We start from the raw sequence: 72,089 nt of genomic DNA on the forward strand, positions 1-72,089 counted from the left end.
TCTTCCTTAAATTATTTTAAACTGTTGGTTGTACTGCATACACTTTTGAGGGTTTTCCAAGCACTAAAGTGAAAACAAACATACAGTAACTGGTAATAGGGTATTTTTACAACTCAAAATACACAAAGTCCCTGTTCAAAGTTAGAAATATGAAAAAATGTCCAACCTGAAGTTGATCTGTACAGGTTTACTATTTTTAATTTTTTAATTTGGAACTACTATGATAAAAGATTTCATAAGGTAAAAACATCTTATGGAATCATGTATCGCTTATTTGTGTTATGTTTTATATAGCAATTGTTTTCAAGCTTTGACTAATAGTTTTTCTTCTATTAGTATAAGGCTTCAATATTGACCTATTTAAGTAATATTGATTGGAAACTTTTCAGGAAACTAGTGAAAGCAATGAAGTGTAAGCAATGCAAAGCAGAAATTTGTTTCCCAGGAAGAAAGTAGAAATCAATGGCCACTGATCATAGGCATAGAAAGTTGTTTAGCACCTAGTAGTTAATAATCTCTGTTTTGTATAATAATAAATGCCTGAACTAATTCCTTAAACTGAATTATGATGGATTAGGGATAAGAAGAAGGAGAGTCTTAATCAATTTGAAATTAATCCACACACAGAGAATAAGTGACATTTCTGATACAAGCAATTTCTGATAATATTCTATTCAGGGACAAAATTTTAGACAGTAACTTAAAACAGCCACTCTACCTGAGTCTAAGACATGGAATATTAGTCCTCTAGGAGACTCAATATTTGAACTAAACTTGAAAAGGGTATAAACTTGAAAGAGGTATACGCTAAATGAAAAATTGCTTCAGGATCTTTGATGCATATTCTATGGATCTAGGATTTTTAAAAGCCTGTCTTCCGAAGAGATGCTTTTTACCAAGGCCTGTAGTGACAGGACAAGGGACTATGGTTTTAAATGTAAAGAAGGTAGATTTAGATTGGACATAAGGAATACATTTTTTATGATAAGCAGTTGCCGAGAGAAATTCTGGATGCCTCATTCCTGGAAGTGTCCAAGGTTAGGTTGGGGGAGGCTTTGAGCAATTTGGTCCAGTAAAAGATGTTCCTGCCCATGGTAGAGTGTTCGGAATAGGTGATCTTTAAAGGTCCTTTTTGACCCAAACCTTTCTGTGATTCCATTATTCTATGAAATTTTTTTGCTGTCTCTGTTTATTTCTGTGATTTCTTCTCTAATGTGCTTGTGAAAAATTGGATAACAGCTTTTATCTAAGATACACATTTTAGGTCTAAACACATTCAAGATCACGAAGAACTTAACTTCAAGGAAACTGGGGCCATGTAATGTACATTATGCAGTCTTTCTATTGAAATGACACTACATATAAACTTTTATAGAAATAGATCAAAGGATGTAAGCTATGTAAACAGATTAAATTTTTTTGCTTTTAGATATATGATTGTTTTAGCAGGACTGTCGTGTAGCCTGACCCTCCATCTGAAAAGGGCTTGGGCTAAATTTGATTTAAATTAAAAACAAACAAACAAAACCAAAACAGAAAAGGATGAAAGTTCAAGGGCAAGGCATAGCCATGTTTCTATCTGGAATGATTTAACAACCGCTAGCAGGCTTGCTGCAATAGATAGATTTTTCAAGCTTTAGTCTAGGGTTTTCAACACTTACCCATCTCCCACATTCGATTGCTTTCTGTGAGACAAGGGAACGTGTCTCTGACAGCACTTTTTGATTTAATTTTATACTGTTGGGCAACAGCATATCAGCCATAGTGCACCCCTGGTGGATTTGTACAAGCTGGGGGATATAGCAATATCCTATTGGATTTTTTGCTATCATAGGCAGGATGCCAGACACAACAGGGAGAATTAATTATTAACAGTACTGCAATCTTTCCAACGTAGCTTCAAGGCACTATTTTGTTTGCTCTCACTGGTGGTGATCATTTCTCAACTGTTCCATGTATAATGAACTGCATATGCCTCTCAGATTTCAGAGCTTAATCTAGCAGGTTATCTGTTGTAGCCACAAATCCTGTCATTCCTTCAGTATCCAGGTCTGTGATTTCATCTAAAAACCTCTCTGGTGTGGCAGTGACATGTACAGGATTTCAGTAAAGAGCATGCTCAGGCATATCCATGGCCATGGGGCGCTGGACAAATTCATGGAGTTTGGCCACTGGGAGAATTTGTGTTCATATATTTCAAAATAACTAGCTAAATTTTATACTCTAACTAATGGAGAAAAGTATGGATACATAGTATGTACTCATTCACAGGTGATGATTTCCATTGCTTCAAGAAGAAGGTGACAATTCTCTTTCAAGTCTACAAATGCCTTAAAAGTTGAGTAATTGTGAAGCCCAAGGGCATATCTGAACAACTTTTTTTTTTACTCTGAAAATTGCCCCTTCCAGTGTCTTCAAAATTCAGCACTGTAGTGCTTTTTTCTACAGTCAAGAGCATCTGCTTAGTATACTATGTAAACAATTAAAACTCACAAATTTTTGTCAATATATATGATGGTCTTTGTATGTTGAGGAATGCATATGCTGTACATATTGCAGTCCTAAATCACACTATGAGTAGGCTGAAGAAAATTAAATGTGAAAATGAAGAAAAAGATTACGAAGGAGATTTTCAAGATTACCATAAAATCAGCAAACACTGGTATTTTTTCACTAGAAGAAGTACATACTGAACCAATGGAAAATGAGGTTAAAGCTATTTGTTTTTTTAGTATTTACATAACACCAATTATTAATGTGGCCAAATAGGTAAAAAAAGTGGCGAGCAATTTTTTTTTTAAGTGCCCAAGGTAGGGTTTTAACTGTTCCTATTATAAGGAGTTTTTAGTTTAAGCCTATGTTGAAGAACAAACAGAGAGCTGTGTAGGTCATTTCTTGTCAGAAGCAGTTAAAATTTTCAAAACGTGAACATTTCAAAAGATGTTCACTTAGGAAAAATACTGCATTAAAAATATATTTTCATTTTAGAAATATATTTTCACTTTAGAAAAAATATTGCTTAGCATTGAAAAACTATTTTATTTGAGCATTTAAATAAGATAAATTTTATTTGTGTTTACTCTCAAAAGTGATTTATCTGTTCATTTATTTTATATGTATCCTTAAAATATAATTATTCAAATAATAAAAAAAAACATTTCAAAACAAAGCAATGCTGAAGCATGAGATGGAACACTGTGAAACAAAATTAAAAAAATTTAATCAAAACTTCCCACAGATAGTGAGATGATATGACATCAATTAATTGGTATTTTCAAAAGGAAAACCATCATATATCAAAAATACTTTTCATCTTCTCTTGAGACTCTTATGAGACTATCTCAAAGATTAACCTGTTTCATTAGATTAATGGTAATATTCAGGTGTTTTCAAAGAAAGGCTGGAGGCACATCTTCACAGAAGAAACACAGAGAGAATTTTTTTTCATGTGCCATTTTTCAATTCTTTCTGCTTGTGTATAATAGGGTAATGAGATACATATTTTGGATTCTAGATTCAAATCTCTATTTGAAAAGTGCTATAATGGACTCTGTTTTCCTATTTAAAGTTAATAGCAGAGAAGTTCAAATGTAGTACTTAATATGAACTGGATTAAATTTTTAACAATATTGAATTAAATTCTTGCCCTAATTTATCAGAAATTTTAGTCATGAATTTTGCTTACTTATTTAGAATACAACTAAAAATGTTTCTGGTCAGTTATTTATAAATTACTTTTTAAAATCATGGGTTTATGCATATTGATACATACGGTGAGTGAAGTAGATAATCAAATTTGGGTTTCAAAGTCACTTTGAAAGATGTAATAAAATAATGTGGTGCCACAATGGTCTGTATAGCCTTCTATAATCAGAATATGATAAGGTGTTAGGCTTCTGTTATTTTCAAATATCTAATTAGATCTAATAACATCTAAGGTTAAAAGATGAAAAGAAAGAACAGGAGAAAAGTAACAATAAAGATATTTAGTAATCAAATCCCTGTGTTCCCTTAACCCAAGGTATGATTTAAAATCTTAATATCTTACCCTTTGCATCATTTCTGTTACATAAAACAGAATGCTGTGGCATGGGAAACTGTAACTTCAGCTCTCAAAAATTCTGGCTGAATACATTTTATGTATTCATCAGATAATCAAAGATGCAGTTTATAGATGACATAAGGGAAACAAACAAAAAATCTAAAAATTTTTTTAGCTAAAGAGATTTGCTGCAAGTACTCACCTGTTCTTTTGGAGGTTGCTCTTTGGTAGGCAACATCTGAAATCATTATTATCTTCAGGAGGATAGAAATTTTTTTTTTAATTTTTTTTTAATTGTTAATTCTGAAATAGCTAGTATTGCTACAATCCATGCAATGTTAGTTTGAGTTTAGGTAGAAATGAAGTGTGGAGTTCATGTCTAGCTTGATGACAAAATAGTTCCTACCTCGTAAAAAGTTTGACAAAAATATAAACTTATCCAGAGCACTTAAACTGCACTTCTGGATAGGATTCCAGATATAGATTGCAATATCTGCTTTTCACCAAATGCAACAGATAGTGTTTACGTCATCTATGTAACTTCATTTTTCAGCTAGTAATTCTTTTCTTTCATCCTTGTTTTGTAACCTCTTTTGAATTGCTTAGAACTTTTAGGACAATGAATGAGAGAAATCATGCACTACTCTATTTGACAAAATATAAACATTCTGGGAGATGTCAGATTAATTTTTTTCAAATATAATTGTCATTTCTGCAAAAAATATTCTATTTTTCCAAATAAGAACAATATATACCAAAAATATTTTGCAGCAGTACTGCAAAGGCTGATTGTATTTTTAGAACACAGTAGAGCTTTTGAAGGAAAGTGCCTTGGTATTTGCTGAGTAAAAGCAATGGATGGCCTTATTTTCACTTACATGTTTGTTGGACAAGCTTTGAATATTATCATGTGGTTTTATACTCAACTCTCTAGTCTATTCATTTGTTTTCATGGAACAAGCTCCAGAGAGCAATAGAGAAAAAAAGTTAAATGCATGAGCAATTCTATCTGTTCTCAAATGTCCATAGAAAAAGAAATGGAAATCATAATTATTCACTGTGTTAATGTCTAACATTTATTTTGAACGTTAGAATCCAAATGCCATGTAATAATAAAGACCCTTACAGTACAATATCTTTCAGCACAGGGGGCTTATGTAGCTAGTTTCCATCCATTATTTGTACATTTCCAATTTGTTTAGTACAAGAGTATAATTAGGGAGAAATACAGAAGAATAGAAACAGTTCAGTTTTGTCAGAAATGTGTACAAATACAGCATGATACAAGAGAGCAAAGACGACAGTATTAAAAAAGAAAGGGCAAAGCATTTAAGGAAAAGAAAACTTTATCTGCAAGAGAACGCAATTGAAACAGGAGCAAGACAGCTGAATAACTCACTTGTATATGACCCTGTTAAAGACGATCAGAATGAGCACCTGAAATAAATGTCAATATGATCCAAAATACCCTTAAGGGATACCAGAACTAAGACAAGGGGCAAGCTAGCATGTGTCTGTCCTAGAAAACTGACACTGCTGTAGCTACTGCTAGAGATAATATCGCCCAGGTCACACAAGCTTTTCTCACACAACAAATAAGCATACTTTTACACAAAAAAAAAAGAGTGTAATCACATTGCTTTTTAAGCTTTAAAATGGGAAAATAATGATACGCATAAGGTCAAACACAAAAGAACAGACTTATTTTGTACCTGTGAGAAGGAAAAAAGTACACACAAAGAAGTTTAAGAGTGACTGAAACAGTATGTATATATAAATATACATAACTGAGAGTATAAAGCAAGAATAATTACATATGGTAAGGATCCAAGTGGATAGAAAGTTCTGAGATCTGCAAGAAAATAGATTACTAATAATGAGTAAGAGGAAACTTAATTAGCTACAGACTAAATAATTACAGACTTATGTCCATTTTAGCCTCTATGTGCCAAATTATAAAGCACTTGGGCTATTAAAAGAAATATTTTTGGTTTTCTGACTTTTTTTTTCAATAGTGTTCCAAAAATAATATAGTTTTGTGGTTGCAGTCACAGTAATATCTCAAAACCAAACAGCAAAAATAGTATTCATCATCCTATTCAAAGATGATTCAAAGATATTTTATGGATGTCTTAGTTTCTTACAACCATCAAATAAAGGATATCAGAGTCTATATATTTGCATGTCTACAGTTCAGAATGACTGCTAAACTTTATGTATATGATTACTGAATATAAAAGCCTATGTTTCCAAACTTAGATAGATTATTTTGACAAATCCTTTTGCTCATAAAATGCCATCTGAGACAGGGGCTTAAATCAAGCTTTGACTAACCAAGTATCCCCAACCCCATTGAGAAAATGGTTCAAAAATATTTTACTGTATATATATATTTATATATAATATACATAGAATTACAGTGGATGTTTGGAAGCTCAAAATAAGATAAATTAATGTTTAGATACATTTAGGTGCATTAGATTTTCTGATATTCTAGTGTTTGTGTCTAGCTCCAAAATATTTGGAAAATGAGACCTTTGACAATGAAGTAGTATAAAATTAGTACAATCTTATGAATTCTTAGAAGTCTTACTGCCACTACAGTTTGCTTTACATAGGTTTACAAACCACAAAATAATTTTAAAGCAAAATGCGAATGCTAATACTCTTTGCTCTTTACTACTCTCCTGCTTATTGATTAGCTTTACAGGCAAATACTGATATCTGTAAATCTCTGAAGAGAAATTCACTCATCCTTGATGTTCTTCCTTTAAAAAAACTGTTCATGCAGCTTGTTGGAGATTACAAAGATAGCGAACTAGGCACACAATTTTTTGTTTTTCTACACAGCATGCTTAAGTGAGCGCTGTTCTATGCAAAAGGAAAGGTAACTTCTATGTTGTCCTAGATCCCTTGTGCCTGAAGCAAATGAGTGTATTCTAAGGAACAGAAGGTTAAGGAGGTAATAGATTTTTAAATAGCAGCTTTATAATAAATATATTTTAAATAATTTTTCTCATAATGTAGTTGGCATTAATACTCTATTAGTGGATTCTTTCTACTGATGAAAATCAGCAGTTTTAGTGAATTGATAACTCTAAACTCACCCACTGTTCCTTTTTCTCGCTTTTGTCTCTTTATTCCAATTATCTATGTTCCTCTCCTGAAAAAAGCAAACAAACAAACAAAAATATTAATGCAGAAAAAATAAAAAATTGAAACCTATGGTGATCTTTGTGGTGATCACCTATGGAACTATGGATCTACAAATGCATGCAATTACACCTGTAAGAATATCTCCTAAGTTGGCTTATTATGGTAGTTGGTTGCGTTCTAGGCCCACTTCAGTCCTAGGAGGAACTTCTTAATTGCTTAATGGCTGTCTCCAGAGGCTGATTTCCTCCTGTGAACTCTTGCAGAAATTCTGATGTAAAGAAGAAATTTGATGTGAAGAAATTATTTATATTTAAATTTAAAAAAACCCTCAATTATCCATAAACAGCTGAGTTGCATCAAGCATACCCCTGTAAAAACCTTAGGTACTTCTAGGCATTATTTTGCCTTGTGTTCTGCTTTGTCTTCTCAAGTGATAAAGGAGTAGACTTGATATATGATGCAACAAGTAGAGGACTACATAGATGTCAATCATAAAAAAATAGTTAAAGGAGTAAGAGTAAATAGTCTCAGTTTAGTCCTAATGTGGTATAGTTTAAGAAAAACAGACCTTAACTTCCCTGGGTAGGGAAATCAGTTTGAGATGAAGAATGTATGAGATGTATGTGGTCCTGTTTACGCTGGACTTGAGAGCGCTGGAAAGCATTTCCACCCATGATCTTGTGTTCAGTGTTTATTTTCTGTACTGAATATATTCAATAAGAACCACTACAAAACTTAACACGTAAATTTTTTTTGTGCACTTTAATTTGAAATATTATTCCAGTATTCAGGGGGATGGTGCAAGAACATATAGACATATGGCATCCATATTCTTAATAACTGTTTTTTACTTTTTCACATAAGATATTTTGCTGTTTTAATTAGTATCAAGCTTGAGTAAAATAGTTTTGAATAAAGGAATAAAGAAAAACATTTTTTCTTGACGCTTATCTGAATAAAAACATTGAAATAATTTTTATATTTCATGTGTCTCTACCTTTTCTAGATTTAAAGGAGTTGAAGACAAACAAAGACTCTAATAGTAAGTGTTTAAGAGCAAAAATTATTCATAATATTCATTTTTATCCTGTATGACTTTCATACCTTTCTTCCTTTCACCACCGGACTTTGAATTAAGCTTCCTTATATCTCTAAAGAACTGTTTGAGCTTTGACATCCATTAACCTTCAGAATACTGCTATCATGGTTCTCCTCAAATTCTCCAAATTATTCTCTTTTAATGTGCAACAACGCAAAGTATACAAATGAAATAAGCAAAGTATTCCCATTCACAGCCTACAGAGCCTTGCAAAGGCTGCAAACTGTGCTGCAGTTGCTGATGCTTTTCAATATTCAGCTCTGGTAAACATAGTCAAAAGCACACTTCTAAAATGTGTAGAGGAAAATATATCTCTTGCAGACCTTGCCCAGAACAGCAAATCTCCCAGTCCAGCCAAACTGAAAAGCAATTTTAATTCAATAGCATGTTATGTTAGTGACATTTTTTTTCTCTATGCAATTTCAGGCTTTTGCCATCAGCTAGGTCAGTGCCCATATTGTGAAATAATTAGTTACAAAAGTGATTTTAATAGTGACTATATATCCCTGCCCTTGGTAACAAGCCCAAGAAGTTGATTCTTCACAGAATTCCTAATAGTTTCTTTGAGGACAGGGACAAACCTTGGGAATTTTAAGACAGCAGAAAAAAGAGAATTTGATTTAGAATATAATTCCAAGATTCTGATTCTGTTTTCAGGCTACAAACACTTGGAAACACAAGTTTAGAGCTGCCTCAAGCATTACGGCTATGATTTCTATTTCACTTGAAGACAAATATGCACTCTTTGTGTTCATAGTGTATACACATACATTTCTATACTATAAATATTTGAACCCAAGAGCATATAAATTATGGGAGTATGAGCCATTTACTGTACAGTATAATTCTGGAGTTTAGAGTCAATTACTCGGGAAGACAAAATAGAGCCAACACTGTAAAGCCAACAGCCAGTAGATTACTCTGAAGCACCCATCATGATATTTATATTTTGACATGGATACTAAGTAATCACATCTGGAGATATATTAAGTAGTTTTGAAAACAGTAGGTATATTTAAACTAGCAGACCTATGCTGCTCTATAGAGATTAAGATTTTATTTAAAAAAAAGCACCTCAAATGAAACACTGTGTGAGTTGTTGAATTTACCAGCATAATGGGAATGGAAATTTCTATTCTATTCTATTCTATTCTATTCTAAATATGTGTTAGACAAAGAAACTGAGATGTTTCAGAAACCCCGATCACCGAAAGGTTTTATAAAGAGTAAGCAGTTTCCTTTTTTGCTATGATCAAATTTGGAAGGAGACACCTCCTATTTGAAAGATATAGTGTTTTTAACTGTAGGTATTTTCCAGTTTGAAAAGGATATAAGTAAAAAGTGTTTTGAGTCAAGAAAATGACTGTGGCTCAATTTACTATGGTATCTTGAGAAAGAATAATGGGACTTTATTCAATTCACTAAGTATTATTTACTGTAGGAGGAACTACAGCTGAAAAGAAGGAATCAAAGACTTTAAGACAGTGATCATCTTAATCTTCCTTTAGCTAAAAGAGAATACTAATCTTATATGAATGTGTGGGGGAAATATGCATTAAGAAGTCACTCTGTAGAGAGGTTAAAGGAATTGCAAAATATCAGTTCCAGGAATTGCTCAGAAAATTGCTCAAGAAATCCTCTACTCTATGCTGCTAAATTCGGTAGTGGGAGGATGACAGCTGAGGGATTATTTTATTATTATTTTTTTTTTAATTTAATGGAAAGTAGTTTTCTCTGCTAGGAAACTGACATAACCACAAAGAAAAAGATCATTCTGAAAATATGAACTCAGTTCTGTTACATGTCTCGTTTCATGATGGAGGGAGTATCTCTTAAAACTCTGGTTGCTGAAATCAAGAGATTAGAGAAACACCTCAGATTTCATTTTAAAAATGAGTATACACTGATCTTTCCTACTTACAAGGAAAGCCAGAACAATATTCAAGTTCAAAAATAAGTACAGAAGCTTAGCATTTACTATTTCAAACCCCATTAATTTAAAAATCAATCTCCTGGCTTCAAGAGATCCAGACTCAGGGTTTGGTAGTGTTAGGAACTGCTAACACTGTATGCTTACACCCATGACAAAGTCACAGGTAGCCAGGAAGATATTTCAGCAGGTTAAAATGGGACAATGAAACGGGGACACTTTGATTGGGAAATGAAATATTGCTGTCTATCAAAAGTGAAGAAACTGGTAACTTTTCTCCCCCACACACAGTCCAGCAAATGACTTCTGTGTCTCATCTAATAGCCCTCTTTCAAAGGGGCAGGAGCATCAGATTTCAAACACCAGTTAAGGGAAGAACTGGGCCATTAAATGTCATGGCAGAAATCTGAAATCAGGGGTTTATTTCCAAGAAAACCTAGAAGAAGGAACTACCTTAGGACATGTCCATGTAAACATGCAAACTCAAACTCATTGCAAAACAACTTATTGATACAGATTTGGTGGAGCACAAATTTATAAAGCCTTCACCTATGATCTACCTTTGCTACAGCAGTTTGCAACAGTATTATGTTAAACAATCAAAGTTCCTTCTTTTAGCTAAAGGGAACACTTGATATGCAAAGAAGGAATAATATTCTGTATCATGGCCTTACTGTGGCCTACTTTTGAATAAAGAATGCAAATGTGGTTGGTGAACTATGCAGAGAAAAGTTAGAATCATTAGCAAAATGTAAAGGTGTGTTGGACTCAATTCAGCAGAGATCTGGCCTCGGTCTTTTCCTGTGGAATGTTCTATAAATAATCTATATGGTGAAATACAAGAAATACTTCTTTATATTAAATCAGTACAAAAATTGAAAGGATTTTCTTAGACACATGTATTCTTGCAAATAAGACAAATGCCCTGGAAAAACAAACAAACAAAAAAGCAACAATAGCAACAACAACAACAACAACAACAACAACAAAAACAACAAAAAAAAAGGGGCACAAATGCAAAGCATTTGAGAAGAAAAAAAATGAAGACTCTTTAAGTATAGAATGAGAAAGTCAAGTCTGGTCATAAAAGAGGAGTCAATAAATGTGCCAATCTGACAAAAGGATTTGTGGCAGGAATTAAGCCTGCCTGACATGACTTTGTTTTATGCAGCACTGGCAGTACCCCAATGAGTGTATTGCAAACAGATTAGAACATCACACCTCTAGAAAAAGTAAGATCACTTGAAGAGCCTCCAAGGCAGTGAGAATGATCTGAGGTCTCTAATAACTTTGTTCTAGGATGAGAGAAAAAATGACTGTGAACAGTGTGGTCTGAACAAGGGAACAGAGGATAGGGAAACATAAAAACAGTCTCTAAAAATTTAAAAGACTGGTACAATGAGTGAAAAAACCCACCCAACCTGATTTGTATGTCTTCATCTGAATGATATAGAGATAATTGGTTCTGCCATGGTTTATATAGCCCAGATCCCTGGATTCATGTTTTTTTTTTAAAAATTTTTTAATCTGCCAAGGTCTGCTCCTAGTATTGAGTTCATCAGGGATGAAAGTGATTAAATTGGCAAGCATGCATTCAGATTTAATTTCAGGAAAAAAAATAAAGGAAAACGGAAAATTTTTAACACACTAAAGAAAAAAACCATAAAACTCTTCACAAAATTTTCTGAGAATTATTAGTAGCTTTGGTCTTACAAAAGCTCAGTTTTCTAAGGTTTTTTTTTACAGTAAAAACAATCCTAATAACCTTTTATATTGTTTGATTCAATAATGACTGGTATGTATTATCTAATAAATAATGAATAAAAACCTACATATAAATCTGTACACAATTTTGCCCCATATTTTCTGTATCCTAAAGTGAAATAGTGGTAAGAGGATTCATCTTTATTCTATTTCTTTTGCTGAGAACACAGTCACATTGGACAGGACACATCTCAAGGATGAAGGACCACCGCCTCCCTAAGATTGTGCTCTATGGTGAACTTGCCACCGGCTGCCGCAGGAGAGGAGCCCCGAAGAGGAGACACAAGGACTCCCTGAAACAGCATCTCAGTCATGGCCATATTGATCTTCATCACTGGTCTAATCTGGCCTCCAATCGGGAGGTCTGGAGACACATCTATAACACTGCTTCTTCTTTTGAGATTGCACGCAGGATCACCCTTGAGGAGAAAAGACAATGCAGAAAGAATCGTGTCTTGCCGATACCACCTAAGAAGTCTTTCTGCTGTGCCTTTTGCAACCGGTCTTGTCTATCTCATATTGGCCTTTTTAGCCACCAGCGTGATTGCAACAAATGTGGATAGAGCCCTTCCCAAATCTTCATTCACGAAGCCTAGCCATGATTTCTCTATATCAGAGTAATTTGAAGGGGAAATGGCACAGCAGTCACAGACATTTAAAAGTCCAGAATATTTATAATCAAGCATATTTCATCCCTAACAATAAATAACTTATCAGACTAGTTCTGTGAGGTAATTTTTAAATGTTCAAATATTTGAAAATGTGAATTGTATGCATTAATAATTAAAATAATTCAGTCCTATCCAGTAAACAATTGAAGAAAATTTGTTTCAAGTCTCTTTTTCTTCTCTTCCCCTAACAATATAAGTGGTCTTTGGCTCATGGTTTCTTTCTGTGTTGATTTTAGTTAGGGCCATTCAATGATGGAAAACTAGAAAGAGATTTAAATTTAGCAGTAAGACATTCTATTTGTTATGCCACTGACATGGTTTAGGACTGGTATTCCCAATTTAGTGTTCCCAATGAAACCACATCAGCACTCCAAGCTTCCTCTTCCCCCACCCCCTGCCCATTCCTCCTGCAGGTGGGCAGAGATGAGAGTTGGAGGCAAAAAAGGCAAAGATCATGGTTTGAGATAAGAACAATTTACTGGAAAGAGCAATGAGATAAGAAAACAAACAGTAGCAACAAGAATACTAAGGTACTAATAACAAAAATGTACAAAGAGAGGGTGATTTACATGCAAATAGCTCACCAAGCCGGGGACAAATAAAAAATAATGGCGGTCAGACCCAGCACCCTTTCCCATAACTGGAAAGGAACACCCTTTCTTCCCTCAAGTGTGAGAGAGTCCCTTGCACCTGCCCTGGCAATGATGAAAGATGGTTTCGATTAACACAGCTCCAGGAAAGATGATTTAGAATAACACAGCCCCAGGCTCCACCCCCTCATGACAGCTGCAAAAAATTAACCCTGTCCTTGGCCAGAACCGGGACGGCCATATGAAATGATACCAGGCTGAATCACTTCCTTATATACACTCCAAAATAATTAAAGATTAATTTGTGACACAAAACACAGTTGAAAAGAAACAAATACAGCTATTCCTGTCTTCATGTGTGCATTGTCAACTTGGATAAATATATGCTTGTATTGGTTTTTTTACCTGAACTTATACATGCTGGGATATACCTGTGCTCTGTTTAATAGCTGAAAATCTGTCTGTTCTATCATTTACAGGTTTTATTGTCTGCAGTTTATTTATTCAACAGAATATTTAAAATTAAACTACTGAAGGAAGGATTCTTGGGATTTTAATTATCGTATGTTAGTGCAATTAAGCTAATTGATTCATTGAATGTTCAGATAAGCAAAGTACCTTAACAGAAAAGGATCTAATTTAAAAGAAACAGAAAGTTTGAGACACTGAATATAAAAGAACATAACTGTATTATCAGGATGCTGTGAAATATGTCTATTTGTATGATTAAATTTCAGACCTTGGTAAAGAATTTTTCAACTCTATTTCCTCTTAATGAAATATTTATTAAACACTGCTTGCATTTCTCTCTGTGTAGGTGAGTATAAACAAAAAGAATGGATAGAAGTTAAAAAGCACATATATACTAAAATATTGTAAGGGAAACCAGACAGCCACTGTGGTGCTTCCTGACAGAGTAAAGCAGCAGGAGACAGCTAATGAGGCAAGTCATCCGTTATCATTGCAGTGCTTAGCCTGATTTAGTTATCTGAATCAAAATGACAGATTCAGGAGGAAGGCTCCTGGGAACTTGACTGAAAATGTTATGTTGATGTTACCATGCATTGATCAATCTAGTGGAGTGCCTCTTCGTCTCCATGCCAACAATGAATAGAAACAAAAAGCAGGGGTTAAGGGGCATGCTTTTGGAAAACTGATATTGGGGAAGATATTTTCTTTATAAACAAGTTTTCTTAAACACTGAAATAAGCTTCATGCCTGGGACGACTCATGGCTCTTCAAATATGGGAAGCTTTGTAATGTAATTTCAGCTTGTCAGGAACAATTTTCCCCCTTTCTTTTAGGATTACTTAGAAGTTTAGCTTTAAAAGCTACAGTCTATGTCACTGGTTGCTTATTAAACTTATTCCAACATTAAGAGAAAGAAAAAGACTTCAACCATTTTAATGTCAGCAAAATGCTCCTCAGTAGTTTTTTAAAAAAGTATGGTCATATTTTTACAGAATATTTATCTTATTAGATGGGCAAAGTTAATTTTCATAGTATTAAATGTTTTTTGGAAATATGCTATTTATAAGACAAAAAGTAGTTACTGTCTGCCAAATTAAGAAGCAAATAGTAACTACTTTTGATGAGAAGTTGAAGGTAGAGCATGGGTTTTTTTGAATAAGAGCTCTAGACTGGGCTTTCTTGCAAAGTGAGTAAATGATATTTTAAAAAGAAAACAAAGGAAAAACAATCTTTGAGAAGAAAAATGAGTTCATAGAATCATAAGACTCTTGGCCCAAATTTAGAATAATAGAATTGTTAACATGGAAAAGACCTTTAAAATCATCAAGTCCAATTATTAACCCCGCACTGACAAATCCACCACAAAACCATGTCCCTAAGTGCCACATCTACTCATCTTTTAAATAACTCCAGGGATGGTGACTCAAACACTTCCTCAGGCAGCCTATTCCAGTGCTTGAAAATTCTTTCAGTGAAGACATTTTTCATAATATCCAATCTAAACCTGTCCTGGCATAACATGAGGCAGGTTCCTCTTGTCCTGTCACTTGTTACTTGCGAGACGAGGACCACCCTCACCTGACTACACCCTCCTTTCAGGTAGCTGTAGAGACCAATAAAGTTATCCCTGAATCTTCTTTCCTCCAGGCTAAACAAACCCAGGTCCCTCAGCCTCTCTCCCTACGACTTACTCTCTAGACCCTTCACCAGGTCTGTTGCCCTTCTCTGGACTTGCTCCAGCACCTCAATTTCTTGTACTGAGGGGCACAGAACTGAACGCAATACTCAAGGTGAAGCCTCACCAGTGCCAAGTACAGGAGGACAATCACTTCCCTGGTTCTACTGGCCAGACAATTGCTGATACAAGCCAGGATGCTATTGACTTTTAATTTCTTTGTGCTTGTCTTCAACATCTCTTTCATAATACTCCTATTCCTCATCCTCTGTCTTTCACATTTAGACTATAAGCTGCTGGGTTGTTTTTTGTTTTTGTTTTTTGTTTTTGTTTTTTTTTTAAACAAAATCCTTTATTGGATAAAATAAACATATAACAGAGGAGTACTGTTTCTGAAGAGGATTTAACTACTCTTCGAGCAGTAGTTGTGTTGTTGTTGGCATTAGTAATGCAGTGTACAGACATTGACACGACTCTATCATGTGTGAGCTGAATAAAACTAGTGTTTCACTGTAAACGTCATGGATGGGATGGAGGCCTGTCAAATGGGCAGTTTATTACTAGAAGGAATATCAGTGAAAACATATTCCTTGATTATATAGGGCTATAGAAATTGTTATATTTCAGGTTTTTTAATTGAACAGCAAATGAGACACAGAAAGTAAATTATTTTTGTCTGTTACCATTAGTCACAGATCCACTGATCAGAGTGAAAGAAATAATGCAGCTTTCCTTCCTGTCTTGCCTGTGAAAAAATATTTCACAATATTTTACACCAATGTTAATGATGATCATATCCTTATATACTCTGATGGAGTACCTATACCTATGAGTAAGGAATTCTAGAAATACCATTAGGCAAATTCAGTAATAATGAGTTTTACAATAAATGGGCTGAGTACAGAAAAAGCGGAGTGAGAAACATGGTGCATAAAGAAAGCAAAGATGTAACAGGAATTCTAATGAAATGCAAGATACATGATTGCACATGTTAACAATACATGCAGCCTAGTTTTTATACTTTATCATTTCTTCTTTTTATTAGTTTTCTTGCTATACTTTTTTCATCTGAGATATCACTTAAGTTACGCAAATGGTGTGACCTTAAGAAATAAGTCTACTGCCATTTAGAGTAATATTGCTAAAGAAAATTATCTCTTCAATAGTGAACTTTAAATAAGAATGTAATCCTTAAAGCCAGTTAATTTGTTTGTTCCCATGTCAAAGTTGAAGGATACTTTTTATAAATTACATTCAAATTAGGAATCATATACACATGCTAAATTTCCTGCTGCGTTCAAAAATGAAAGACAGAGCAGTTTGAGTATTATCAAAGAAGATAGCTTCTACTGTAAACTTATCCCAGAGAAAAGCTGAATCTAAAATGAATTGTATCAGAGCAACACTTTATCTTATAAATCCTGAAAATACATAACCACTTAGTTCTTATCTCCTCATTTGGGAAAAAAATGTTAACTAAATCCCTTTGTCATTTAAAAGTATTTCCAGACTGTCTGGTAAATTGATTATTATTGCATTCCACTCATCTTCGTTGCTGAATCGGCAGTTCATTGACTATTTCATCCACCTGCAGTGGAACGAGAGTTTGGTTCACGTTCCTTAGTATATAATAAACAAATTCAGTTTAGGAAGTCTTACCTTCATATTAGGCAGTACTGTATTTTACGAATGGCCTGAAATCAATCAGATCCCCTCCTTCTAGGAATTTCGATGAAATATGGATTAAAATTCAAATATTTATACAGAAAAGCAATCCGAATTAATGGCAGATGAAAAGGGAAAGACATTTCTTCAAGTCTCTTAGTGTGGGAAACTGCAGGTATTTTTGTGTGTGCATTGCACATTCTCCTTGAAACTCATGAGGAGTTCACAGGCTCCAGAAACACTCTGTAATGATCTTACAGACAAGGATCACAAGGATATTTCTTCTCTATGTTTCTTTGTGATTTTGTGCAGTCAGATATGTCTATGGCAGTGAAAGAGAGGACAGACTTTCAAATTGCACTTTTTGTTAACTAGAACAAAACAGGACAGATAATCAGATTCCAGAAATAAAAAGCTTTGTGTAAAAAGTGTCTTGTGCTAAACAGTGCGAACAACAAAAGCGTCAGACCACTGCCCTTTTCCTCTTCATGGTAAAAAATGTTTAGGACCCTTTCAGCTTTGGTAACATCTTTATTCTTATCTCTCAGTAGTCCAGTCAACCTCCACTAGTGCAATTTGATTCTCTAGTGTTGTATGAATTGTTTTTCTTCCTGGTTTTCTTCATATTCTTACAATCAATTTACAGAATTCACTCATCCCTTTATAACTAATGAATTATAAAAGAAGTCCTAGAAACAGAACACTACATTGGGGCATGGAATTGTCAATTAGTATCAGTTTAGAATATTTGCTTGTTCATTAGAGAGTCCTCAAAAGGGAAGTGTCCCATATACAAGAATAGCAAATTTATTTCAGGATACATCAAGTGAAAGTTGGCTGTGTTTCCAAATGCACAGAGTATTATTTACATACCTCTCTACAGTTTTCTTAGAGTTCATCCTTTTGGTGTTGCTCATTGTGGATTCAGATCTTCAGTTCAAGGTAGAGATGGGTGATCTGGCAAGTGGGTAGTGGAGAAAATTTGAAGAGTATTTGACTTTTTTTATTTTATTTTTTTAAAATCTGCAATAGCTTCATTAATATCAAAATTTAATGCAACTTCAGCCAACAGCTTTAACAAAGAGAAGCTGAAAAAAATTTTAAAAAAATTTTAATTCTATGCTTTGTGCTTTCCATGCAACCAATGTTTTTTCTTTTTCATCAGAACTTTCTCAGCCTTTACTTGGTAAGGATTTTGTGCCCATAAATTTTAATTTTTGGTTAAAAAAAAAAGGATAGGACAACCAAAAAAAGTGCATTTTTTTTTTTTTAGGTTAATGCAGTTTATGTTTCTTCAATCTTTTTGTGGTTCTATGAGCAAAATGGGAAATCCATCCACTGTTTCTACAGCTAAGGCTTCATGTTCACTTGTCATCCTTGGAACTGGGTTGTTTCCTCTATGTCAATACAGTGATAAAGATTCAACACTGCAAAAATATTTACTGATTACAATTTGTGTGACCTCATAGTTTTCAAATTAAGTTGATATTTATGCACATATATAATTGAGGGTAATATTTGTCCTGCAAATCTTTATTACCATAATGTTAAAGAAGGCAAGAGCATAATTTGTCTCAGAATGCAGTCAGCACAATAAGAAATAGAAATTAAAAAAATGAATTTTTTTTTGTAATCTAAAAAATTAAAGGCCAAAATCGTGAGAACTTAAACCATTTTAAAGACATTTTAGGCACTGTCTTTTCTGTATATCCTCACTTCTTCCTTTTAGCCAAAGGCGAAGAAGGATAAAGGAATGAGGAAAAAGCCCGAATCTGTTTTATTAAGAGATCATGTCAGTTGTTATTAACTGTTATGTTTCATTGGGCTGGTTGAAGGCAAACAGAAGGTCAAAATATCTGTTTTTCTTATTTGGCTTTCTTGTCTTTGACAGAAGATTCATTTAAAATATTTCAGCTGACGTCAGTAATTTTTAATGTATTTTAGTAGAAGCACCATTTCATGACATATTTTTAGAAAGTGGAATGTTTTTGAGAGGAACATATGGATGCAATACCTTTGGGGGATAGGGGGAAGTGCTTATATGGTGGTATAAAAATGTCATGCCTGTAAGGACTAATGTGAAGAATATAATATGAGCCATGAGTTCTTTGTAACTTAACCCTGTAAGCAAAAGAAGATGGTTATGAATTTTATCAATAAATGTTAGGGATATACCTAATTCCTAGGTATTATTGTAAATTAGCAGACCTAAAAGAACTTAGGGGTTTCCCCCCCAGCTTTTTTTTTTGTTTTTGTTTGGTTGTGGGGGTTTTTTATGGTATGGGTTCATTTTGGTTTTGGCATTTGGTTTGGAAGTTTTGTTTGTTTTGTTTTGTTTCTTTGTTTTGTGGGCTTTTGTTTGTTTTGTGGGGTTTTTGTTTGTTTGCTTTGCTTTGTTTTGTTCATTTTTTGGAAGTTTTTTCTTAGTTTTTTCCAATTGAACAGATCACAAGTTATCCAAGGTAAAGTGTAGGTAATGTCAGAGCCAGTAAAAGAACCTGACTTGCCTGAAAGCCAGCTGTTTCCACCAGGAAATCTATTAAGTTATTCTGAAATCTTAGTTTTAACTGTACTGACGAATGGAGCTTAAAACCTGGAATTTTTTTGTTTACAATCACAGACTTCCTCACTTTTTTCCCATGTTGAAGAACAGCTGAGATTTATATATGTTACCATACATAATAATTCTGCAAACTGGTTCAAGCAACTTCAGGAGTTCAATCTATTCAACCGTACACCAGCAAGTTCCTCACACAGATGAACTTTTTCCCCTACAGAATTACTGCACCCAACAATGCTATTGCATTAAGTAAATGCTTCTCTTTGTTCATTCAGTGATGTGTATTATAGACTCTGGCAACAAATCTGATTTCCTACAACATTAATGGCACAAGTACAAAAGCTTAACTTTCAAATCTACATAGATTTGAAGGAACCTGCCCGTCCCCACTGTCAAATGGGAAGATGCGTGATGGCAGCTTGATGTTGTAGAGTATTCAATAAAATAGAAGCTTTCACAGTTTGGCATGATAGACAAGTAAAAGACCCTGCTAAACGTACAGGCTCTGAAATTGCATCTTCCAAAGTAACCTGGATTTGCCAACATATGGGCAAGACCCTTTCGCTCCAACTTCCTTTGAGGAAGGAAATATCAGTGCTTTGCTATTACCCATGTGTGAGAAGATTCCTGTTTAAAAATGCTGTTTGATGAAGAGAAGTGGCTGGCTGAGTGAATCCATAATTTGGAACAATTTTTTAAAGAACCCAGAACTTGTTTGTGACACTTTTCTAAGTTTCAGTAAAAACAAAAATAAATAATTACAATATTTTTAACAGAGTTTCTGTCAAATAAAATATGAAATATTAAATCCAGAAAACCACTCTCACTTGAGAGGTCTCCAAGTCATCACCTTCCAAGTGCCCCTAATAGTTCAACTGCAAAAAGAAACTTCTTGGCTAATTGCTTTCAGAACATCAGCAATTGCTTGTAGTTCCCACATAGGAATATTTCAGACTACTATTGTGAGAGATGAATAAAGTGGGGCAGTCCATTCATTAGTGCATGAGTCATACATAGTATACAGCAGATCAGGTACTGAGAATTGAGTTAATCTTAGAAGATATTCAACACTGGAAAATCTGTGCCACATTTACACGTTATAGAATTCCCCCTGGGATTCCAAATTTCTTTCTAGAATTTTAAAAACAGATCTTTAATGTGTCATTACTTAATCTCCTAGATCTGGGAACAAAGGAACTGAAAACTTCCAGTTTTTCAAGTCAGTCCATCTTTTCTGAGTATTATCAGTCATAAATACATGCTAGATACTTTCACCCAGTACAAACAGCTGTTGGAAGGCAGAGTGGGATACGTAAGTTAACAAATTAGTTATAATTATGGCAGTTTTTCTTGGAATTGCCCATCTGTGTAATTATTGTATGAATGGCCCTTCAAATAGTTGGGAGCTGTGAGTTAATCTGACAGCAAAGAGGAGCAACACACTAGTAATGAAAACCAGGTAGCAGAGACTCTAGCAAGCACTACTTGGGTTGTAAGATATTTCTGATATGATGGTAATGAGACAAATCACAGAAGCTATACTTACATAAACAGAGTCTCGAGAAGATAAGGAGGAAAAGGTGTGAGTAGTCCCTCTGACAAGGTGGCCCCTGTGCAAGAAAGCACGGTTTGGGTTGGCAGGAATCTGGAAGCTTTCATTCCACAGAGATTTTAAAAATACTTAAACCTGTTTTCTTCTAACTTGGACACACATTTTAACTGAAGTCAATCTCCAAAAATGATTATTTGGAGTCATGGAAATTTATGCATATTTATGTGTGTTGAAGATACTTTGCACAGGATGCCAAGACTATTCATCATGCAAGATAGATCTGATTTTTGTTGAAGAGAAAGTTGGTTTTTCTATTTTTTATTTCCTGGGGAAGATGAGATTGGGATCGAGGATTGGATGAGGAAAGGGAAAAAAAAGGGATGGCTCCATTTTTAAAGGGTTTATTCTTAGCTTTGACAAAGAATTCCTGCATGATTTAAAGCATTCTCTCATGAGTAGTAATTAACTGTGCATTCTTCATATTCTGGGCTTGACCTGAGATCAGGGGGTTTGGTCTGCATAAGTGTTCAACTTTCATGGATCTCATACAAAAGTGCTTTGAACCTTTAAAATGCTCTGTAATGTGTGCTGTAAAATCACATTCTATGTCCTCAATTTAGACACTAAAAATCTATGAGTGCACTTGACCTCTTTGTCTCTTTCCAGTACCTATAAAATAAAGAATGACACCATCTCTTCATATCACTAGAGCATTATGAAAATTAAATAATTTTTGTGAAGTACTCTGGTATTTGCTATCAGTTTTCTAATTTATTTGTTCTTGTTCTTTCTTCATTCATTCTGCTTCTTCTCTTTCTCACAATCCACAACGATTTTTCTCCTACACTTTTCAGAGACTCCTGGTGATAACTACTTCTCTCTACAGCTCCAAAATTCATCCCTTTATTCCCTCCCTGATATGCTGTTGCACTCTCCTCTTCCTTTACTGCCTGTCTAAAGCATACTCCTAAAGTAAATAACAAGAAACCTCTGAATATGTATCCTTGATGTCTTACTCCATCTTTTATAATTAATGTCTTTTGTATACCATTTCCTTAATTGGTTGCAGAGAAGAAGTAATAATTTTTAATGTGTGTGATGTTATAGAATAAAAATAAAATACTATTATTGTCATGGCTGTCTCATAATTTAGAATAGGAATCTTGCACCACATGCAACTTAGTTTAAGTGTGACCTCATGATTTCCTGGTATATGAGAATTAAGAGAGAAAAAAGAGTGAGAACTGAGAATGTTGATGCTCATTTTCTTGCTTTCCAGTAAATTAAATAAATTCAGTTTTTAGCAGATGTCTAGAACACAAGTTTGTAGATTCTTTTTTAAATTTACATAATTTGTTTACAAATATATAGCACACAAAATAGTTCAGGAATCATTTGCCTGTATTGTTCTTCTTTATAAATTCTGTACAAGTCCTTTCCCTGCCATTTTTATTGAGAAACAGTTCTTCAGCCCAAAATGCATCCTGAAATATCAATCTGACACACTAGCTTTGGTTAATGACTTCTCTTAGAAAATGTTAGCTATGCCATACTAAAATGGATTTTTAAGCTTGTAGGGTCAGAAATACAGATTACATCATTCTGAGTTTAACAGAGCTAGCAAAGTACAAGAACAGAGAATCAGGTTCATAAAAGCAGGTTTAGAATAGCTTTGCTGAGTGTTTTTTATATTTCCCAAGGAAATAATTATTTTATAAGACAGCTACAACTGTCTATCTTTCATCAACACATTTAATGTTTCAGAAAGCTTCAGAAAAAATATTAATGGGAAGATAAAACATGGAGGAAAGACCACCAGCAACTGAATCGATGATTTGTGTAAGTCTAACCTTTGGCAATTCTATTTCCCCTGATTTTAAAAGTGAAACTACCTCTTTAATGGAAATATATTCTATTAGATTAGCTGATTTGTAAAATTTTTGATACAAATTCCCACACAAATGTTAAAAGCAAAAGATCTTTTAACTGTGTCACAAGTGGCTATAAGAAAATCTATATGTATCAGTTAGGGAATTGGATATTACTATGATGGGAATGTTTAGAAGACTGACAAATCAGACCAGTTTCAAACTTCAAGAGGATCTTTTCCGGATTGATACTTGTTAACTACGCATGGTGTGTTGTCAATGGCTAATCCCTAGCAATCATTACCACTTCATATGCAAAATAAGCAAAACAAGCTTAATCTAAACCAGCTATGAGTGTGACATAGCCAGGAACTGATGTGGTTTCGGTTGGCACTGAGGGCTGTCCTCCACTTGACAAAGGTTAGTCAGTAAAGGTTACTCCCAAGGGAAAATAGTTGCAGGATGGACCTCTCGCCTTTCTTCCCCGTCTTTCTTCTCTCATTGCTGGTATTTCATGCTCTGTCATTCCCTAAAAGAAATGTGGTGATCTCATCTACTCTTGACAACTTATTTTGGGGATCAGGATGCAGGCTAGCTTCGTTTATTCTGCAGAAATCTGGTTTTAACAGACACCCTTCCCGCCTGTTTTCCATGTTTAGCTCTCCTCTGGCATATTTTACTGCTTGCACATGTTTTTCTCTTCCCTGCTTGTACAACTATACTAGAGATCTCTGTTTGCCCCTTGAGGGCTATGGCCATTATTTTAATATTTAATCTCAGCTGTCTCACAAAATGTTATTAGTAGTGTTACGATGGAATAAAATTCTTGAACGTTTTACCAGTCATACTATTCTAAGTCTGCTTTTGTTTGGATTCAACGCAAAAAAATATTAATAATGTCTTCCTTAATGTGGATGGACTTACTTTTACAGGTCCAATTGACTTCTGCTTTGTCTACACCCAAGGAGTGGTGAATCTGTCTTTCACTAAACCAGCTAGACATTTTTCAGGTTTTGTCCACTAAGTTTATTCTTCCTTCACAATTTGATGGCCAAAATGTAGTATATTTGGGAAAACACCATCACATGATTTCTTGACCTTACTTATAGCAAGATTCCAACCCATTTGGCTACTGAACATAATATTTTTACTGAAAACATGCGCTCCAGGGCTTCCAGGAAACTCCTGGGCCAGTGTTCATTCCCTTGCTATGATAATGAACTAGTTGTGTTCATAAATCTACTGTACTGATTTTAAACAAAGTTAGATTTCTAGTAGGTCCTGCAGGAAGATTGTTCCAAAACCTCAGTCCTCTGAACGTCCCTAATAGTCAGAATAAACATACCTATTGATGATCTACATCGCTATGTTCTTGTGCAGTAACAACTTTGCACAGCTTTTTTAGCTTTACGTCATCTACATTAATTTCTTAGCTCTTTCTAGCCCCCTGTAGTAGATGTTTCCTCTTTCCTCATCACACCCATATTATTTATTGAGTGGGAACATCCTCCAGTGGTTCTCAGGAGAGCCATGTAGTTGTCCTGTTGTACAGGACCTGACATCAACAGCTGTGCTTGTGAGGCACTGGAAGTATCAGATCAACCTCAGACCTGTTGGTCCTGAGTCATTTCTGAGCAGTGGCACTAGCAGTCTCCAGTCCTTGTTAAATTACCTAGTATAACTGAGAGGTAGAGCTGTAGCAGGAAATTGCCATTAGAATGGCTTCTGATGGAAAAAGCCTTTTTATCAAAATAAATTTTTTCCCCAGAAAACTTATATTATTTTCTGTGAAGGTTACAAAAAATATTCAACTGTTCATTTCTCAATCTGTCTTGCATGGTAATCAGGAAGCACTCTGGTAGTCTAAGGTTGCCAAGAGGATTGTTCTGCCAATCCCTCTATTGCGTTTGTTCAGATACAATTTTCTTTTCCAGTAGATGACTACTAAAATCTCTCTTAATCCTGACATGTCTAGAAAGACTTTTAACAGTAAGTGACATTCTCCTAACTATACACATTCATTGAATTCAAACCCACATACCTTTTAAACCAAGAGGTTTGGCATGTAATTGGTACTCTTCCTGCTCCACCCTGTCGTGTCCCACCACCTCCTCCCCTCCCAAAGGGAAAATGTTAAAGTCAAATCCCTATCAGTGAATAAATGGTGGTTATGTGAGTTTAGTTAAAATGTGAAATGTGTCCAAAAATAAGAACAAAGCTTCATAATATGACAAAAATTGAGCCTGACATCTGAGTCAGAAATTTTATGAAAAAAAAAAAAAAGATCTTTTTGGATGGTTCTTCCTGCTTTCACATGTACTAAAAACAATTTTAGGGAAGAACCTGTCATTATATTACAGTTCTTCCATCTTAATGCATGCCAGAAGCTATGTAATATTTCTATTAATGAAAGATAAAACAGAAAAAAAAAAAAGTAGGAATTAGTACAAGCAGAATAAGTAGGTTAAATAGCTTATTTTAAGTACAATGATTTTAAGCAAATAAATAAATTTTTTTGTTAACTGATTTAGCTAGTCAAAGGGGCACATTTGAAGACTGGTGGAAATCCCTCAGTGATTGCATCTATCTAAAAGGAGCCTAAAAGCTTCAGAAAATCTGAGGATAAATCTTTTTCAATTCTCGATTGAAATGGAGTTCCATTCCAAGAGCTGGGAAATGTTTTATTTATTTGAATTTCTACCTTTAAAGCATTTTGCTGTAAATTAGCTTCATTTCCAAGCAAAGTTGTCCAAACAATACAACAAAGAATAAAATATTACCTTTTGAAAAATGTCAAATAGGCACTTTAATAACTGTAAAAACTCATGATTTCCTTACGCAAAATATATTTTTCAGAAATGACCTTTTCTCAGTTGCAGTCTCAGTTTCAACAAATCTTTCTTTCTCACTATGAGAGGTTGTATATTGATAGAAATCCCTTGGTCTTCCTTTTGTTACAGTAATATTTAGAAGATAATTACTGCTCCCTATTTCTGTGATCCTGGGTAACTGTCAGCAATGGCAGCCCTCGAAAAACCATGTTTTATGTATTGCTTCAATGTATTCCGTCTACCATATCATGAACTTGGCTAGATTGTGCAAATAAATGAAAATTATCACCTGTGATTCAGTTCTTCTCTGGTAAAACTGGAGAAATTATAGTTCCTTGATTCCAAATTTTTGTCTGTCTAGGCAGGTGGTTACTTGGGGTAACATCTGGTGCTTACTTTGTGTTTCTACTTCCTCATATGTTAGCAAACTTGTTACTACTAAATTATATTAATTGTGACTATTATTCCCAGGAAAGAACAACAGAACAAAAAAATAAAATTCACCTATTTTTAAAGCAGCTATGGAAATCACAGATAAATCTTTATAAAAATAAATAGTAGCAGTTCAACTTCAGTGTCATTACTCTTTTTTATTGAAAAAACATGTTAGATATAGGGAAATTTTCTTTCTCCATGGAGATATCATTACTTTTCTTGGCCGTAAACAGGCTGCCACAGCAAACAGTGCACATTTGTCTAACATTCTGAAGGATAATTTTGTCTATGGTGAAATATATCATTTTGCTCAGCAGCCTTGAGTCAAACGTATGCTTCAATTGATTCAAAATATTTTATTCTCTGGCTCTCTCAACAACATAATTTAAAAGCAGGGACAAAAAAAGACACTATTCTCCATTTTAAGGATTTTTTTTTATCCTATATGATAGTCAAGGATGTCATACCTACACTTAGATATGCTTAATTTCTAGTACCCTAACTGAAGAGCACAAACGGTGTCAATGGCACTTTTTTCTTTCATGTTCTCTGAGATGCACTACAAAACAGGGTTTAATAAGCACAGCAGCTTTCCAGTAAACAGTACTTTTTAGCTTTTTGCAATGGCATGTAGCATGGCAAGCTGGGACATCAAGATTTCTTCAAAATCACTTAAGTGTTTGTCATCTAACAAAGGATTAATTCCTTCACAATAAACTTGCATACAATGCATAGGTTCCAATTCTCTGAGAAATATAATGATCATAGAGATTTGAAAGGTGCAAAGCCTGACATTTGAGGAGACTGAAAAACTGCACTTAGCCATCAAACATAGAGATCACAGAGAGAATTAGATCAAGCATTGACTCATATCCTTCTATTGTCACCTCTCCTCCAAATGGAAAGTATCACTTCTAAAGATTAGGAGTCCTGTTGCCTGCCTTAGGTTTGCACTCTTTACCTCTGTCTGCAGGAAAATCTGGCAACTAATACCTGTAGTGGTGACAGTGCTCTGGAAAAAAATGTCAATATCTAATAATAGCAATGTGCATGTGTTGGTTGGTTGGTTGGTTTTTAATTACCTTTACAAAGCTATTTGAAAAATGGGTGATAAAAAGAACTTCACCTACTTCAATTACCAGCAACACCCACACATGTCCAGACAAATATCATATTTTTCTCCACACTCAGTATATTGATGCCTTCTTTCTCACAGCTGCTTCCTTCTCACAATCCTCTTCTGCCATTTTCAAAATTTCAACTGTCCATTATAATTTTCCTGTGGGTCTTCTTTTGCTCTATTTCCATTTCCAAGGAAATAAATATGATGAACTGATAATAAATCTACTGGTGTAAGTAACACAGGAAAAGGAGTAAGATGACTGTTCTAATTGACACCAGAAGAAAACAAACTGTTGCTTTTGCTCTACACCTCCTTTTTCAGACACAGGCCCAAACTCTGCGATCAGTCTCAACTGCTTACTGAAGTGATATGCATGCTTTTACTAGTCTAAAATATGGTCATCAATTATCTAACCCTTTAGCTTTTTTTCTTTTCTTTTTTTTCCCCCACTCTTTGAATTCACTGAAATGACAAGTTAATTAAACATATAAACATGTTTATCCTCCAAAGGATCATCAGAAACCCCCCAGTGCTCCCTGCAGATTTCATGAAATCCAGGTTTAAAATCATTGGATGTTAACAAATGTGGGTTGATGAAAAACTGATCTGATTTGTGCAGCTTCATTGTGCCTTTACCACCTGTATGTAAATAAAGTAAAATGCCTTTTATACATTGGAAAAAAAAAATACTTGAAAAGGATTCCAATTCAAGACTGGAACATGACAACAAATACTTCAGATTCCACAGTCGTGTCTTGTCCTGTCTGAGTGATAAATGTAATGACTTTTTCCATCTTGTCTAGATTTAGCAGTATGATACCTGAAATATGTGTACAATTGGCACATGAACTTTCAGGTAAAAAAAACCCCTCTAATTCATTTTAGTAAATACTTCTAACCTTTAAGTATCAGAGTTTCTGTAGAAGGTTTATTCTCCCCAGTCCTGAAGCAACTGCTTGCACTGAATTGCACTATATTGCACTGAACCTCCAAATGCCTCGTCACCATGCCAGGCCACTGAGCCCTGCATGTGGCTGATGAAGTATGTCAATCTGCTTTAGGATTAACCTCTTCCTGTAACATAAAATCTACTGTATGTTGACTGGAAAAGATGATTAACTAATTTTCAATTTGTTTGTGGACAGACCTCCATTTATAAAATAAACAGGCAAATCACTTCAAATAGAGGGAACACTCAAAGCTAAGTGGTATATTTCTTCAGCTAATACCCAATGACCTTTCAAGATGAAAGGATAATAGTCGACACAGAAAAGGAAGAAAAAAGCCCTCTGTGCTGTTTGCAAGGTTTAGAGGTCACTTGGCTATAGAGGGAGAAAGATACAATGGAGGCTGCAGAAAGCACTGCAGAGGCAAACATGGACTGTGGTTTAGATTTTTTCTTCTGAGCCTGACCATTCAGCACTGGCCTTCTTCATTTAACAAGGGCCTCTGTTTCCCCAACTAAGGATATGTTCTGTTTATTGTGTGGTGGAGGCTCCACTTATGTATTAGCTGTCTATCTGCACTCCTCTTTGGAGAGCAAGTAATTGGTCCAACCCAAAAGCAAAATGGCATGCTTATCCCATTCAGCTGCCTGGTGATCATATGACAGCGCTGAGACAATATGGCGGGGGGCTCACAAGACAAAGTAAGATATTATTCACAGTGAAATCCTGTGACTAGATGCACCTCTGTCTTCAAGTACAATCAGGGTCTTTGTTCTATCCCAGATCCTAGGAGTCAGCTTGCTTCTCCCATTGAGAAAACCCAAAGCAATTTCCCACACTTGCAGCAAGGCATCACCAGACTATAAAGATTGTTCTGTCCTCTGAGCACACAACAATGTTTAGACAGAAATAGAAAATTAAAAACAATTCCTTTTCATTTTACTGATGTTCAGAAGCAGTACTCTTAAAAGCAGACACAGCATTTGCACCAACAGAACTTGAGCCCTGACTACACAGAATATGCTTTCAGAAAAACTTTTTCCCATGGCCACTTTTGATTAAAACTTCTTATATTGCTTCTTTTGAAAGAAATCAGTGTTTGTCAGCTTAAGTGCCAGAGATGTTAGTTACTTCCTACACATTTCACCTCCTTGCATTTTCACTCTTGCCCATACACACATCCATCCTCACACAGCCACCAAATTAATGACTCTTCTTCCACATGCAAGTTGACAGACAAACCAGATAACTGCTCAGATATGTCAAAATTTTTAATGGTAGTCTCTATAAAGAGAAATGCTAAACTGACCACCATTCTAAAAGGCAGGGGTCAGCGTTCCAAAGTCACCTTGAACACTATCATCAGAAATTATCATTTAGCCCTGGATTATTCTGCCTGCATTTAGATAATAATAATAATAAAAAAATAACAATTGAAAGAAGTAAAAAGCTGGTGAAGCATAGTTCAGTCTTAACATTAGTTTCTACATAGGAGCAACATGTTTCCATCTGTATCTTACTACTCATCTGAAATATTATTTTTATTGGAACTTCTTTTAATTGCACTGCTTCTGAAAAACCTACAGATTAATATTTTTCCTCTGAAAATTATCTCCAGATTTGGGTTTTGTTCTGCTATGAAGCTAAAGGTTTTATGTAGAGCAGCAATATTGGGATGATTTGATAGCTAAGTTGGATATTTAATAGGAGGTTAGGAAAGCTTTGCTTGTTTGGCTTAGTGAAACAAAGGCTGAGAAGGAATAGAAGCTAGTCTATAAATACATCAACAGGGTAAACATCAGGAGAGAAAAGAACCATTTAAGTGAAACGCCAGTGTTGTCACAGGAACAAATGGATGTGAACAGCTGGAAACAAACTTAGCAGGAAATTAAAAGAAATTTCCCAACTCTTAGAGCAGTCAGGTTCTGGAACACAGCCTTCCAATAAGAAAAGATAGGACATAAAAATGTAAACAATAGTTTTGAAAATAGAGGTTAGTAATGAATGAGTTTTCTGAAAGATAAGAAAATATATTAAAGAATTTCAAAGACTTTCTCCAGCCTGGGGTTCTTGGGATTTTTTTCATGTTTCCATGTATTTATTTTGATTTGCCATAGCCGAAAAACCTGAATGTAAATTTCAAAAGGAAGTTAAAGGAACTAGATGTGGAAAACAAGTTAATTAGGTCTCTAATTTCTGCCTGGCCTCCTTCAAAAATCCCACTGCTAAAATAGATGTCTTTAGATAGGAATAAGGATTACATTACCTTGCTCTTGAAATATTCAGTGCTCCTCTGGGGAACTGAAGATCTCAAATGATTCAGGTTGATACAGACATAGTGACTAAAAGGTGGGTAAAATGTGTTGAGCAACCATCCCTCCCTGTGACCAGCTCTCAGGAGCCTGCAGTTATAAATATCTTTCTGCTCTAACCATAGACCGTGGGTCCAGCTATTTGCAGATGAAGGCCCACTTCTGTGAAACAGAACTGTATGACACTGGCTTGATTTTACTGTAAAGATTATTGCTGAGCTGAGGCAGAGTTCTTAACGCTGAAGATGTGCATGATGAGAAAAAGAAAAAAAAAAGAAAAGAAAGGAAAAAAAGAGAAGAGAAGAGAAGAGAAGAGAAGAGAAGAGAAGAGAAGAGAAGAGAAGAGAAGAGAAGAGAAGAGAAGAGAAGAGAAGAGAAGAGAAGAGAAGAGAAGAGAAGAGAAGAGAAGAGAAGAGAAGAGAAGAGAAGAGAAGAGAAGAGAAGAGAAGAGAAGAGAAGAGAAGAGAAGAGAAGAGAAGAGAAGAGAAGAGAAGAGAAGAAAAAAAAGAAAAGAAAAGAAAAGAAAAGAAAAGAAAAGAAAAGAAAAGAAAAGAAAAGAAAAGAAAAGAAAAGAAAAGAAAAGAAAAAAGAAAAGAAAAGAAAAGAAAAAGAAGAAAAAAGAAGAAAAAAGAAGAAAAAAGAAGAAAAAAAGAAGAAAGAAGAAGAAAAAAGAAGAAAAAAGAAGAAAAAAGTTTTTGAGGTGATTCTAGTTTTCAGCTCAGGGAATGAACAGAAAAATAGCAATGTGTAATAATGTGAAATAATGTAACATAATGAGAAAAGAAAGTAGATAACTTAAAGGTAGAACTCAGCAAGAGCCTTGTTGGAAGGTTGATATTCTTCATCTGTTCAAAGGGTGTCTGGTCAGTAGAGACTCATCAAGCATCTGCACATTAGTCATTGGTCTAGTAACACATTAGTCTTAGGTATTAACCAACGTACCTATCTAATAAGCACATTATAAAACAAATAACTGCTTTACACTTGTAAGCTCTCCATGAGTTGATAAAACCCCCACATTTTACCAAAAATTTGGTAAAATTTTTACCAAAAATTTGGTAAAATGTGATTCAGCAGAGGAAGAGTTACCTTGTATAAACAGGAATTCAGAATAATATTTTAGCATTCAGAGGGCCAATACAACCAATGGCAAACTCAGTTTGATCTTTTAGGACATATTACCTTTTTTAAATGCTATCCTCCTACCATTTTGGGCAAAATTCTTACCAACTCAAAGGAGCTGATAAGGCATATGTGTCTACCGTCATCTTGACTGTGAGCTGGAAGTATTCTTTGGATTGTGTCAGAAGAAAGAACTGATAGGATTTCTGCTTCCACCACCGGCCGTGTCGTGGCCTTGTACCATATTCATACATGCCAAAACTGTTTCCTGTCAGTTCAAACTGGCTCCTTATTCCTTAATATCATCTACATTGATGATGCAGATGAACACATATTTAACTGATGTTAGATTTGCACTGCAGACTTTGCCTTTTTCATGGTAATGCTTTAAGGAAGCATCTGGAACAAGTAACAAGATGGTACAACATAGAGCAAATTGCTTGGAGACTGTAACTTATGCAGTTGCTAAGAGAAGCAGCTAATAAATATGGTTTGGATGGAAATGCTAATGAAATAGAGCTGGATGCTTGTTATGTCATTTAACACTACTGCATATAGAGCAGTTAATCTTTTTCAAGATTCTCTTTATTGTCACTGAGAGCTGTGTCTCTTTTTACTGCAAATCAGATAAATGCTGTCAGATGGTGGGAAACAGTGAACAAATGTAGTGATGTAAGGTTACATTCAGCTGGACACCATCTACCTGAATGATTAATTGAAGGTGTATGCAAAAAGCTGCTGAAATTCAGCACTTCTGCCAGATAGCAAAAAAAAATCAATAAGAACACCACTGTCTTGGTGTGTTGCACTTTTGTGAAAAACATAAAGAGAAATCAAGGATATATTTTCAATCCTGACAGGAAGTTGCTGCAAGATGAAAGTCTATTTTTTCCCCACTGAATTATAGCTTCTATTAATACAATCACATCTGCAGTAAGGACAGAATCTAATATGCAGCACTCCTCCCTTGCATTTTGTAGTCCCTGTAGTTTTAAATGTATTCTTGTTCAACCTTTAGTTAAAGACCATTGCTACTATAAAATCATTTTTTTCTGGTCTCCTGGATAAATGTTTAAGAAAACTCCAGTTATGACAAAAAGGGGCATTTTGGCACAAGGAATTTACCTGTTTGTGACATGTGATGTTCAGTTAGCTTAGTCCATTGGGATATCATGATGAAAGAACAATAATTTCTATGGACAATTGACCACATGCAAGACCAGCTTCTTTACAGTTCATGTCCATCCATGTGGGACTTCTTCACTGGGATAGTAGTGGGGAGTCTCTGAATCAAAACCAATTTACACTTCAGAACATGTAGACATGTATCTGAATTGCCTAGCCACTGTATCAAACCTATTTTCAGCAAACAAACAGATAAAGAGACTAAGTGTTTCAAGCCAACAAGCTCAAACAACGCTGGGAAGTACCAAAGATAGCTAGTTTCTAATCCTGAGAGTCAACAGCTTCTGTATTGGTTTTATCAGAAAACGAAAAAAAAAAAGTACTTGTGATTTTTTTTCCACCCAAATAAAAGCTCTGAGTCCAACATGTTGTGAGATATGTAAGATCAAATGAGCGTTCTCTGAAAACTCTTGAAAACATTCAAAATGCAAGAAGCTTTCTGAGTGCCATATGAACTCATTCTGAGGCCAATGTATTTACCTGAAAGACACAGTAGATTTGTTCTTTAATCTTCTCTGAAATATTAAAGTCATAGAATTAGTGGAAACAGTATCATGTCTCTTTGCTGACTAGCAGTTTATGAATAAATAAAGATTACAATCTGGATTCCTGTTCAATACTTTTTAATGTTATTCAGAAATAAATAAGGGTCCAATACAGAATGATTCACTAATTCACAGACACAATGAATGTCTCAATAGTTCAATGAACTGTAATGAATCCAGTTTCCAATGACATCTCTTAGTAACATGCGCTAAACATAAAATAAATAATATTAAGAGTGTTATGTCAGTATACAGATTTTGCCTCCAAAATCTGCAGCTACTTTTGAAATACAGATTTCTACTTCTGAACACATTCAGACATACAGTGTAGCTCCTGGAAACCGAAGAGGACAAAAGCTCTATGAAGAATATTTTATGAATGCTCCTGAACTAGAAGCAAAAAATAGATGAGGAGAAAAGACACATCTGCAGTGTCATGGTTTGAATCAAGAAATAAAAACTGGATGCAAATGGTGCTTATTGTACTTGAAACAGACTATACCTGCAGTGGTCTGTTGCTGCTGTTAACTGACTGCTAACGAGTTTTCTAGAAGCCTTGTTGACAATGGTGGTCACAGGGCAGGATTAAAAAGTAATGAGAAGTATACAGTGGCTTCTCTGTACGAAATTCTCAATCTCCTTGTCAGATTGTTGACATTTCAGTGTAAAATGAAGTTCACATAATTTCATAGAATTTGTCTAATAAAATTAGATAACTTTCCTAAGCTGATATATTCAGTAACGAGAAAATATCTTAATTGCAAGTGGAAAGAGATGGAAATCTCCAAGGAGTGATATATCCTATCCTAAAATGATAATTCTTAGGTGGAATAAACTGCTCTCTGGAAATATCTACTTCTCTCTATCATTCAGTCTCAGCTAAGGCAATGTTTCTGGGAGATCTCTTCCACGTCTCATATGTTTATACATGCATAAGGCCTCTAAAGGGAAGACAATGGATCATTGCATTACAGTGATGCCGTTACTACATATCACTGCACATCTTATAAATCCTGTTTTGCTTTCATTTCCAAGAAAATGCTGAAGATGAGGTTGAAATACTGTGTCATTAGTAAATAATAAAGTAGTTAATAACTTTAATAACTCTTATGAATATTCAGGAAAATAGGTATTGTTTTTTGATCCAAGGTAAGGAGCTAAGGACCTTACAAAAAAGCAAGAGGAAACTTAAGAAAAAAAAAGAGAATTTTGGTATTGCTTTTGATTATGGAAACTTGTATGTTTGGTTAAAAATGAAAAGAAGAGAAAAGACTTTTTGTTAGTCAAAGGTTTGATCAAAGAAGAGCATTGTATTTCTCATTAAGAAGAACATCTATGTTAGCAGAATGTTTGTATACAAATTCATAAAACAGTGATCAGATAACAGAATCCCAGAGTTGCTGAGTTTGAAATACTCCATCAGCTATTTTCACACACTAACAAGATCTTTCTGAACGTTTTCTAGTCCAGGCTGAACCATTGCAGCTCTCTCAGCCTCTCTTTGTATGACAGATACTCCAAGCCCTCGATAATCCTTGTGGGTCATCAGTGGACTTACTCCACTATGCCCATCTTACTCTGATACTGGGAAGCCTCAAATTAGACACAGAACTCCGGGAGTGTGTTGTGAGGGCTGAGCAGAGGGAAAGGATCAACTTTCTTGTCCTGCTTTATTCTGACAATGAAAATTTTTCATATATACATGTATATACGTATATATATGTACATAGGAATGAAAATATGTATATATATTGCAGGAAATTACTGGTTTCAACATATGGCATATTTTGGATAGTGTGAGAAAATGGGTGTTCTGAAGCATTTAAAAGTACTATTTGAAAATTAAAAAAAAATATTCGTAGTTAATCTGAGAAATATTTTATATGAAGAAAATTTATTTACAAGAAAAAACAGCAAGTAAAAAAAGAAAATTTTAAGTAAAATATATTGTTTTACCCTACCAGAATATTTTGAATCATTTATTTTATATCCTTATTTAGTGCATGAAACTTATTTGGGATTTTGTAAATTATAAGAAGATAAAAAGGTCCTAACAGTAAATATGCTATATCTATTTAATATATATATAAAATATACTTATTAAATATTCTCTGCCAGCTTTAATTATGTAACAGGAACCCGATGGCTACTCAGAAACCATACATTCTGTGTCTACAAGTTATCAAAGCACATGCTGACACAGTAGGAGGCATATCCAGGGGACCTCCCCTTGTCTTGCAAAGCCACAAAAGTTCAGGATTTTTCTGTGGCTAAAGGCAATGAACTAAGTATACTTATTTAGAGCTTAGCTTTCCACCCAGGTTCGTGTATGGTTGAGTTGTTTGCTGGAGATTGTTTATTGATATAATGCAGAAGGATGCTCTGTCTGATGTTATAATGGGAAAAAGATCCCAAGAAGTACTGATTCTTTGCTCCCACAGAAAGGCAAAAAGGGCAAAATATTATATCCCTCAATCCTTAAGGAAAACACCTGCTGTGTTCACACAAGAGTCTGGTCTTCAGAGAATGTTCGTTTACAGATTGTCGATTGAGTCCTTCTTGCTTCAACACAAAATATTCAAGCTTTATAAGATGATGCATAAGTTCAAACACTGCTATCTAATTTTCTCTTTTTTTCTGAAATAAAGAGATGTTCTTTTATTCAGTAAGTAAAATGTCTGATCTACAACAAAACTACTGAAATTACATTAAAAATATTTTTGCAAAGTTCTGGCATTGTGGTATAGTAAATGAAGAAGAATGTGTCATTTAATATATCCACTCATTGCCTAGTGTTAGATAACAATTGAACTGATTTACTCTTTTACATATTGTTCATTAGTTCTGAAGTCAATCTATTGAAAAATTGTCAGCAACATGATTTTCTTAAACAACTTGCATTGATGCTAGAGTTCTCTCAAGTGGTCTGTATTCAAGAAAATCATCATCTATTCACAGAAATTTCACAATTTTCCCCTCTGCTCATTCCTTTTGTACATTATCAAAACTAATTTTACTATGACATACTTTAGGGTGGTCAGGTCTTTCATAGCAAACCTGTAATTTTTTTTTCCTTCCTGGAGAGTTTACAGTAATGACTGAACAGAAGCTTACATTTTAGAGGGTCCTTTTTTCAATCTTCGTTTGAGTCTTTGGACTTTGTCTAATAAAAGCTTGTTTATAACATTTCTGTTATTAACTGAAATCAGTGAGAGACTTTTTCTTACCAGAGTAGAATATGAGGCAATTATGGATGAAATACTAGTGACCTCACAATTGGGAAGGATTTGAGGTTTTGTACAAATAATCTTGTATTCAAAACAGAAGTCTTTCTGAAGGTCTATTGTAGTCCTAGGAATAAAACTAATTTATTTTTCTTGTTATTACACTTACAAATGCGAGCTCATTTTTTAAATAAGAAGACTTAATAGATGTCAGCGTTGCTGATCTAAAATTCATTGTAAAATTTATGAGTCTCACAAGTTGAAGGATAGTCACAAAAGCTAAAATGACAGACATCCTCGCCCCCATTCAGGGAAGAAACAAAATCTTACAGAGAGCAAATGTTAGCTTCCTTTTAACCTTGATACCAGAGAAAAGTTAGAAATTTTAACAGAATACATATATCTCATGTTTTGACTTTGCCTATGTTGCTGAAATTGCAGTTTAAATTTGTGGGGTTTTTTTCAATCTGAGTAACATGGTAAATACATGGATTTCTTTCATTATGTTAGTTTTGAACTCTAAAGCTATAACCAACCTTTTTTTTTTCAATGCGCTCTTATCCATGGAATTCTTAAGAATAGGAAAATAAAATAGGAAGTAGTGGAGGGGGTTTTTTTTGCATATGTAATGAGTGTTATATATGGGGCAGGAAGAACATGTCCTATAATTTATTTCAACATGATTAAATAATTACAGCAATTCATTTATACAGCACTCAAAGAGATGTGAATATTTTCACTCCCTTAAGAAAAGGAGACTTTTCTTCGTATGACTTGCCCTCCAAACGACTGAGACTTCTACCGACACCAGCCCCCATCCAGGGAGCAGGATAGGCTGGAGGGCAGCTAAGAAACACCTGTATCTTACATACCATAGTTAAAGAACCATCTTTATTTGGAAAGCACTTGAAGTGAACTACATTAAAGAATGCCTTACACAAAGATTTGAGCATGGATTCTCCTCTCGTGCACTTAGTTGCTACCTAAGAGGATTATACAGTAAAATATAGTTGTTACCTTTTATCAAGTAGATAATAGCATATTTAAAAAATAGAATATAAATCAATGACAGCAATTTTTATATACTACAGACAAAGTAAAGACAAAAGAGAAAGGAAAAATATAGAACAATTTTTCTGATATGGTTCAATATATTTAAAAATAGTTTTGATTTATATTTAATTAAAAGGTATCTCTATAGAATGTATGGCTAAGAAACTGACAGTAACTTACTTTTAATAACTTTAATGACTTTAATTCCAGTTGTAGCCAGTAGTTCCTCTTAATTCAAGATTGTTCCTCTATTTCCGGGGCCCAAGGTCACCTCTGTTGAAAGGCAATGATCTGGTAAAGACCCTACTCTCTCTTCTCCCATGACTTTTGTCTTTGGCCATGATCATCATATTGGACTTAGTTAGCACTTAGTTATTAGCACTCTACCATCATTGGGGCGGTTAGCCTTTTCATAGGAAAACCTAGGAGACCAACAGAAAGAAAAAAGTGTCTCACAGCAGATGGACAAGAGACAGAGGAGAAAGAGATGAACTGACAAGACATTATTAGGAGGAGATATAAATCCTGTAGCAACTCAATTCCCAGAGCCCCTAAGATGGAACTTTTTATTCATTTATTTAGATTCCTGACAGAAGCAGAGAGAATCATGCATGTTCTAAGAAACTGGGTAAAGGTTGAAGTACTCAAGTTGTTGGAATAAGACTGATAAAGGCAGGGAAGATTGCTTTCACATTTACTAACTGGAACATCATGAGCAGGTGATAATTCCCAAGAAGTAGATATGCGAGACCAGTGTCTTGCCATACTGTTAAGTCTGAGGAGAAGCAGAAAGCTGAGTGGAACAAGGCTTTCTACAGTCAACATAGCAGACTTTGTCAACAGAAATCCCAAATCAGGCTGGCTAATCAACAAGAACTGAGCCCTACTCCAGCCTATGAGGGCAGAGCGAGACCCTGCATTCCTACCAAACTGTGAATGAGACTCAGTTCCTGAAATAGTGGCTTCCAGAATAAGGTCATGTGAAGCAGAAAGACTGTCAGCAGTTCACTTAGTTATTCCTCTCGTCTAGGCTTTTCACTTCCACGACATCCCAACTAGCTCCCTGCTTATGCAAAGAGCTTCTAAATCATTCAAGTTCCCAACTTAGCTGGAAATTCTCCTGAAGCACTTTATAATAGTAAACAAAAACCCCAGTGCTAAACCAAATGTTTTAGGTTGTGATTATAGAAAGAATTCAATAAAAATAACACCAACTGTGCCACTGTAGAAATCACCTCTGAACTGGTGCAGAGATCTTTGACCAGTACCAGATGTCGGAGGGTTGCCTGATTCATTCCTCCTTTTTACATAGTTTAACTTTTTAATTGGTAATTCCCTGAGAGTAGAATGTCTTTTTCCACTTTCAGTGAAGTTAAAAATAGGGTTGTTAATGTTAATTTTTGCTTTGAAAGAAGAGGGAAAAATATGAAAAATACTATGAGAAGCTTAGGGTTTTAAATACAGTCTGAGACACCTGCTTAACATTTACCATATGGCATTTTATATCATATTAGTCTTATACAGGAGGCTTAGCGTGCACATAGGTTTAACACCCTGTAAAAATGGAGTCACAGCAATTTTTCTTTACAAGTGTATCTATTACTTATACTATTATTTACAGTTTACATAAATATATTTTTTAAATTATTCTGCCCTTATTCTTATCCTCAAAATCTCACATCTGACTATGTATTTTTCTTTGTTTGGTTATCTTTATTTTATATGGGATATTCATCATTATTTAAAAGTGGAATTTTCCATGAACGGTTTTCAGTCACATTTCCCAAACAGGTCCTAATTTGACATGAAGGAAAATAGTTTAAAAACAAATTAACCCACAGGATATTATTCTGTTTTATTATAAAGACTAACATATTGTCATTAGAGTTGAACAGAATATAGTTTTTCCATTCTATGAATGTTTTCAGGGTAAGGCAAAAATCTCACATGCACTTAATAAAATCCAAAGTTTTTATCCTAATCAGCAAAAAAATTGTCCATTGCTCAAAGCACAATGATCTCTGAGAGTTAGATCCAGTAAGTATCCTGAAATAATAATTACTTAGACATACAAAAAGTTCAAATGGAAAATATTCATAGTGGTTTGCTTCTCCACAGCCCAATCAGGAACAAGAATTCAGTACTACAACTTAGATTTTCAGGTAGGATTAGAGACTTGAATTTTGCCTTTCTATATCCTATACAAGCTCACAGACACATAGACTTTTAATAATTCTGTGCTAAGTCTTTCAGTTTAGTGGGAAATTTAATTCATTCCGAAGTTAGTCTACCTCCTAAAAGTTTTAAGTAGAATTTTGGAAAAGAAAATGAAAATAAAATACATTGGAGACACCCCAGCTTTAAGCTTTCATATAATTTTCTATACGACAATTCGTAAATGTACAGTTTTCAAATATGTCAGAAAGTAGTTAAAATACCTAAACTTAAACATTTCTGAATCTGATTTTCCACAAACAGGAAATATTCACAAATTTCCTCCACGTTGTTTCAAATTAGTGTTCCAAATTCAACCAGCTGAAGAAGGGTAGATTGCATAAACTTATCCAAACAATTTATGTAAGCAGAAGTCTGGGCTTTTAATTTTTGCTTTCTATTTCCTAGAAGCAAAGTCTATTTTAGGTTTAAAGGGGGAAAAAGAAACAAAGTTTACATTGAAAACATACACACATTCAAATAAATTAAAGTATTTACAAACAATCTGGATACAGTAAAGGACTCCAAGATTTCTTGCAGACTTAATTAATATGACTATTGCAAAAAAGAGTCAATTTACCCCCTCAAGCATAGCATAATGCTCCCAAGTAACTTAATCAGAGCCATAAAAAGCTCCTGGAGAAGATCAGACAATTTTAATGATCTTCTTCATTACCTCTGAAAAGCTAATCTAAATAAGACAGATATCTGTATAGATCAAATGATATCACCAATATCCAAATTTACTCTCTTCTGGTGACTGAGGCACTGGAATGGTTCTTTGCATTGCACTAAAAAAATTGAATTTTAAAGCATAAACTCATTTGTGATTTCAATTCTAGACCAAGCTCAATTAGCTCAAAGATAGAAAGTGGGAATAAAAAAAGGTTGCAAGGCTTTCTCAATAAATTAACTCCATATCTGTATTCAGATTCATGGTCATAACTTTTTATGCTAGTTACATGTATACGCTCAATTATTTTTTAATGTTGTTTGCACTTTAAAGAGAATACAGCTGAGAACAATAAAGAGATCTAAACCATTTTATTTTCTTTATTGTATACTGTTTAGGAAATTGAGCTGAATTATAGAACAAAGTAACCAATGATTAAATAGCTCCACTTTGGGTGACTAACTTGAAGCATCTTTTAAAGCCATGATTTTCAAAGTCAGAAAAATATTTTTATCTAATACATGTGCCTTTAAGAAAAGTTTGATGATAACCCAAATATTGAGATGCTGAATAATTCCTAATCTTAGAGTTTTATTTTTCTATTTTGTAGAAGAGGATTTGTTTGCTAGATTTTGGCAGATTCTAACTGCACAAGTATATCCAAAACAGTGATGTTGAAAAGGTGACCTGAGATCAAGATCTGGAGTGGTAGATATTTGCAGACATAATGAGGATCTAATTTATCAGTATGCATGTCAAATAAACTCATGAAGAAATTGAGCTTGATAAGCCACTGGTGATAAATAATCCTTATGACTCTATACCTAGAAAGAGATCAATTGATGCACTGAAGTGAGGTAGATTGAAACAAGATAGAAAAATCATGAGAAAGAGAGCAGTCTAGACAACAGTATATTAAAGATCATATAGGATGTTTATGACAGAGTTGTGAAGTAAATCACTTATCTTTGCTCTTTAGAAGAGAAGGTATCTTTCCATGCTCCCAGGCCAGAATGGGTGCCAGCGTGGTAATGCCAGGGTTCTCGATCCACTCTCTTCATCGGTTTCCTTCTAGCCAGGGAAACCACCAGCACACCAGTCATCCTGACTGTTAAAGCAGGTTTGACTCTCGTGGTGTTTGTCAGAACAGAGTAGTTTATTGTCCTGATTAGACTGCAACGATTAAAATTGAGGCTGCCAATATGTACAACACTGATGACGTTATTCTCTTACCTCCTTACCCTTTCTCCTGCTTCTTGACTGAGCTCTTTACTGCCTTTTCTTCACCCAAGTCTTCTCCTAAATAAATAATATTTTTTTCACAGTAATTGCACTTTTGCTGCATCTATTGATATTTCTGATACTGTTGCCTAATGATCTCAGCCTTGTATGGTGCAAGAGATTCTTTTACATGGGTTCTGTTGACCTCACAAGACTCTTTTCTCAAAAAGCGTCTCTTCAGGTATCTTTGAATTTTCTCCTTTTGTCATTTATGTGTTCGGTCCTGGTTTTTCATGTCACATCCACATCCTGCTTAGTTAGCATTTTTATGGGCCAGGGCCTTGTCAGGGATTCAGTCATTCACCAGCAGCTGTATTATCAGCTCACAGTTTCCCTCATCCCTTTATTTCTACTCATGATGATGGAAAGAAAAGGAGAGACTTCAGTTCAATTCTGAGTCCAGCCTGATCTGTGTCAGCTGATTACACCCAGTCTAACTTCACAGAGATACAGTGAGCACAGAAACTCACCCTTTCAATTTTGTGTTTCCTTTTCAGAGTACAGCTCTACTGCTGAGTACCTTTGGAATTAGCCTTTTGTTTGTCATTGCTATTAAATAACAGCCAGGCTGAAGTATTAAGAGTGAATAAAACTTAAGTCAATTATTTTTCAGGACCCTACAATGCAGAAGTTTTTAATTACCCCACAGGGTTGATTTTCATATTCTTAGTATAGGATTTGGAGTGGGACAAAAAAGAGGCAGTAAAGTAGCAGAAATGGACTCCAAAGCATTTAATACAATGTAGGAAAGAGTAAGTAACATAAAACAATGGAAGGCGGTGTTTATTTTTCAAATTAAGGGGCTTATAGGAAAAATATTAAAGAGGTATCAGAGAGAAAAAACAGAGCTAAAAGCAGAACATGGATATTATTGCTGAGATTGCAATACTGGCAAGATGTCTGGACTTGCCTACCCAGAAAGTCCCTTTTGCCTCTGTGTTCCTAAGTCACATAAACAGAAAGTAGTAAGAAACTAAAATCCCAAATGTGTGATAAACAGATTTCAGTGACACTTTTTCCTCCACATACCAGAAAAACTATTTGTTGAGAAGATTCTCATAGGACAGCAACTATGAACTGACCTTCCATTTCTCCAATGGGATGAAGAGAGGAAGGAAGGAAGGAAGGAAAGAAGGAAGGAAGGAAGGAAAGAAGGAAGGAAGGAAGGAAGGAAGGAAGGAAAATAGCAACAGACTTTTTACTAATATTGTCAGCTGGAGAGAAAATTTGGTATCTTTCAAAATGATGCTTCCTTGAGTCTTTTACATAAACCCTGGATTTCTTTGGTTTTGCAGGCATACAGATTAAGAATGAGAGGAGAGAAATTATATAAATCTTTACATTTTTTCTGACTATAATGATATGTTATTTGCATGTCCAAAACAGGGAGATAATTTTTGCCATTAATAATGCATTTACATATGCAATTACAAACTTAAAGGGCTACGTAGGCGCTGGACATAGCAATTGTAGAGTTGAAGCTTTTGTATATGACAAAATCTGGTTCTCGTTGGAATCACATCACAACACTAATTCAATATGTGGTAGGTTAAACATCATAGCACAGATCTTCAATATTCTCAGGCATTAAAACAGTATTTAGATACTATGTTAATTTGCATTCTGTGTGACCAAAACAGATTAAATACTCTCTTCAATGTGTCAAGTCATTTTGCAATGCAAAACAGATATGTATTTGCTTTGGCTTCTGCAACAAATATTTAAAACAGAAAGTGGGAAGCTGGTGCAGAGAAATACCATCTTAACATTCAATTTCATTTTACTGCTTTGTCGTTATTTAAGCCTTCATTTCAGCAGTAATGAATGCACACAGTTGTTTTTTGGTATCTCTTTTCTTTAGCATAAAATTAAAATGTGCTCCTGTTGGAGCAGAACAAATATAAAATTCTTTAAAAAATTAAGAAACAAAGACTCCTTTTGCATCTCACATCACCAAATGCATAACACTCTATTAGTGTTATGCACTAAACCTCATTTATTTTAATAAAAGGTGTTCTGTAGAATTTAGATGTTCTACAGATGTTAGAAACCACAAGAATCTCGAAAAAAGTCAGTGCTATAATACTATATACAATGACTATAGGCTAGATCACAGAGTTTATGTCAAGATTTGTCAAACAAATTGAGATGAACAAGTGTTTTAGGTTCATTCTCTAATTATTTCAAGTTGACATTTACTGGCCCTTGGTGTTTCAAATCCAGTTTTACCATATGCACAAGTTTTTGAGTCAAGAAAATAGGCAAATTTAAAAAATAACCCAACTTGATGAAATCTCTCATCCTCAAGAAGGCATATTTTTAACCTTATATGTTCTCTAGCTTGATTCAATCCCACTCCTCTTTCTACTAAATTCAATGGTGACAACTCTCGCTCCTGATTTTAGTGGATTTTAGTTTTCTAATGCGTAATATTTATAAATATTGTCCAGAAGTTTTCTGTAAAAGACCCACAATTACAGTAGTTGCAGTTCCTTCCAGTCTTACTATAATGGGAATCAGGAAGTTATTTCCTTGATTCTTCCCCCCCATTTGTACTGAAATGAAGGGTCACTTCTAATTGCATATAATTTAGTTAGACTTCTGAAAGGCTCTCTAGAAAACATCTGGCCCAAAGATGCTAATAGGAGGAGCAGGCAGTCTTAGGGACCAGTGTAATATTTAATAAGTGTGCTGACATGAAAGAAAATTTTTGAAAGACATAGGGTCTATTAAAATTAAATATTTTCAAATATAACGAAAGCTATAGATATCAATATTGCAAACAATATTATGGTCTTATATAGAGAAGTGGTAGATCCTTGTCCTTACATTTACGATTGGTTTTGGTCAACCAGCTTTAAAATTGCATAAAGGTCTAAAGCACAGAAACACGCAAACAAAATAACAGGCCTCATGATTGTCACTATTTTCATCATATTGTAACATAAATTTTAAAAGACAATTACTTTAAAACTGAAAAAAAAAATAATTATCAGTAGTAAAAGAGTAATTATACTATACTTTTAGCTATTTTTTCCAATTTCTGTCCTGGCAAATTGCTTGAGGCTATTCACTGTCATTGATGCCAATATTTGCCAAACACCTATGTCCTTTCTATTAAACTTTCACAGAGTTAAAAAAAGTAAATTAACTTTTCTATTGAATATTCTCTGTTAAATCTAAAAAAAATGCCTGATAACTGTTTCAGAGTTCTAATTTTATAGACCAAACAAGTTTCAAGGAATTTTCTAAAAATTCAATAGTGTAGATACCCAAGTTTCAGTTCCTAGAAATGTTCTTTAACACATCTTAGTTGACTACTATAGAAGTAGCCATTACAACTGAGATCCAGCTTAATTATTAGATAAAAAAAAATCAAAATAGAATAGGTAAATAGATAGATAAATAGATAGATAGATAGATAGATAGATAGATAGATAGATAGATAGATAGATAGATAGATAGATAGAAAGTAAAATCAACCAGAATTAGGTACCCTATTTGCTGCTTCCCTGTGTCATTTGTAATAATTCAAGCAAACATAAGGTGGTTACAATATTGATACCAAGTCAGAACAAAATACCAAGCTTGTATTTTCCTAGAAGTGCTGTAAATTAATACAAAATATATTCATCCAATACAAGGCAAGATCTAGGCCTAATTCTGAATCCAGGTTGGCTCCTGTGAAGTGCAATGTAGACATGCATCTGGAAATCTGTGTTTAGCTGAAATCCATGAAGTTAGTGAGTTTCATAATGAGGCACAGTTCTGAAACAGAAATGCCAGTCAAGACAGACCATAACTCTTTTCCTTTATAGGGAGAGGACAGCAGATACACATCTTGAGTGCACCCAATCTGGATTTGATGGTCTACAGCTTAAGCTCTAGGAAGGCTCATTATACAGGACTGAACCTCAGGCCCCGGAAGAACTGTAAAACACAGAGCTTCATTCAGTTGCCTAAAGATTGCTTACCAGAGGCCTCAATGTGACTAAAACATTTAGCAAGGAAGCAGATATAACAATGAAGTGAGTAGAGACCTGCAGGTTTCATCTGGCACTAAATGGAATAAACAACAAGACTGTGTCTACTCTTGTGAATGAAGGTCTAGAAATCAGTACATAAGCAGCAGTAGGACTGTGACCAAAATCGCTTCCAGTACACATTCTCAGCAGACTAAATACTCTTGAAAAATGATATAAAAGGCTTTTGTGAATTGGACGTTCATTTTCAAGGCTAAGCACTTTTATCCATTTACAAAAGCGATTCATTTAATGCCAAGAGAAAAAGACACAGGTGCCATTTCTTAATTTAACATCTTCATTTGCTAGAGTGAATTATTGAAAAAACAAATTTAATTTCATGTTTTATTTTTCCCCTAAATAAATTTTTGGGCACAGTATGACATACAAAGGTAAATTCCTTTTGTCAGTGAAAAAACGTCGTCATATTGAATGCCAGAATCTTTCAAAGCATATCTTTCTTCCAACAGAAGAACTTCTAATTAACTCAGACATAATGATACATCACCTTACAGATGTAAAATATCCCATCTGTCAGACTCTTTTTTTTCTTCCCCTTATGTTGAAACCTATGAGGTCAAGAACCCCCACACTGCTGGCTGGCAAATTTCTTAAGTTTCAACAGAGCGGTTTCAGTGAAGGTGGTATTCTATCATTGTACTTCAAATCTGACATCTGTCACCTTTTTACTATTCTCTATAAATTTTTGACTTTCAGTGAATCTAATGAGTACATCTTGTAATAAGCCCAGAAAAAAATGTGACCCTTTATTTTTAAATTGTGTGTCAACACATTCTGCAGTCCTACCGACTTTCTGTTCTTCAGAACACAGATCATTCCTACTTGCTTTCATGAGAAAATCTTCAGCTCCTTATTCCTTTTGTGCTGAGAAACTTGTATTTTCTGTTTGTTACATGCCAGCTAGAACACATGGAGATACCAGCATATGAAATGAATAGTATTAGTATCCCTATTAATTTATGACATCATTAAACATCAATGTTCAGATATTTGTATACTTTTTGAAAAAAGTCTCTTATTGCACATACAGACTTTCATGACATATGTACTCACAATGGTCATTTACATGCTTTTATTAGAAAATTCTTTTCTGAGTACTGCAGACCATTTGCTTCAGTTGGGTACTGAAATGTTTTTTGTGTGTAAAAGGAATTTTTTTCAGCAAAGAATTCAGCGTTGTATTTCAGCAGCATAAAGGTCAAGAAAGCTGGACTCTATAAGTAAGTTTATCCATGATAACTTCCAGTCAATAACCTTTGCAGTGTTTGTAAGGGAGACAGATTGTTCAGTCTTACATAACCAGAAATTATATTGCAAAACAAGAACTAAATTTTGAGGGTTGTTGATTCTATTGAGCTATAAGACCTTCTCTGTGTTAACTGTTTGACAGTCCAGTGTTAGGTGTTCTTGCTCAGTTACATAGCAGTTAGAAAGAAATAAGGGACTTGTTTCTGAGTAAGTCTGGAATGTTTCAGCACTAGCTTAGTCTTTTGTGTAGTAGAAGTTTTAAACCAGGCTTATGCCATTCCTGTTGGAAGTTACTGCAAGTTATAGCACTTGTGAAAACAGGTAAGATTCAGTTACCTAGGACATTAACAACCTAACTCATTAGTTTCCGTTTATATTCGGGAGAGAGATACGGATGCTGTTGATGTGTGTGATTGATTGAATGATCTGGTTTAGATATATATGATGGTGAGATACATTACTGTAATGGTCCCTTAAATATATTTGCTATATCTCCATTGATGGCAATGAAGTCAACTGAATCCTAGGCAAAGTGTATGCATTGTGCCACATCAGCATATTTTTCATAGTTTAATGCAGTGTCAATATATGAAGAGCAGCATCTTATAGTATTTCAAATATTGTTTCGTGTGTGGCATATTGTACTGAGTTAACAATCCTTTATAAAATACATTCCATGTATTTGTTAAAAATATACTGGGTTTTTTCACAGGAGGAGCTACATTATTCCTAATTTTCTTTCTATATAAAGTAATTTTAAATCACATTTTTCCTCTTGGACAATTGAAAGTTCCATGAAGGAAGATTTTTCCTTTCCTTTATAATAAAACTGTAGGAAAAGAAAGCAAAGCATAAATGAATGCACTTTCAGTTATATTTCTGAACTTTCACTTAGTCTGTCCATCTAAACCAAATGTCATGGAGATAATCTTGCGTAGGTTTCATGTCATTGTTCTACCAGTACTTTTTCTCTTCTAGACAGTTACCAGCATTTGGAAGTTGCTCTGGAATTTTTCCAGTTTCTCAAACTGGAAAAGAAAGTATATATTCTGGAGAAAACATTTAAGAGCTAACATGCTTAAGTTCTAGCAGAGGCCATAACCATCTTCCCAGAATGAAAAAGTAAATCATTTAAGTCCATAATGCCAGATAATTGGAGGAAAATATGCTCAGAAAGTTCTGTTTGCATTTTGTCTGACATTTTTGGAATTAAAGGCATCCCTAAAGCATCATCAAAATAGATATATACAAGCTTAATGATTGCTAGAAGGGTGATATTAAGGCCCTGGAAAAAATATAAAAGATTTATCTGTGGTAAGAATTTTGGCAGACCTTGTAAGAACAGCCTCATATAAAAAAGGTTACTTTGTGGCTAGAAGATTAACAGTGATTTTTTAAACAGTGGGGGGAGAGTGTATGGGATTTCTACAAAGTTGTTTTGCAAAGATGACAGCATTAGGCATACCGGTATAAAATCAACATTATCTAAATTAATACAAATACAAGGGAACAAGGAAAAGCATATTTTTACTCTTCCATAGGTATAATTTTGTCAGCAGTTGTTAATGTGCTATACCTCAAGAGATACAGACTCAAAATAGATACATAAAAACAAAATACATTGTTTGAGGAGAGCTGAGGTGATATGCTTTATCTCGGTTATGAATAGAACTTTAGAGAGAGAAGTGAAAAAAGATCCTTCAGCAGAGGCATAAAAAGGTGTCTGTTTAATTCACCAACACATCTAACAAAAGGACAAAACATACATTATGTGGAAGATCCAACACGCATTTCCTAGAAAGCAATCTAACAACTTGGAGAATACCTCTGCATGAAATAGAAACTTTACTTCAGTTTGGAGCTGAAAATTCTTGAACATAATCTGCTGAAGTTTATGGCTGCCATATGGCTTTTCTGTGATAAATTGCTACAGTGTGTAAATAAATAAGAATACACAAACCAAATCATACAAATTAAGTCATGCAATTCCTAACAGAATTTTTCGGATCTAAACCACTGTTGGCAGATCAATGGTCAAGCATATTTAATTTTCAAACTAGCAGAGGATGTTTATATGGATCATTCTGATGGTTAATCAATTTACAATATGTTTAGTATACAGCCTTCCTAGCATTACAATAAGGTACTCTGAGAGCATTCCTTTTCCACTTCTATTCAGTACTTCTCTTTTGTGCAAATTGGATGCTTTAAAAATTGGTAGAGATGGAATACAATTTTTTTTCATGGAGATGCTAAAGTATTAAGGGGTTCCAAATCTTGCTGAATTTTTTAAAGGGGAAAGGGGAAAAATGTCAGCTCCTTTGGAAACCCCTCCATCGGTGACCCATAGCAAAGATTTAAAATTAGTCATCCATCCCAACTTATTTGAATTCCTTTGATGTGAAAGATATTTGGAGAAATGTGAGATTGAGACCTGGGCTAGCATGGAGTGGGAATAAGGAAACATGGGCAAATCTTAAAAGCATCACACAGTGCTACAAAGACAGGCATGGCCAGGAGTTAATCAGAGCAATCTCTAGGTGCAGTGATGAATGATAATTAATCAGACCGACCCTGTGATAGTCATTTGATATGGTATTTTGGACAATAATGCCTAGAAAGATTATCAACTACAGTATGTAGGAGGGAAACGACACATTTTTTCTCCCTAAATATACTTGATTGATGCAGAAATGTGTGGCTCTAGTGCCAATATAAGAGCAGAAAGGAGAAAAGCAGCAAATAATCTTGTTCACTTTGTACAATTATGCAGCTTTTGTGTTAACTATTAGAAATTGTTGGATCCCTGCTTCTTGTAGACTTTTTAAATAGTTCCTTTTAAGATGACTCAGATGTTTCCAAAAATAAGATTAGGGTAAGAATCACTTTGTCAATATAAAAGCAATTATACTTTTAAGTGAAACCTTGTGCCTGTACTTCGGAGAATAAACATGAAATTTGGAGGTTATGTCAGATGAGAATCAGGGAAGTTCCTCTATTTCTGTGAATGCTGACTTGAATCTCCACCTAATTAATAGATTTATGAAATGCTGTTTCAAACTATTTATTATACTCCAAAACTCATGTTAAATGAGATAGTTGTATGTAATAAGAACACTACAACTGCAATATCAAAGTGCTAGAGATTTAAGGAAGTGTCCAAATTTACTGGCCTCCACAAGTTTAATTTAACTGAGTGTATTTAAATTACAAAATTATCTTTAATAGTATGACAATGTACTAATTTGTCAAGTGGGAATGATTTGCAAAAGAGTATTGTAATCTCAAAGCCATATGAAAAGTGTTTTCCTGCCCTTTTTCATTTGATAATTTATTTACTGCTTAGTAGAAAAACAAAAGTCTTCTTTCAAATGAAAATTTTGAAGTGTCTCTTTATTTTAAACTACAATTAAAATCCAAAGATTTAACTTTGGAAACAAAACCAATCATCTAGGTATCTGCAGAATATATTGTTTAATAGTGGTCAGTCTCACACTCATTGATACAGATAAGAATTTACTCAATACTGAACACAAATCATGATTTATATTAGACTAAGTCAATATAATTTGAAGCAAAATCAAAGTCAATATGAAAAGTTTCAATATGATCGAAACCAAGGAGACAAGGAAAGGAGTACAGATAGGCACGTGTTTAATAGGAAATGAAAACACTCTCCATTGCAATACATTTATTACTTCTGTGGTCACCATCCACATTATACATTAAATCCATAATTACTAATTTTCTCAGTGATTTTTCACCAGTATCTTAAATGGAATTGCCATTGCATGTTTATGTTTATCTATGTACTTTTTGTTTTCAGTTATTTCAAGTGCCTATTCATTACTGGGGGCACTTTAGAAGTATTGAAATATCTTCTGCTGCCTCTTTTGTGTTTGTATTTTACTTTTATCACAGCATAGTAATCAGTTATATAAAACTGAGGGCTTTTAAAACAACATTAATAAACTTTTGTCAATGAAATGCGCATTAAAAACATTGATATAAATATAATAAAAAGGAAAGTTTAAAATCTGGGATACAATAGAAATATAGATCACTGTTTCTGACATAACAGCTAGACAGTTCTTGAAAATCGGATTAACTAACACAGAGACATAACCTAGAATAGATCTGATTAGAAGAATAGCAATAGATCAATAACTTTGCTTCCCTGTCTAAACTTTCATACTGTACATCCTCCTACTAGGTCTGAAATAATCAAAAGGATATTCAAAAATTATTCATTTCTGCTAGCCTATAGTAGACTATACTATAGTCTTTGAGTTATACTATAACTATAGTATAACTCAAAGACTCTATGCCTGTTTTAAAGGCATAGGGAACAGTGGCAGTAATTAATCTGAGGATCAGATAAGCAGGAGAACAGCTTGATTTTCCCATTTTCTTATTCAAGAGAAGATCTGTATACACGAAGGTGTCCTTCTATGCTGTATTTTCTGTAGAAAAAACCTTGCTTCATCTCACTTCTTGTATTCCTCCTATCTCATTTGTGGACAGTTTTTACCATCCCGGTGCTGCCGTTTGCCACCATCTTCTATATGAACAGCTGCTGGATCACATTCTTCACTAAAGAATCATTAAAATGACACAGATAAGAAAAATGTGGACAAATAATATCAACGTCCCTGTTTCCTGCCTGGTCCTTGCCAGCAGTTGTGTGGGCTCTACAGAGGGAGAAATGATCTCCAGCAGGAGAACAGGAGAGTGGCCAAGGTCAACAAGAACTACCTACTGGGAATTAACCTTTTCTCAACATGTATACTGGAGACAAATACAAGTTATTGGCAACTGCATCAGCTGTGAATTCAGAACAAATATGTAGTACATAGATTTTAAGGCTTATCAATCCATGAGAGCCTTATGGGAATAGAGACTTTCACTGGCAATGCAAGGAAAGAAGGAGTTTGTTACCCACTTGGCAAACTCAAATAATTAAATATAATTAATTGTATTTCAGCACGTCCCATTAGAATTAAAACTAATATTTTATCTTTGACAAAGAAAATCTATAGACCCTATGTTGAATATTCAGGTCACTGGTGTTACATATGTCTCTTTTCAGTAAAGTATCCATCACCAGTATCATTTAGCCTCAGCAGAGAAATCTGAGTTCATTTGCTTATGAATATTATACTCCCCTAGCAGATATGAAATACACAGGCCTTAAGAGTTAAACGTGTAAAAGCAAAGCATTTTTTTTGTTAATTTTCAAAACTGGCAGTTACCCAAGGGAGGTAAATTCCAATAAACACAGAGATATTGAATCTTACTGCTTTCAAGTATTGTACAAGCCGTCCTCTCTTCACTGATTGTTCTATACAAACAGGATGTTGTCTACTTATAACATTTACCAGCCTAGCTGAATCAGTATCTCCTGTGAGTTTTCACTGAAAGAATTACATATCTGTGTAGGTGCAGTTTGACACCAGTATGGCTGAGGTAATTTCAAGGAACTTAAATCAGTTGTATCAGTCTAAGTATTTTTATAGCAATACCTCTGTGATTATGCTAAAGAGAGCAGGGAGTGTGTTGATTTTACCAGCAACACTGCCAGCTATAAAGACAATGCAAATTTCTTAGTAAGACCAGTTTGATCAGAATGCAGCAAACTGCTGATATCTTGTGCCCTAAAAGCAAAATTCTGTTAAAGAAACTATTCAAAGATGGGGAAAAAAGAAAAGACACAGAAAGAAAGGAAAAAAAGAAAAATAATATTGTATTGTAAAAGGCCAAGCAATATGTGGGAGATTATCAGGAAAGGAAATTACAGTTATTTAGAATAATTTTTAAACAATAGCTCTCTTAAAGAAGTTTACTAATAAAGAAATTTAAGCACCTAATGGACAGTCTTAAAGTCCAGATCTGAAGAGGCACTAACATGATAAGACCTCTTCTGTTATCTCAGAAAAATCCCTGCTCAGAGATGTCTTTTTTTTGTTTTAGGTGTTTGCCACAGCTGAAGCACATCCATGCCACAGTGGCCTTGACTATTGATGCAACAGTGCTCCTCAGCCATCCATCCATGTGTTAGGACATGCAAGTTCTGCTACCTGAGCTGTCAGAAGGCATCATCCAGTGGAAGGCAGGGCCAGCCAGCTCACCTGAACCTGCGGTTTTCATTTAATTTTAAAATAGTGGGTTTCAAAGTTGAAGTAGAAGGAAAGGACAGGGACTTTTTACAAGGGCATGCAGTAACAGGACAAGGGGCAATGGTTTTAAACTGAAAGGAAGTAGATTTACATTAGATATTAGGAAGAAATTATTTACTGTGAGGTTGGCGAGGCACTGGAACAAGTTGCCCAAAGAAGTTGTAGATATCTCATCCCTGAAGTGTTCAAGGCCAGGTTGGATGGCACTTTGAGCAACCTGGTCTAGTAGGTGACATCCCAATGCAGGGGGTTGCAACTAGATGATCTTTAAGGTCCCTTCAACCCAAACAATTCTATGGTTCTATGATTTACGTTCTAAAACCATCAAACAAGTAGCAAGCAAGTGCACAGGACTCCTAGCTACTGGAAGACCACACTAGGATAAGACTGATCCCAAGTGACAGCTCATAGTGGATGGGAGGTGAGGAAGACACCCAAACGTCTGTGTCTATACTACTGGCACCACCTTACCTCTATCAATCTTATCCCCAATAGGTAATGGCCCACAATCAACATGTTCATTCAGGAAGAGAGGCATCAAATTTCAATAGGGAGAAATGGGGGACATTGTTTTGTGCTCTCCATGGCTGAGCAAGCTTTATAGAATAGATCTTCTGCATCATGGGAGATTGTTGTAATGTCTGAACAATTACCTGATAGCAACATTGCCCCTAATCCCTAAATGAAGTGCCAAGGGTGCAGCTCTGGGTGGGTTTTTAACCAAAGTCCCTGCACTGCTGATCTATAGGCTAGGTCTGAAATCAGAATTGCAGCTCCTTTCATTTTACTCGGAAGCACCTGACTCTTCTTATTGAGCTGAAAAATCTTACAGACTGTTCTGTAGTTTTCAACTGGGGGCAATCTCCATAGATTTTAGGAGTATAAGATCTTTACTGACCCAGCCCTACCTAAACCTAGGGAACAGAATTATCAAAAATATGGCAGCCAAAAAGTATTCAGCAATGAGAAATGCTCCATTTATTATTTCGCTCATATCTTTCAAATACATGCCTTTGAACAGGACTTGCAGCATTCAGAGATGATAACAAGGTAATGAAAAACTACTGGTTTTGATGTCTGTTTGGCTAGCAGCCACTAGCAATGGTTAGGATCAAGAGAATGACAGATGTCCTTTATAATATATCAGTTACTGATGGGAAAATCCCAGATTTGAAGCACCATAAGTCCCTTCAAGAGAAGGGCACAAGGGTGGAAAATATCATAGAGATAGAATTAGATTATACAAAACATATATTTCACATGAGTACCTTAGGCATCTGATTTCTTGGGTCAATCAGTGCTCAGTTTAGTTACAAAAGATGAAATCAAGTAGTGAGACTGCTCTAAAAGATTGAAATAGAATAAGTAGTCTGTTCAGGACAATAAGTAAAGGATGTTTTATCAGTTTGTAATGCACGTCTAGTTTTAGAAGTGAATTGCTAGAAGCAGTGTTACTATACTTCCCAGAGGTAATCTTTCTCTCTTCTGATTTTTTTGGTGTGGTTGTAAACACTTTCAGATGGCAGATGTTAAACTAGAAGCAGCTGTACCCTCTCCAAAAAATATTTTATTTCTGACAACCCATATGTCTGTTGCCTGTTCTTAAATAGTCAACTGCATGCCACACAGCATGCGGAGACTTGGGGCATATAATGCAAACCAAAAAAAAAAAGAAAACCTGTCTGTCAAGACTGGTGTGGATTATGTTGTTGTTTCTTCCTGTTCCATAACTAGTGGTTTACCCAGACAGGCACTGAAACAGAAGACATATAGCATTTATCTTTGGCAAGGTGAGACATTTCCCACATAATGTATGCTTGTGATCTACCCACACTGCAGCTTTGACCTCCAGAAGAGACTGTGCCTTGTCCTTCCTGACCCTTGTCATAGAACTGGGTTTTCGTCTCTTCTCAGATATTTTCCATAAGCTGTTGCTTTCTCACATCCAAGAGTTTAAATTTGCAACCACTTTCATATTGGTTTTTCCAAAGGTCAATTAAGGCTATTCTTTTTTGGCAGCCAGAGTATGTGCAAATCTCAGGACTTCTCCTGAAGATGAAAAACAGAGATTTTTTTTCAAAGAGAAAACTGGCTATAGAAAACATTCAAATGATAAAATAGGGAAGAAATAAAAGCAACTTTTAATTTGCTATAACAGGCACACTAACAATTTTACTAACTTGGCTCCTGAACATCATACATTTGCATATTTTCAATGTTGTGCTATTCTTTCTGCAAGACTAACATTCTGTATATAAACAGAAAATTTTATCTTCAGTATAATGGCCAAGTTATGACATCAGCAATTTAACCAGGTGCAAAGTAACACATTAATCTTGGAAAATTGTCCAAAATTCCAGAGATACTACTGTTTATGCAGAGAGAGAGAGAGAGAGAGAGAGAGAGAGAGAGAGAGAGAGTTTGTACATGTATATATGTATGCACATACACAAATCTGACCAATCATTGAGTTCAAATCTGAGTGGAGAAGTGCAACGTGCCTCCACTGTGTTGGAGAGAATACTTCTCAGGAATACTATTAGCTATCATTTACTGGTTTATGTAGCATATGACTAGGAGTGGGCTATTTATCTCATTCAGATTTCTGTTGCTGCATACCACAGTGATTGCAAGCTATACTAAATTCAAATCCATTTTAACAGTTCAGAGAAGTCAGTACCTCAATCCATCATGTTTCCTTTTTGTCATTCCGTAAAGACTAAATTTAACATTGTTTAGTGGTTGGATCAATTTACTGGAAGGAGAGGTTTTGCCATTCTTTCCCACAGTGGCCTACAGGGAGACTGAAAATTGAACACATTTTGGCTCCTAAGTTCCAAATGATTCCCACTCTAACCAATTATAGATGCAGCTCATCAAGCCTGATTTTCACTTGTCCAAAAGTTAGATGTCTTAGTATTAGCCATCTGACACAGCCTTTATATTCTGTGAGTAGAAATGTGTGAATTTCAGGAGAATGATTAATCTCATCCTAACATAGGTATAAAAAAATTGAAGAAATGATTCAGTTGAAAAGGTTCCATTAACTCTGATGATTAGCTGAGATTTAAACATTTAAGAACTTTTGAATGTTTGAGTTCACTTGGATGAATTCCAGCTATGGTGTTTGTTGTGTTTTGTTTGTTACTATTTTCCCCCCACACAGTCCCCAAACATAAGCATGAGGTTTTCAGCATGAAAAAAGACATCAGAATGTAGATATCACTTTGAATACTGAGATAGAAATACTGAAAAATAAGAGATGGGTCATAAGTGATTTTACAGAAAAAAAAAGTGAACACTGAAAATTGTCAATAGAGACTTGTGAATTGGAATTTCAAAAGTATTTTCTCCTTTGCTGTTAAAGAGAGGTGCAGGCTTGTCCTATTTTTCGTGTAAACCTCTGCCTTTATAGATAATCTGCAAAAGTGCGTATTTGTTTTCTTCATCATTCAGAAATAAAAGTTCAAGTCTTGCTGAGAAAAATACATTAGAAATATGGTTTAACTGCAAATGCATTTGTACAAAATATTGTATGATTTATCTCATGACTGAAAAAGCTGTAAATGGAGAAGTTAGAAGGTCATTCATCAAATATGCTGAGTGACAGAAATGCTGAGAAGAGGAACTCTATGGACTTTGGTAGCACTATACTTGAGAATTTAGATGTGTACTAAGCACAGAAGAAAAATCAGTTATTTACAGTCCTACTATATTATGAAAGGAAATGAATTGGAAATGGTCAACAAACATTTTCTTCCATTCTATTATAGCATTTAATAAAAACACATGCCAAAATTATCAAAACTCATAATCATCAATCATCAAAATACTAAAATCAAAATAATAATAATCAAAATACTAAAACACATGGGGCATCTTAATGCGTGATTGTTCAACATTCTTCCAAAAATAATGATCTTCATATATTTTCCTCCTCACTAAACAAATTTGTTGCATAGAATTGTGGACCCACTGACAGAGCCCAGCCATAAAGCCCTCCTTCAAGATCTCACTTTAGCCTCCTGTTACATACCACAAGAAAAGGTGCTACGCTACTAGAGAAAAAAATTATAAAAGGATCTTTATGTAATTATAATGTGAGAAGTAACATTAAACAGACAATATCCATACAGGAGGAAATAGGAATTTGATGAATTCCCACACTGTAGTGATGGGGTTGAAGCAATAAAATTATTTCTTTCCTCCTGTCTTTATATTTTACCCCATTAAGTCACAGAAGGGAAAATGAAATCACCAGGGGCAAATAAAAATGACTGCTCTGCAAACAAAAATAAAGAAGAAATTATTGCTTGATGGAAATACTAAGGAGTTCAGTTTGGTTTTAAGATTTTTTCTAATATCTATATTTATAATAATACAAGATAGCACATTTAGAAATACCGATTTAGAAATGTGCTCACAATTCTCACGATCTAAGTTTTCCTGTCACAGCTAGCTTGAGGCATTATTGCAAAGCCAGGGTATTTAATTTACACAAGTTCAATTAACTTCTTTTCAAAATATAGCAAGATCTATTGTTCCAAGATAGTAATTTAAATTTTTATGTCTTTTTTTTCCCCCCATTTTTTCTTTTTTCCCTTTTCTTTTTTTTTAAATTTTTTTAAACTTTTTTAAAATTTTTTTTATTTTTTTTAAATTTTTTTGTTCCTTGGATGGAAATTGGAGTTAAATCTGTGTGATGGATTCCCAATAACAATGGAAGCTGATACTTCTTGGCATCGATTTTCAGTATAGTTTTATAGTCTACCTGACTTACCATAATAGAAATTAAAAAAAAATTGCATTAAAAAAGAATAGAGACCACAGTCACAGTCAGAAACAAACACAAAACAATGCAAGACAAATTTCTGTGCTATGACCATATCATAAGAATTTGTATATCATTCTATTTTGCAGGTTTTGGTTCATTCTGCCATTGTCACTCTGAATATGACATCTACACCATTATTTCATTATCATATTTTAAAACCATTCTTTGTAATTATTAGTTTCATGAAAACTTTTTTGAACTACACTGCAGGAAGAAATAGTTGTCCCTGTGAAGCTGCATAGATTTATCAAAGGTAAACATTAATATAGCTATACTAGGAAACATAATTCAAGGATCTCCATGAAAAAATTCCCTTGGTCTGTTTTATACTAATTTGTTTTTAGGAAAAGTCTAAAGTTTGTCTTAAAGTAAATAAGAACTACTTACTCCTCACCAAAACCTGAGCATCTTTACTATGCTTTACATGTGTGTGAAAACAACCCCACAGATAATTCATAAATGAGTAATTGTTTATATGTATCTGTTCAACTAGGATTCACTTGTTTTTTATACAAGGATCAGGATCCTTTGCTTTAGAGCAACAGTGTTCTCAATAGAGACCAGATTTCGCATACATAGCTGTAATGACAACACAGACAAACACATTACAAACTGTAAGACCAGTCCTAAACATCAATAGACCTGGAAAATATGGAGAAGTTACTGTATTTGAGTTACAAAAAGTTACTAGTATGGACCTCTCTAATCTTTAAAACTATGGAAATAAATGGACAAGACAAGTTGTATCAGGAAGTTAATTTGATCTTTAATTTCTATTTCTGTAGAAATACTTGCTCCTTTGAACTTGGTATGCTTTTCAAAGGACAATTAGTAAAGTTGTTATGCAGCCCTCATCATTCTCTGAAGAACAAAACAGCTCATCCAATTTCACAGATGTGCCACCCTATTCCTGGACTGAAATGTCAGATCTTTAGGGGCAGCACATCCCAAGGCCTAAGGCACACAGTAATTTAAATTTAGATCAAGTCAACAGGAAAAGCTTCCTGTCACAGTGCACTAAGTTAGTTGAAGGAAAGTGATAGAAAACCCATTGATGAGTGCAAATGGCTCAGTAGGAAAAAACCCACTTGTAATTAAAAACTCTCTCTCCAACTCTGTTGTCCGAAGACCTTTCTTGAATACTTTTGTAGTAATTGATTACAGGATAGATTCAAGACAGATTACAGGAAAGATTCAAAACCAAGCCTTTTGGGAACCTGTGTTACATCAGTTAAGACACTACAGTTCTTGAGATGGAAATTTAATGTAACCCAATGTTTTTTTAAAATGTTTGGTTTGCACAGCACTAGAATTTAGTCAAAATTATTTTTCTATGTTTGAGATTTTAATAAGGCAAACACGAAATATCATCCTACCGTCCCACTGTGAGGACAAGCAGCCAAAATTACAAAAGGTGCTCTTGACATAGGGTGGGAAGAAGCACTGAAGTATCATTTACTCTGTCTACTTACAGATTTTTACTTTTACTTCAACTTCTTCATTATGAGGGTGGTGAGGCACTGGAACAGGTTGCCCAGAGTTGTTGACACTGCATCCCTGAAGGTATCCAAGGCCAAGCTGGACGGGACTTTGAGCAGTCTGGTCTAGTGGAAGGTGTCCCTGCCCATGGTAGGGGGGTTGGAAATAGATGATATTTAGAGTCCCTTCTAACCCAAAACATTCCATGATTCTATCAATTAAATAAATATGTCTACAAGATACCATGTTTGGTTAAGGACCAGAAATATTCCTATGTTCAAGATGAGACCTTTGAATATGGACCTCTCTGTTTTATCCATTTCTTTTAATGGAACTTAGGTGAAAAGGCAAAAACTATTCCTTCTGCTAAATGGTTATGTTATGGTCCATTTAAAGAAGACCAACCATGAAAATCATGCTAGATACCAAGTAAAATTGACAAGAAGCTGACTTTTTAGAAGCAGTAATGTGAAAATCAAATTTTTTTCCAGCAGGATTGTAATATCTTTGATGCTTCCCTGCCCTACCTCCAATAAGTCTTCATACATCTCCTGGAAAAAAAGGGAGTTCTATTAATATGAATCTAACTAGTCTCTTGATCATGTGAAATATTATTGTCATAGAAATACTATAGATAATATTTGTAGCTTTCCATAGACTTTTATTCCCTGGGATCTAAATTTATGCTTTAAAATTGACTTTATTTTAAAACAGACAAAAATTACAAGCCAGAAGTTGAAACATAAACCCGATTGTTTCAACAAGAAAACACCCTACTTTAATTATCAGGATCTCAAATTAGTATGTCTTTTTATTAGAGGAAAAACTAATCCTGTTCCATAACATTTTAAAAACAAGTGAAAAAGAGAACACTAGAATGAAACTCTTTAGGCAGGGTATCGTGTAGGAAATTGCCTGTAAAAAAAAGAAAATATTAAAAGAGACCATCAAAGGTAGCTTAATGTTGTATAATAAGACCTGTGGACACTCACAGCTAGATTATTGCTTTCCTACACACAGATTCATTCCTCAGCACTTCTGCTCCCCATCATCAGCATTCCAATCTGCAGGCCTGCGGCTGCAGCCACACACACAGGCACATACTCTGGTGCAGGGTAGCTGATTGTATAGCCTGAAGTGTATGAATAAAGGCTTATTACAAAGCAAATGTGTAAGGGTCTCCTACAGTGACGCTCCCCTCAAGCAAGCAAGGCGGGAAATTGATCATGATTCTGAAAAGTAATTAAGTTTGAAAGGAAAAGTAAATCCTATTTATCTAAACCAAGCTCTGGTTTAACTAAAGGCAGCATCTCAAGCCCTAAAAATGCCTTCCTGAAGAAAAAAATTACAAAATAAAGCAGTTATGAAGGGTGAGACAAAATAGATGTAAATAGAAGGCGTGTAAATTCATGTTATACAAACAAGGCTTTAAGTTAAATACACTAGACATCCTCACATTTGTACAGTAAGAATATGTAAAGTCTACAGTACTGACAGAAATATTTTATGACATGTATTTGATGACTGTGAAAGATCAGTAGCTCACTTACCAGAGTGAAATCTGGGAACATTGCCAATAATTTTTAAAAAACACAATTAAATACATTAGTTTGCTGGTTTATAACTTAAAAGGATAGTATGCTGTAAATATTGGACTTTTCAATTGTAAATACTCTAATGGTAGACACTGAGAACATTTAACTTCTGCTATTGTGAATAACACTTGTGGTTTTTTTCTGTTCTTAGAAAGTACCATGTAAAAATATTTAATAGCGTAAATATTGTCTAGGGGAAGGTTTTGTTCCTAACATGTCTAAAAATTTGCATTAATTTCATAAAATGTAGCTGAAATTAGATCTCCACCTGATTCAATGGCTGAAATTCCTTATAGCATGGTTTTTATTTGTATCATGGCTCAGCTTATGAGTCATCTTGCAACTAGATCTTCTAAAACCTTTCATACTCACAGTTTTCAAGTATTAAAATATAAGTTTATTAAATGAAATATAAAACTCTAAAAGACTTTTTAAAGTCACTCAAAAGAGAAAACAAGAAACCAATGCCTATGGGCAGTTATCTCCTTATGAGATCATACAGTATGTGAAAAGATAAAAAAAGAGCTCATTTTACCATATTGAAATCTGTTCAGTAGGTTTGCCACTCAGTCTAGAAGATGGCAACACTTGAAGTAGCCAATACCAGCCACTGCAGAAAGGAGAAGCAAGAGCAGCTCTAAACGGGGCATCCAGCCAATGCCATGGGGTGCAGCTCTCCCGCTCTGCAGATATTGTCTTGCAGTGTGAGTCATCCAGCTCTGAAGTAATCTAATAAAGATATGATTCAGAACAGTGTGATAGGAATCATGATTGATTTTGCATGCACAGGTTTCTGACATGTACAAATGGAGAGGACTATTTCGTAGATAATGATTTGATGCCTACAGAAAGCCAAAGACATAATTCATAACAAAAGCCACTTTTCTTTGTAGGAGACAATATTTTACATTATGTAAAAGCAGTGTAGAAAACAACATTTAACTTGTAATAAACTTTAATTAAATAAAATGTTAACTCTGAAGTAGAGAAATAATGAATGTATAAATGTTGCCTGTAAGTTGTTCTCCAAACTCTTTGAATGAATCATTTTCAGCCATATTTTTTATGACTATTCAGTTCCTTGGATTTAATTGGCAGTTTTATCAAGGAAAATATTTCCAGCTTATGACTTGAAATATTCCAGTACTGAATCATCAGATAGTTTTTCTGATTTCCAGCAATCTATTTGGAAATGTCCATCAAATCACAGTAAAGAAACCATATCACTTTACTTTATAACATGCATGAAAATTAAGCAATGCAATTCAGCTGTCACATTGAAAACTGAAAAAATAAAGATATAATCATAAAAATCAATGGCTATGTTTGACAGACATTACAAACTGCATGTTCAACACTGTCACAGAACATATCAAAACAAAACTTTATCTTCTTCCATCCTTATGAATGAGCATTCTAAATGACAGTCAATACTAGAAATCAGAAAGATTTTTCATATGGAATCTCTTCACTTCTTCTTAACCTTACTGTACTCTGTCCTCCATAAACAATCATAATAAAGTATCAGAAAATTTCAGATGAACAGGTTTTCAAAAATGTAATGTATTATTGTCAGCTTTTTAAAATAATTTCAAGAACAACTGAAATAATTGAACATTTACCATTTTTTGTCAGACACTTTATTATATAGTATTTTGAAACTCACTTTAATTTTAATTATGTTTTGGATCAAATGTATTTTTATGCAACCTAAAATGCAAGCTTTTCATTAATCAATAAGCACCACATTATATATACTATAGCATACGTATAATGTATGTGTCTATGTCTGTGTATAAATTATAAAACATAAACATTTCACTGCTTTTTTTCAGAAGAGTAGAAAAAGGCAAAGGAACCCAAAACAGAGTTTGTTATCTCAGCACTATACCTCAGCGTGACAGTCTTCACCCCAACACTGTGGTCCCCTGGGCATGTGTACATCTCTAACTAGAACGATCTGTGCTGGAAACTGTTCAAAATCCTTCCTGAAGAATTTCTAGTTCTCTCTTCTTTCACCTAATAGCTATATAGCTAATGTCAATCAGCAGAATAGCAAGATTAACTTCAGTGAAGGGGAAAAAATGGTATGGTAAGGATAAATTTTAGATTTCGGAAGTCACACAAGCACTGGTATAAAATCTGCAGAATGTGAAATCATAGCTTAGTTACTGCATACAGTCACCTTTCTAGCTTTTATTCCAAACTGTCAGTATCCATTACAGCTTCAATTCATTTATTACCGTACCTTTCTTTCTTTCCTCCTGTAATCATTTGTAAAGAAAAGCAAACTTCTACTGCATTTACCACTGCTGCTGAGACTTGAATGAAACTGTTTCTCATAATATTAGTCAACCCTATTCCCTTACCATGTAAGGTTATACTGTGAAACACATCTGCGTTTAGACCACTGGCCAACATGTATGCTCATATATCTTGCTCTAAATTAATTAAATTGTTGTAAAACTACATAGACTAGCTATGTTCTCATGCACTTTAACCCAATTCTATACTTATTCCTCTCCGAAAGTGCAATGTCAGATTAAGTTAAATGACCTTACATTTTAAGTAAATGTTTTGTAACCTACAGGGTAGTTTAAGAAATTGTGTTCCACACTATTCATTCCCATTAATCTGTTCAACTACTTTACCCACGTAATTTTATTTCAATGATTTCTCTTTAAATCTTAGTTCATTTAATGATTTCCAAAGGTTCTCTCTCCCTCTCTCTCTCTTTCTCTTTTTACTCAGAAATCTAGTTGCTTTTTGTTGGTTTGCCACTGGCTAAATTACAGGCCCTATCCACATCTGTCTTTATCACCAGCATTCCTGTCTACAATATTGGCAGTTGTAAACGTGCAGAATTTTGCAATGCCCAACTGGAGGAAATTGTCCACTCTGATAACTTGAGGCTTCTTGATGAGAGAGTGGAGACATTAAGGAATGTATTGCTGTCTGCACCTACAAAGGTTCTCAACCATACCAAGGAAAGAATTATCATCAGCAAGACTTGATGGAGTGAAACCCACAGACCACACCATTTCTGTAGCTAAAACTGTCTATTGCAAAAGAAGTCTAAGGACTTCTAGATCTTACAGCCATTCTTTTATTCACCACCTTTCTCAGAAGTTTCAGGAAAGTTGAAGAGATGACATTACCTCTCAAGAGTGTCAGATTTTAGTCAAGACACTGACATAGCTACTACCTTAAAAGAAGGAAACACAAATTCTGAAGAGAGGAACAGTTATGCAACACAGTGAAAACTTACCAGATTATTTTTTGTCTGTAACCATTGAAATCTTTACTTCCTGGCCACTAATATTTTTTTCTTATCTTGTCTTCTGAACATCCATGTATTTTAAAGGAGCTTTGGGGATGGAGACTTAGGTCCCTAGGGGATCATCCAGGGGAATTTGCACAAGCCAGGATGATCCACAGTTTTGAATTTCTTGATGCACATTGTGCTTGTGAGGATTTTAATTAAACTCAGTGGCAAATAGTCTAAAGCAGCTGAGCCCCATAGCTATTGTGTATGAAAAAAAGGCATTGAAGGACTAGATGGATAATTATATTGAAATCAGGACACATTTCAGGCTCTCATGTAATTATCTAGGTCATCAAAATTGTCCTCAAAACCAGGAAATCCTTATAATTAGGATATATTTATATATTTTTTAAAGTTATAATATCAAGCTAGGACAATATTATATGTACATAGTATAATTTTAAACCACATATTTATCCCACAAACCATTTCCAGCTTCTTAAAATTCAAAATAGCCTCATTCTGCATCCAGAAGTATCTAAAAGCCTACCCCACCTCACATCTGCATAACATGTGCTGTTTTCCTAAAGCTGATCTTTCTGTTTCTGGAAAATGAAGTGGAAAAGAAAGGTGAGAAGCCAAGACTTGCACAAATAACTCCTCATTGCTGTCAAAAAAGGAAATAATGTTATGAGATTCTTTGTCATCGTTGTGTCATGATCTCATAAAAATCTAAGGCAAGAGTAAAAAAACGGCTGTGACACTAGTTGAGTGTCGTAGAAATCTGTAAACATGTATGTTAAAGAAGCTGATATATTCTTCAATAAATGTAAATAGTGATTGCTTTGGGAGTATTCTACTTAGGGAGAGTGCAGTCCAGCAGCTTCAGAACTTCAATTAATACTGCTTTCTAAAAAGAAAACCCTTCTGTCAAGTTCAGATTGGAATTTCTGTCAAGTGTGATAATTACTATCTCATCGCCTGGAACTCCTTGCCTTAAAAAAACATAAAAAAATAATTAAAATCTTCAGAAAGACTTGATTTGTTCCCTTACACAAATGCACCTTTGAACTAATGAAAATACTTGCTCGCTCATAGGTTCTAGGTCCCTTCAGTGTGTGGCTGAGGTAGACAGGTTTAATATGCATTTACATCAGACCGCCTCACTCAGCATCATTTGAGGGATGACCATGGTGGTAATCACAGCAATGGACAACACCCACCTGTGGTGCCTGTGGAACTACGTCACTGTTTACGTTCCTGCTTGTCCTTCTGCAAAATATCCATGTGCCATTGCCACCACTGTGAACAACATCACTGTCCAGGGCATCCAGACTGTACTCATTCAGCTGAAGCCAAAGGCTGCAGCTTTTTATGATGCAGTGTCATCAGCTTTTACCCTACAAAGTTGTATGCTACTGCCCTCAATATACTACAGCCCTTTACAAAACAGCTTTCTGAACTGCCTTGCAGGAGAAAGGTGGTATTCCGCACATCCAGCCTCACTGCTCTCCTTTTCCCTGCTTCACATTTCTTTCCTCCTTCTTCAACTCAGTCTTTTCAAGCAAAACTAATTTTAAAAAAGTATAATTTTGTACCTGCTCTTTCTTGTGCTTATTCTTGCTTCACCTCCACAAATACTCTGCTCTTACCCTGCACTTCCTTTCTTTGTCTCCTTTCTATCTGTTGTTCACCTCCTGGAGAGGTAGAGCACTTTCCCAAGCCCAGTTCTTAAATATGCCTTGAAAGATTACACCATTCCCTTCTTAACTCCTCCCAGTCCAAAGGCCCTGAAAGTAGTGTAACCTTCTTGTCAGCCTGCTGACCCTGGTCAGCAGTGGAGGCCTGATAGAGAGGATGCCAGTAGCCATGGTGGCGATTTCCATTCCCTTGTTTCCTTGCATCTCTGAGAAGAGCTCTGCTAGGCAATGTCTGCTGGCTCCTTGGATGCCACCAGGAAACAGTGATATTGCTTGCTCATGTCCCTTCACAGACACTTCCCTATGTTTTTACATTTTTAATCTTTTGAATCTCACACTCACTCCCCTTTCTTCATTTTTTGGCACATGTAGTCACCTGATTCCTCCCTGTTCTTTTCTCCATAACCTTCCCCCATCCCTTCCTGGAGAGGGTTTGAATATTTTGTTGGACCCTTGTTTAAGTCGAATCCAATAAAGACTGGCCATAAAAGAAACTGTTTAAGGAAAGCAAATCTGGCCACTTCCTGACATACTTCCTGTATCTACTCTCCCATCCTCCATAATTCTTTCAATGAGGATACTGGAAGGTACATCCCTGCCTCTTCTTTTCAGTATATTTTTATGGACCTGCTGTCCAAAAATTTATTTACTTTCTTTTTGTAGGTGTCTATATCATCTGCAATCTCTGTCTTTTATGGCAAAAGATTCCAGAAGCTTACTGTCAGCAAGAAGAAATATGCTCCTTTATCTTTTTTAAATTAAAATCCTACAATTTTCTTGAAGTGCCACCTAGTTTAATTACTGCAGGTTCTTGTACCAAGGTGTAAGTTTGCCATCTTAATGATTTTGTAAACTTTGTTCTTACCTCAATTCTAGTTGGAGCACAACTGACATTTTATTCTCTTCTCATAAACCAACTGTTCTATCACCTCCGTAATTTTAATTATCTTCACTTTGTCCTTCTTGAGAAGCAGAGAAAAAAATGGCCCAGCATGCTGAAGATGGAAGCTCATCAAAGTCTTGTGTGGCAAACTGTGTCTCTCTGTCCTGCTCCCAGTAGCCTTCATGATGATGCAAAGCTCTACAGTTTTTTTTGGTTGGTTTCTTTTTTTTGGCTACCACCACACACACAGAAAGTTATTTCAGACAACTGTTCATCCAAGATCTGTTACTTAAGTGCTATTTCCAAGTCCAGTACTGGAAAAAAGTAACATACAATGGAAAGTTAAATGATCTCTCTGTCACAGGAGTTAAATGAGAATTATATTTCAGAGTGTTTCTCTTCTTGTTTTCTGTTACAATCATTAAGTGACTCTAGCTTCTTGTGTGTTAAAGATCAGCTCTTCCTTTTCTCTCCAACTTTCCCTGTAATCTGTTTACTGACTTATCTCTCTTGATATATTGTAAGGAATAAGAAAGCAGTTCTAGAAGCTACGGCTTTCTGTGATCTTTCTGTGGTCTTCCTCAGAAATTTGGTTTACCAAGGCATAATTCACTGCCTCCACAGCTGAGCCCCTGGCTCAGAATCAGCTATGCTCATGGATTTTAACTGCAAAAGATGAAGTATAACAAATATAAAACAAATAGATAACATGTGACACAAAAGTATATTTAGAGAAAACAAGTAACATTTAAAATATCCCTTGAAATCCCACTCCTAATATAGCTATCTTCACAACGCTGTTTACACACGTTTTCAGAAAACCATACCAAATATGCTGTAAATGAAAGGTTTTTTAATCTCTCATCCACATCTAAAGCTGAGAAAAAAATTTAAATGCTTGAGCTTTCTCCTTGTCTCGTGAAAACTGTCCCCTCTGACTAAGTTCTTCTGGTATCATAATGAAGGCTTTCCTCTTTGGGCTTATTTTGAAGTATATTTATTGTTTTCTGCTATGCACATTACGTTGTCTAGGTAACTCCCTAGTCAGTTTGCGTTCTCATTCAAAGCGACAGCCTACCGGTAAATAAAAATGTTCAGTTACCAAATGAGAACTCAAACTGCAGCCCTATCACTTCACTTCTGACACCATTAAAAAACAAACAAACAAACAAAAAAAATCACAAACCAACCAAACAAAACCCAACAAATCAAAAAAAACCCCACAAACCAAAACATTACTGGTAAAACAGGAAATAACACTGATTTGGGATTCATTTTTGAGTAGCATTCATTAATTAATTATTCCAAACACATTAAGAGCCTAAGGGAATATTCTATGTCTCAGTGGAGGAGAGGCAGTTAGTCAAAACTTTTTTATTTATAACAGTCACAAGAGTATTCAAACCAGGAGCTCTTTGCCTGCAGGCAAGGGAATTATGTAGCACCTGAAGTCACACTTCTACATCATGTCTTACAATACTATTCTGCATGATATAAGCACTAAAATAAGTTCTCTAAAAAGGAAAAAAAAACCCAAGCAAACCAAACAATTTAATGATTTTTTTTTTTAATAATGGACCAAGCTCCCTATAGGTTTTCATATATACATAAACAAAGCTCCCAAGACTTGGTGTCTTAGTTTCTCTCAACTGTTCAAATTAAGATGTTCTCTATCAAATGCAGCATAGTAATGCCAAAGTAAGAGAAGTTTAGTTGTCTAACATATATACTCTCATATTTTGAATGCCTTGTTTGTTTTCCTCCTTCTGCATTTCTCTTCTGCTGCAATTGAACCGCATTACCTTCCCCTATTCCCAGTCTATTAACCTGCATATAAATATAAAGGTCCAGACTCTTCCTATCTACTCAGTTAACATTTGTTCCTTTTAATCCTTGCAAAACTGAACCCCGAGACTTTACCTTTGCATTACTTTTATTGGAACCTTTTAATTTTTCTATGTAATACTCTCAGTATTCCTCCATGTTTTTCTCCAGTGTCTCTAGAATTTGCATTCTGAACACCTGCAAGTTAGTAGACTATGGATGGCTAAGAAAGTTAATTCAAATGGTTGAAATTCCAAGTTCAGTATCTTTTTGTTTGTTTGTTTCAAATGCTTTTTAAATTTTAAGAAAATGATACATCCAGAAAGTGTGTTGTGATTTTCCTTCTACAGTAGCTGAAGCTGAAACTACTTTGGTATGCAAGTTGTGTTTAGCGCTTGCCATCAGATATCCAATTTCAATTCATCCTTTCTAAAACTGTCAGTCACACAGTTAAGATCATGTCTGCTAAATGCCCTCAACAGTTTTAATACTAATTTTACCCACTAATTTTGCAACAAATTTTAATTCAAAAGTGGATGAGGAAACTTTGGGTGTGCTCTTGCTACTTGGCACTCAGATCAGTTTGGTGATAGCACATCTGCAAGCCAAAACAGCATCAGTGTTGACAGACAACAACAAGAAGAAAATACAAGAACAATCTATACCAAGTGTAGTGGTCACTCTCTTCAGCTGCCTTCTGTTAAAAAATATGAAGATATAATAATTATTTTTTAGCTAGAAAGATATCAGCTCACATGCTTGTTCTCTGTTATGTGAATTTATAAATGTTTGAAAGCTATCTGCTTCCTCTTCAAGGCAGCTAAGCAAAATTTTGGACTTCTATGTTCAAAGATAGATTATTAACTTACTACCAGTAGAGAGGAAAGGAAAAATTGTTTATCTTCCAGCTGACTCATTTATTCTGGACTTTTGTAGGCTTGTGTTTTTTTGGTTTTGGTTTTGGTTCTTTTTCGGTTTCTTAGGTATTCCAACTTCCATTGTTTTGCCTCTCAAACAAATAGTATGAATTTTAAGCAGCAAATATGTAGCTACAGCTTTATACCACTGTGGCTATTAAATCTTGCTTTGATAAGGAAATAATTCAGAACTAAGGCTGATGAAATGCTTTCCTTCATGGTGTCTGTGCTGTGAACTGAGGCAAACATTCTTTTATTTTTGTTCCAAACTCTGTTGACTCTCCTCTGCATTCTTTTCCCCTTTATTTCCCAGTTCTGAGAATAATTAGCAACACTCACTGGTGATAGCATGCTGCAGCAACCTAACAGTGATATCTTGCCAATGCCAGCTGTGCTTCAGTATTTATTTATTAAGATCACACTATTTACACAGGACAAACTTGCTGAGATGGCAAAGAGATGAATACAGTTATAGGAGCTGAATTTCAGCTTGACTTTTCAAAGGAAATAAAACCCATACTGGGTAGCATTTATCTCTAAGAACAGGAAATACAAGACTTTAATTCCACTTTCAAATTATGTTTTGCTGGCTCTTGAGTGTACTCTATAGGTGATGGAAGGGGACCTTGTACTGCAGGCTGTAGCAGTATGAAACGTCTTTGTGCACTGCATTTAAACAGCTGAGTGCAGAGACATTGGACATGCAGGAAAAAGATGCATCAATGAGGCCAGCATCCTCTTTGCATTGCTGAGGCCAAGTTGTGACTAGGCAAGTCAGAGGCTGGCTTTGAATTTTCACATCTGCTTGTCAGAACTGTTGAGCAACATGAAAACTGATGTCAGCAAGTCTGCTGTTTTCTAGTTCATCTTAGGTGGAAAAAAAAACATTAGACAGGCTTATGATTTAATGTGCTCGTGCTTTGCAGTAGAGTGAATGCCAGAAATTTAAAGGGCTAGACTCTTCCTTTAGAAGGTCTTTGTAAAAAGGGTTGCTTAAGTTCTACAGAAGTTCATACCAGAAGACACCATACATTTGGAACATTATGAGTTGCTTTATCCCTTTTATTTAGAAAACTCTGTGTATTTTCTTTTCCTCTACACTTATTTGATTATTATTGCATATGAAGCAGTAGTGATTTCCAACCCCCTGGAAATAAAAGAACCGCCATTGAAATACAAGCCTAAAATGACTGTCTAAATGTTCAGAAAATATTTTGCTAAAACCTTCATGATATAAATCAGCCTAGGTCCCTTAGTCATTGCAAAAGTAGTATCTTACCAGGAAAAATGTGAACACAGGAAATATTTTTCTAGAAACAGTGTAAGCTAAAGAAGAGCTGTCTTTGAAGAAGTGTTAACTTTTTTGTTAGAAAATGAACATCCTTTTTTCATTCAGATTTGTAGCAATCATTTCGTAGCCTTTAATTGACTAAAACAGGAAAAATATTCTGCACTTTGGAGATATTTTCAAAGGCAATAAATGGCACAGAAAGAATCCAGAGTAACAAGCTAAGGAAAAGTCTTCAGCTGTGGAGGCGGGAGTTATCAATGTGACCTTACTTCTTTATGACAGCGGTACTTTCTACTGTTGAAATACAAATTTTTCCTTCTTTAATCATTAATACCTGGGTGCTAAGCAGTGGTGAGGCCTGGCTGCTCATCAAGGGAAGGGGAACTGAGGGGGATCCCAGCATAGATTGCATCCTTAACAGTGGGGCACCATCCCACAAGATCTGAACCAGGTGCTGGTAACAGGGTCCATCAACTGCAAGCCATGAACCGGGGCCAGGGAACCTGTGAGGAGGAGCAGGAGACAGGGCTGGAGACAAGACCGCAGTGTACGTTTCAGGTCCATCCAGCAGACGGAGTGAGAGATGGAGACCCTTTCAGCATATCTCAGGACGGGATCTGAGGTCCTGGGCTGAGCTGAAATGGGACTCCTGTGCCAGTGAGAAAGCCAGTGGGGCTGGTCAAGGTCATTCAGACCTATTAGTGCTTTCAGGGCTCTGACAAAGGGCCATCCTGAAATATGCCATACAGTGTCATTCGGTCGAAAAGCAGTCACAGGAAGCAGTATTTAAAAAGCTGAGGATGAAGAACATTTGCAGAATAGTGTCCTGGACCAGGATTGTGGTCT

Source organism: Pseudopipra pipra, chromosome 3 (assembly GCF_036250125.1).
Source record: "Pseudopipra pipra isolate bDixPip1 chromosome 3, bDixPip1.hap1, whole genome shotgun sequence".
In the NCBI taxonomy this organism is placed as follows: Eukaryota; Metazoa; Chordata; class Aves; order Passeriformes; family Pipridae; genus Pseudopipra; species Pseudopipra pipra.